Source organism: Hevea brasiliensis, unplaced genomic scaffold (assembly GCF_030052815.1).
Source record: "Hevea brasiliensis isolate MT/VB/25A 57/8 unplaced genomic scaffold, ASM3005281v1 Scaf299, whole genome shotgun sequence".
In the NCBI taxonomy this organism is placed as follows: Eukaryota; Viridiplantae; Streptophyta; class Magnoliopsida; order Malpighiales; family Euphorbiaceae; genus Hevea; species Hevea brasiliensis.
In genome coordinates this window covers 12,226-84,314 of record NW_026614805.1, presented here as the reverse complement: position 1 = coordinate 84,314, position 72,089 = coordinate 12,226, and the positions used below count along the sequence as shown (strand labels likewise).

At 33.0% G+C, this 72,089-nt stretch overlaps 3 protein-coding genes, 1 long non-coding RNA gene and 1 pseudogene across 5 annotated transcripts; all 5 read right to left on the bottom strand.

The window, feature by feature from the left end:
* Positions 1 to 5,921: 5,921 nt before the first annotated feature.
* On the bottom strand, positions 5,922 to 11,406 carry LOC131176972 (uncharacterized). 2 transcript variants are annotated; one of them, XR_009146753.1, is made up of 3 exons: positions 11,249 to 11,406; positions 6,552 to 6,961; positions 5,922 to 6,133 (listed from the first exon to the last, which is right to left on the bottom strand). It is a non-coding gene; the product is annotated as an uncharacterized LOC131176972 (long non-coding RNA). The 2 variants fall into 2 exon arrangements; XR_009146752.1 differs by having other exon boundaries at positions 6,814 to 6,961.
* Positions 7,558 to 11,238, bottom strand: LOC131176971 (transcription termination factor MTERF5, chloroplastic-like). The gene is made up of 2 exons (XM_058141985.1): positions 10,584 to 11,238; positions 7,558 to 8,176 (listed from the first exon to the last, which is right to left on the bottom strand). Exons 1-2 carry the CDS (start codon positions 11,232 to 11,234, stop codon positions 7,625 to 7,627), a joined length of 1,203 nt encoding a protein of 400 aa, XP_057997968.1. The 5' UTR covers positions 11,235 to 11,238; the 3' UTR covers positions 7,558 to 7,624.
* Positions 11,407 to 43,138: 31,732 nt separating the features above from the next.
* LOC110639221 (uncharacterized) lies at positions 43,139 to 44,335 on the bottom strand. The gene has a single exon (XM_058141982.1). It carries the CDS (start codon positions 44,333 to 44,335, stop codon positions 43,139 to 43,141), a length of 1,197 nt encoding a protein of 398 aa, XP_057997965.1.
* A 5,367-nt stretch (positions 44,336 to 49,702) lies between these two features.
* On the bottom strand, positions 49,703 to 59,285 carry LOC131176970 (3beta-hydroxysteroid-dehydrogenase/decarboxylase-like; annotated as a pseudogene).
* Positions 59,286 to 63,364: 4,079 nt separating this feature from the next.
* LOC110639217 (hydroxyacylglutathione hydrolase 2, mitochondrial) lies at positions 63,365 to 70,273 on the bottom strand. The gene is made up of 8 exons (XM_058141981.1): positions 70,089 to 70,273; positions 68,865 to 69,047; positions 68,553 to 68,756; positions 67,097 to 67,220; positions 66,575 to 66,675; positions 64,855 to 64,929; positions 64,663 to 64,761; positions 63,365 to 63,757 (listed from the first exon to the last, which is right to left on the bottom strand). Exons 1-8 carry the CDS (start codon positions 70,140 to 70,142, stop codon positions 63,611 to 63,613), a joined length of 987 nt encoding a protein of 328 aa, XP_057997964.1. The 5' UTR covers positions 70,143 to 70,273; the 3' UTR covers positions 63,365 to 63,610.
* Between the last annotated feature and the right edge of the window lie 1,816 nt (positions 70,274 to 72,089).

Here is a 72,089-nt window from a genome sequence, read left to right as displayed (position 1 = left end):
TTTAAAGTTACTCCTCACCATTCCAACACACCCTAATTGGCCCCAATTGACCATTTCAAGTCTCAATTAGATCCAATAGCATCAATTACCAATTTTTCCTAAATTTTCCTCCAATTTCAATGGTTCAAAAACCCTAATTTCATAAATGATGTAATTCATGCAATTAAAGTGTCTAAATATTCTCTACACACTTAATTCAAATTAATTACACTTTTAATTGCATCAAAATCATGCAAACCCTAGTTCACTACATGTTGGCCGAAATTCATAAAGGTGTCCCTCATGTTCGATTTGTTTCATTTCTTTAATTTCTAAGTTAATTTAAGTAGTTGAGCATGTATTTAAATAGAAAATTGAAAGTTAAAACACTAACCTCTTTCTTTGAATTTCCAATCTTCAAATCTCTATTTTTCCTCCTTCCTTTTCTTGATCAATAGTTGAACTAAGGTGTTAGATCAAGGTTTAATTTAGTGGATTAGGGAAATTATTGCCAAAATGAGGGTTTGGAAAAGCTTGAATCAAGCTTCCATGGAGGTGTGTAGTGAGAGAAGTGGGAGAGAAAGAGGTGCCGGCTTTGTTTGGTGAAGAAGATAACAAAATTTTCTTTTATTTTTTTGGTTTTTTTATCCCTTTAATTGACTTAGTCAAATAGCATCATTAAATGGAATTTAATTATGATCTCATGCTTAGGCCATGTAGGTGATGTCATAATTCTATTTTCATTTCTTTTTCTTTTTCCTTTCTTTTTTCATACTTCTTAATTTAAATCCATACTTCAAAATTTTCATTTCTCAGATTTTATTGGACAATTAGGTTATGAGTCACCTATAGGGGTGAATTGACCAATTTGTCCATTGCTGGTCTGATCCGGTTTACTAATAATTAAGTATTTCTTTCGGAATCCTGATCTAATTATTTGACCTACTTATCAATCTTTTTTCTCTGATTTTCTCTTTTCCACTAGCTTCGTAATAATTCTTAGGATTGCGGTGTCACAATGTCCCGTTCAAAATTAGGGTTGGAACTGACCTCGCAGTCACTTCCCGGTAAGGTCATCCCCAGCTCATTTAACATTTTATGTTCTGTTTTTCTTATTTATACTTGACCTTTTGGTAATCACTATAAATTTTCATTCAGGGCTTTTCTAGGTGTCTTAAATATAGTTATAATCCTCCTAATTGTCTAGACCGACACTGGTCACGCAAACAGTAAAATACACTGACCTATGCATATAGGGGTGTTACACCCTCCTTAAACCCATGGCCTGAATTTACAAACCTATCAAGCATTTCCTGGGCCCAGATGATAGGTAAGCCCATTCACATACCCAAGAGCAATGATGTTTTATCTTTACAAAGCCTACAACCATGTTCAAATAATCCAGTCCAAACTTTTTTTGCTCTTGAATCAAAAGATCAAACCTAAAGATAAAGTTGGATGGGCCAAATAAGGGCATAGGAAGGGGGAATAGGAGAAATATGAAATTGAAGCAGTTGGAATGCAGGCAATCAAACTTAAGACCAATGAGAATGGGGGAAGGAAAACAACAAAAACCAGTATCTATGAGCAATGTGATTCAAGAAGGAATACAGACTGACATTTTCCAAGCTGAGGCTCCAGTGGCTAGCCTAAAGCCACCACAAGAGCAATGACCATTTTAAGTTGGAATTGTCAGGGATCTGGGCAACCCCTGAAAATGAATGCTCTCAGGGAGCTCATTTCATGTAATAAGCCCGGGATGGTGTTCTTAGCTGAGGCAAAGAAAAAATAAAGTTTTTTAGAGAGGTGGAAGCGTCGTTTTGGCTATCAAAACTCAGTCAATGTTGAACCAGATGGACTATTAGGAGGTCTTGCTCTTTGGTGGAATTCAGACTATTCGGTGCAGGTTCTTCAATCATCTAAGAGGTGGATAGATGTCATGGTGTCAATGCCGAGTAAATTCCATATTTCTTTTGTATATGGGGACCCGTTGTATCTGGCAGAATTGCTTTTTTGAATGAATTACGTTTGTTAAATTTGAAAAATGGCATTCCATGGCTTATTTTGGGTGATTTGAATATTTGTAATGTTATCTCTGATAAAATCGGCCTTAGAAGAATTAATTCCACAGTGGCAAAGGCTTATAATCAGTTTCTATTTGATGAAGCACTGGTGGAACTTCTGTTCAAAGGGGGAAAGTTTACGTGGACTAATAATCAACAGGGGAGGGCTAAGATCTTGGAACGCATTGATAAAGCCATCATTAACTCTGAATGGTTATCTATGTTTCCCTATTGCCAATTAATCCATGAAAAGTTTGGAGCTTTTGACCATAGGCCATTGATCCTGTTCCTGCACTAGTAAACCAAAGAAGAAGTTTATTTTTGATACCAGGTGGACCACTTCAGGGGAATGTGCCAATGTAATCAAAGAAGCTTGGTCAGGAAATCACTCAAATGCCAATTTCGTAAATAAACTTAATTGTTGCTAGGAAGCTTTAATTTCTTGGGGCCACAGTAGATTTGGGAATTCCAGACAACGTATTCAGGAACTATCAAAAAAGCTTCATTCCTTTATTTCTGACAGTTCAAACTCCAATAACCAACAACAAATTGATGAGATTAAAAGCCAGTTGAAATCTCTTTGGAGCCTAGAGGAGATGTTTTGGTTCCAAAAGTCTCGTGTAAATTGGTTATCTTACAGAGACAAGAATACAAGATTTTTTCATGCCACCACTGCCCAAAGAAGACAAAGGAATCAGATTTTAGCAATTTGGGATAACCAGGAAAGGAGAATTCATGATGAAACAGGTATTATGTATGTAACTTCTGACTTTTTTAATGATCTTTTCAGGGAAAGACATATTTATATAGCTGATTATATTTTGCAAACTATTCCAAACGTTGTGACATCAAGCATGAATGAGATCCTTTGTGCAGATACAAATGAAAAGGAGGTGCGAGCTACAGTATTTGATATGGGGGCATTTAAAGCCCCAGGTCCAGATGGATTTCAAGGACTCTTTTATCAAAAGTTTTGGGAGGAAATTAAACAGGATGTGGTAAAAATGGTCCAGTAATTTCTTCAATCTAGTGTTCTGCCTGATCATCTAAATGCCACTAATTTGGTGCTGATTCCTAAATGTAGTAATCCTCATTCTTTTGCTGACTTCAGGCCGATCAGCCTGTGTAATTTTGCTTATAAGATTATTTCTAAATTGCTAGCCAATAGGTTGAAACTGATGCTTCATCAGATTGTCTCTCCCATGCAATCAGCTTTTGTCCCTAAAAGAAGTATTCAAGATAATATTATAGTCACTCATTAAGCTTTTCATAGTCTAAGAAACAAGAAAAAAGGAAAAGTGGGAGCTATGGCAATAAAGCTTGATGTGCATAAAGCTTATGACAGCGTGAATTGGGACTTCCTTATAACCATAATGAGAAGATTGGGGTTTTGTGGCAAATGGATTTCATGGATATACCAATGCATTTCCACAATGAGATATTCGGTGATGGTGAATGGAATCAATTCTCACACTTTCACTCCATCTTGTGGAATCCGGCAAGGTGACCCGATTTCACCCTACCTTTTCTTATTAATTTCAGATGTGCTAGCTGGAATGTTGGAACAGGCTTAGGTGACAAAGGAGATCCAAGGATATAAAATCAATAGGCATTGTCCCACCCTTACCCATCTTCTATTTGCGGATGACACAATTCTATTTGGAAGAGCAACTATGGAGGAGGCAAATTAAATATCAAATATTCTACAAGAATATAGTTTGGCATATGGTCAATGCATTAATCAAGCCAAGTCTGACATAACTTTTAGTCCTAATACGCCTATCCATATGCAAAAGAAGATTGCAGGTATTCTAAATATTCATAATTCGGGCTTTCTTTTCAAATATTTGGGTTTACCAGTGCAATGGGGGAGATCCAAGCATCAAGATTTATCTTTCCTGAAAGAAAGAGTGTTTCAAAAGGTGCAAGGGTGGAAGAGCACTTGCTTATCTCAAGCGGGTAAAGAAATTATGATAAAAGCGGTAATACAAGCAATACCCTCATACATTATGTTAGTGTTTAAACTCCCAGCAACAATAATTCATGAACTGCATCAACTTGCCGCTCATTTTTTGTGGAGACAGTCTCCTAATAAAACAAACATTCATTGGGGGAACTGGAAAAAGTTGTCATGGGCAAAGGGAGGTGGGGGAATGGGATTTAAAGATTTGGATCTCTTCAATGCTGCTCTTTTAAGTAAGCAAGCATGGAGAATAATTTCCAATCCGCAAGCTGTTTGGGTGCAAATTCTTAAGGGCAGATATTTCCCATATTCAAACTTTATGGAAGCAAAAAAAGGATATCATTCTTCCTGGTGTTGGAAGAGTCTCATTATTGGAAGGGAAGTACTTCATCCAGGTATTCATTAGAACATAGTAGGTCCTTCATTTATTGATGTGTGGAATGAACCTTGGATTCCATCTTTACCAAACTTCATAATTTCATCTGTCAGACCAGTAGGAAGTCCCATGCTCTATGTGGCTGATCTTATTAATCCAAATTCTAAGCAATGGGACATGAATATCTTGTTGGACTCCTTTTCTTTACAAGAGTGCAGAGAAATAATAAAAATCCCTTTGGCAGATGTTAATAGAGAACCAGCTGATTTGGCATCATACTAAGACTGGAAATCCAACAGTGAGAGCAATTTACCATTACCTCAAAAGAAATCAGTCTGTCTTAAGCACATATGAGCTACCTTCGTCATCTAGAGTTAGTGATCCATCTTTTTGGAAAAGGCTGTGGGGCTTAAAGGTATCTCCAAAGATTCGCAACTTTTTGTGGAGGGTATGCAATTATTTTCTAGCTACTAGACTTAATCTTTTTAGGCGAAAATGCTCATCTTTTCCTATATGCTCTCTCTGTGGAATTGAGGAGGAATCAGTGGAGCATTTAATTGTCTTTTGCCCTCATGAAAAAGCTACATGGTTCACTTCTCCTCTTGGCTTCTCCCTAAAAAAGGAAGGTTTTGTTTCTTTTTGTGTTTGGTTTCAACATCTGATGAAGGAGGAACCCTCAAATGATAACTTTGTTCTCTGCATGGCTAGCTTGGTGTCTTGGCACATTTGGAAAGCCAAGAATAGGGCTATTTTTAATGGGAATCATCCAAACCCCTTAAAGTCTATTAGGAAGGCTCAGAATGATTTTGAGGAGAAGATCACCCTTCCTTCTCTTCAACAACATTCTCGGCCAGTTGCTGTGACAATCCATGGGATGAATCTTTTGAAGTGGCAAGCTCCACCGGATGGGATTATAAAAATAAATGTGGATGCTTCATATGACTATGAATCTTCCAAAGCAGGTTATGGTATCATTGCCCGAAATTCCCAAGGAAGTCTTTTGGATGGTTGCTTAACTGTATTCATTTGCTCCTCTCCCCTTTTTGCAGAAGGAATTGCAATGCGAGTAGCTTTTCTTTTTGCCATTTCAAGAGGATTTCAGCAATGCTGGATTGAATCTGATTCCAAACAGATTTGTCAACTTTTATTAAATCCTACATCTCCAACTCCCTGGGTATTGCAGGCTATCATTCATGATATTTCTGTCTTACTGTCTGCTAATCAGAATTTTAAGGTTATACATAACAATAGAGCTAATAATCGATGTGCAGATTGGATAGCAGTTTCAATTAGGAAAGGGTATCTTGTAAGTGGGTGGATCTAAAATCCTCCAAATCATCTGTTAGACCTTTTAAAGGATGATTGTAATAGATTTTCTCATGAATGATAGTTTTTCTTCTTCTGGTAAAAAAAAAAAAATCACCAAATGATTTTAACTGAAAAATTAAATTTAATTAATTTAATTCAGTTTTATATTTATATAGTTCGGTTAGGTTTATATTTTCTACAAATTTCTATTGAACTAAAATGCAAAGAAAGGTTCCTGCAAAAATATCTCAACTAACACACTATTAAGACCACGCTGATTAATCCACAGAATAGAAGACCGAAGTTCTTCAGCCTTACAACGTGAGTAGGCACCTTAAAGGAAACAAGAATATCCCATGATCATCGGCTTCATCACTTGCACAGCCCCCTGATCACCAAACACTTGCAAAGCAAAATGATGTTCCTTGCCAAATTAAGATGCTCCTGAAAATGCCATAATGTCCAAATAAGGGCACAAGCTTTTGAGACTGTCTCAGAATCTAGCAACTAAAGAATGTTATGGAAAAAAAAAAAAAAAGATGAGCCCCCTTGGAAAAAATATTTGACTTTAAGAATCTAGATTGACAATAATTGTCAACCTTGCTTTCTAAGCATTGCACATTGAAGGAATGTAGATTTCAAAAACAATGACCATACTCCTCTTTTCGACTATCCCAACTTAATGCATATTTGTTATTGAGGTTAAAGGAGGTAAAATTGCTTTTTAAGAAAATATATTCATTTTAGATGCTATTAAAAAAATATAATAACAAAAAATCTATTTTGTTATTTTAGTATTCTTATAATAAAAATTTATCAAATTTAATTTTAAATTATTTTTAATATTCTCTAACTAGTATACTTAAAAAAATGTTTTTCTCAACAGCAGATCGAATTGCAATGTCAAATAAACTCTTTAACCAATGAATGCTTCCATCTCTACAAAACATCACAAGTGGACAAAGGGAGAAAATAGCCAAAGCCACAGATTTTGCATATTTTACATCTTCTTTTCCTCAGATATTTTACAACAAATATTGAATGATCACCTCCTATGGATCTGCAATTAAAAAAATTAAAAAAAAGATATTAAATTCAAAGAAAAAGAGAAGAAGAATTCTCACTGGATCTGCAATGATTGTTCTTCTACTCAAATCCAAATCCAAGTCCTAGGTCTAGATTCTATAATAGCCAAAAATACTTAGCAACTGAAGAACCTGCTGGTTACACCACACAGTCTTGGATGGATCCAGTTAGCACTTGGAACGCTACCTGCTCAGATTGAAAACAAAATGTTCTTCTTGATTAATACTTCAGCAGAAAACCAGTGATTGAGCAACTAGGGATGATTCCATTCAACAAAAAAGGCTTCTATTAGCTAGCCAACAGGAGTGCCAAAAGTGAAAGACAAATTTCATGCTTAAGAGAATCAACACTTTTCAATTCCTGCATTGCACATATGACACTGTTTATATCCTTTAAAGACATAATTGGTTAGAGCATCCCACTTTGGGTTCCTGCTTAACACATTTGCCACTGTTTATATCCCTTCAAATAGGAATAACCCAATATTCTTTTCTTCAGAGTCTACTGCTAGGAAACTCAAATAAATAACAATTGCAATGCAAATAACACATTTTGGACTACTAGTAACTAAAAATAAAATGTACTAGTATGCACCACAAGTCATCTTTAGCCTGAGGAAAGGGAAGCCATCACCTTTGTGTTACCAAACACAAAATATAAGAACTTCAACGCTTAATAGTTGAAGGAAACTACTGAGGTATCAAAGCTTAGGTAGGCCAAAAAATAAAAAAATAGAAAATAGAAAAAAATCAGCCATCCAAGACAACAAATGAAAAGTGAAATTCAGGTATCAAAACTATTCATAATATTATCAGTTATCAAAACATCGCATGCTAGGCTATATGTCTCCTAATCCAGAATTACAGATTTATCATCAAAGCCAAAGCCAAGTTCTGTAAGCCCTATTTTTCCTTGAAAAATATCCAATAATTGAGGCACCTGATCCAGATATTTGATCACAAACCTTCCCAAGAAGTACTTTTCTCTAGTAATCATGACCGAGGATACAGGCACATCTGCCTTGATCAAACCCTTTAAAAGCAAAACTCTTATGACTGAACATCTAGGCTTAATCCTTGTCTCCAAACCATAGGACAGAACAATTGGAACTCTAGCAACAGCAGCAGGCTGCCAACCCATCTTGCACACAAGAAAATTCATGCTGCACATAATATTCTTCTCAGACAGACCCATACAGAAGGGATTCTTTCGGAAAATTGACGAAATCTCTTCTTCAGATAAACCCCACCTCCTAAAAGCCTCAATTTTGTCCTCCCATGTTTTCTGCTTTATTCCAAGCAAAACTTGTAGTGCCCTAACAAATTGAAGTTTTGAAGGATCAAACCCTATTTGAACAACTTTCTTAACCCCTTCAGCAAAATTGAAGGCTTTAAGGCACATGTGTAGGGCAAGGGGCGTGAGGCGAAATATCATCCATTAGAATTATATAAAATGCACCAGGCAATGCCCAGGAAAGATGGTGGAGTCACAATGGTCTCACTTAAGTACCACCTCCTTAGACAGCATTTCCTAGACATGCACTTCATACAATCCTAATAGAATCAAACCACTGGTAAGTACCGTCTTCCCATAACACTACCACGGTACTAAGGATTTATGCCACGAAGGCATAGATAGACAGGAGTCGCCACCCGGGTAATAACCGGGACATATTCAGTGTTTCTTCCGAGGGTCATGGATGGCAACTTACTCCTTGCAGAGTTTCCACAACCGTCATTACCATAGCCCAATGTCTAGGTTCGGGATAGTGGGTACGTAAGGGGAAGGTGTTAGGCACCCCTTACGCCTGGTCTAACCTCATTAATTCGAGTGCCAGTCCTCTACTAATGTTTCTAGAAGTCTTGTTTATTATTCCTTTATTAAAATTTATCCTAAAAATTAAATTCTAAAACTAAAAAAGCAAGTAATTCAGAAAAAGTGTTGTTTTTTAGACACAATTTTCATGCACAAGTAATTCCTATCTATTCTGTTGCTAATTATTTAAATGATATTTACGGATGACTAAAATTAATTTATTATTGGGAATTTAATTTACAAACAAATTCAATTTCAAATAACCCTATGTTTCTATTTAACCTAATTAATTAATTTTCACCAAGTTACCTTAAGGATAATTGAACTAAGTTAATTATATACATGTGTAATTTATTCTAATATCACATAAGTCCCAAACAATCACAACCTAATAAAGATTTCTAACATGCAAATTTATTTTACAATTACCAAGTATTAAATTAAATTTATTTTACATGCCAATATTAGTTTAATTTACAAACAAGATTAATTTTAATTTACAAAGTATTTATTTAAATTAATTACATGCAAAAGTCAGTTAAATTAAAAACAAAGTTAATTTTAATTTACCAAATGAAAGTTCTATTATTACTACAATTTCATGCCAATGGTTATTCGAGAAGTTTAGAGCTACTTACTTGTTGATAAATGCAGTTGCCATTGGGGCAAGCTACCCTTAAAAAATGGTCTTCTCTTCTAGTATGGCAATGATATCCCTGGCTTACTCCCGTTTAGCTCCATATAAGCTCCACGCAAATGCCCTCTTTGGTACTTACCTTAGGGCTACTTACCAATTTTGTTCGTAATAAAAAATAAAGAAACTAAAGAAAATAAAAGAAATAAAGAGACAGAAACTAAACATGTGCAGAGTTGTGTATCCCCTCAAATTAAATATGATTACATGATCCATATGAACATATAAAATAAATTGAAGACAGAGAGCATAGAATTAAAATATTGTGTGGCGTAGATCTTGAAAAGAAAACAATAAAAAAACTGACCTTATAGAAATCTTGTATGCAAATCTTCTTGAAGAAAAGAAAAAAAATAAGAAAGAACTCAAAGAGTCTTGAATATCTCTAAATTTCCTATAGCTCTGAATTTTCTCTTCCTCTTTCCTCCCATCATCCTCTTCTTCTCTTCTCTAGTAGGGTATTTATAGGGTTTTGGGAGAGAGGTGTGATAGGGTTTGGAGTCTTAGGATGATAAAGTTTAGATGACTTGAACAACTACAATTGTAGAATTCGAATAAGACTGGGAAATGGGTGAGGTGTTTCAACCAATAGGAATACAGGAAAAAATAGAAGGCACCAATAGGAAATGAGGAAGAGGTGTGGTAGGATTTGGAGTCTTAGGGTGATAAAGTTTAGATGACTTAAACAACTACAATTGCAGAATTTGAATAAGACTGGGATATGGGTGAGGTGTTTCAACCAATAGGAAGACAGGAAAAAATGGAAGGCACCAATAGGGAATGAGGAAGAGGTGTGGTAGGATTTGGAGTCTTAGGGTGATAAAGTTTAGATGACTTAAACAACTGCGATTGCGAGTCGAATAAGACTGGGATATGGGTGAGGTGTTTCAACTAATAAGAAGACAGAAAAAAATGGAAGGCACCAATAGGGAATGAGGAAGAGGTGTGGTAGGAGGAGAGAGATATTTTTTTATTTTAATTTTTAGAAAATAATTAAATGGGTCCCATTTAAAATTCCTAACTAGGCTTTCTTAGGCCCATGGAGCCCAATTAAACTTAATTAGATCCATTTAAAAAACTACCCATATTAAATTTAAACAAAATAAAATTTTATTTAAATTTAATTAAATTAATTTTCCCAAAACTTTATTATTATTTTTATTTTTTCAAGATCATACCACGAAATTAATAATTCAGCTCAATGCCTCCAATTACATCTTACAGTCATATAATTTTTCATCATCGGGTTTCCCACGGCCTCAATGCACATACTCATCACAAAATAAGGGTCTACAATATGGTAGAGGGATTAAAGGTGACCAATAAAGAGATAGAAGATTGAGGAATTCCCAGCCCTCTTAAAAGTGATATATTGGCATAGAAGTCGTTCTGCGAAAGCACTATAGAAGATTTTAACAAGCGTTTCAAACATTTAATTACTTTCTCATCAGAAACAAGTATACTTTTGAGGATATGATAATGTGGGATCAGATTTCGCTTAATACTTCGATTCAACAAATCTGGGTTCTGAGAAACAATTACGGAAAGATCTGATCTTGAAACCCCTATAGAACATAGAAACTCAAGTTTGGGTAAAATTGTCCTTTCAGGATTTAGTAAAAGCACCCTGGGCCTCATCTTAACAATTTTGGAGATGTGGGAATTGGTGAATCCATGTTCCCTGAGAAGCCTAAGTACTGAGTCTGGTCTTTCAAGGGTTTTAAAACATATCTTCTTAGAGATAGATTGAGCAGATTTTAGGATTAATCCACATGAATTTATGAGAAAGGAAACTGTAAATGAATGGTCATTCAAATTAGAAGATACCCTAGATGAAAAGGATCTGATTACGAATAATAAGTGAAAGGGAAGAATACCCAGTTGGGCATTTGAGACAAACAGAGAAACAATCATATTTAACAATAGTCTTGAAGTGGAAAAAGCAAACATTGCAGGCGACTCACAGTGAGAGAGCTGAACTTTAGGGTTTACCAGGTTCAGCAAATTATGAAAGAGCTGACATATTCTTCCCCATGAGATCTGAGCAGTAAATCATCAAGTGGAGCAAGACCCAACCGCAAAGGACAGAGCACTTGCGTCTACTAATATTTGTTTTTTTTTTTAAAGAAAATATATTATTATATTTTAAAATCATAAATTTTTAAAATATTTTTTATTTATTAATTTATTTTATAATATAAATTGATCAAATTAATTATTTTAATTGAATATAAATAATTGGCTTTAAAAAATATTTAACTTTATTAGTCTGGTTATAGTAATTTTTTTATAATTAAAATACGTTCATGTTATTTTTAAAATATATTTCATAATCTTTTAGGAGAAAATAAATTTTAATTAATATATTAAAGACCATCATTTTTCAATATTAACTTTTAATAAAACCTAATCCATGAGCTTTTCTTAAGCCTTCATTAAACTTCAAATTATTATATTTCTGTTTAAATAAATTTAAAATAATAGTAATTATTTTCTGATATAAAAATAGTTTTAGTGAGATGTAATTTTCTCTCGATGGTTATTTATTTTTGTTTCATTTCAATATCTTTTCATGAGTTTAATATAATAATCATTAAATTTTTGTTCCATATATGTGCGTCGGTACTTCACTTCTACTTAGATCATAAAATTATCACATCGACAACATCCTAATTATGAAAGAAAACAGAAAAAAATTCAAAATGTATCAATAAGAACAATTATGATGACTGAACAGTAAATAGTTTTAACTAAAAAAAATTGAATAGAACCGATTTAGTCCAGTTTTTATATTTGTAGTATTCGGTTCGATTTAGACCACTAATTTCCTCCTTTGCATGTAGGGAACATCATCATTGCACATGAGATAACTAGCATTGTCCTCTAATCACCAAACACTTGCAAAGCAAAATGATGGACTGTTGCAGAACGAGATATGCCCGGCCAAATTAAGATGCTCCTGGAATGCCATGAAGTCCAAATAAGGGCACAAGATTTTCAGACTGGCTCAGAATCTGACAATCGAAGAACATTAAGGCAAAACAAATTAATGAAGATCTTGCATGATGGCCTACGTCTTTAACCAAAAGGTCCCAAAGAGTTGATAATGATTTTCTACCTATCGGTAACTTTAATTTCTCTGGAAATTGATTGGTTTTGTTTTGATATTCAACTTGAGGATTTGACTAGCAAAATTGTACGGCCTTTGTCTATTTATGACTTATCTGTTATGGCTTGTCGCAAGGTATTTTGCGATTGCCTAGATGAACACTCACCGAAATAGGAAAAAGTGAGGAGTCGCCACTTTAATTTTGAGGAAAATTAAAGGAAACTATTTATGAAAACAAACTAACATAAAACCACTTCGAAAACAGAAATTCTAGCTTCGGGGTCCGTATACGGGCGGAGAAGGTGTTAGGCATCCTGCCTCGTCCCTCTATGAGGGCAAGCAGATTTGACATTATGCTCTTTATAAATTAAGATTGATAGCTAGAAGGGTTGGGCTAGAATGAAAATGTTAATCCCTTTGACAAAAGAAAATATTTAATTTTTCACTAGTTTTTCGGGTTACCCAGATACATAAGTAAATGAGACGACCTTAGTGAATTGATGTTGTGTTGCGGTTTTCGTTTATGGGATTACTTTGCATGTTTATTAAAATTTGATCTTGAGGATCGGATAAGAACTCTCCTCCGATCTCTGTATATTTATTAAAATGTGATTAGAGAATCGGATAAGAACTCTCCTCCGACCTCTGTATATTTGTTAAAATCTTTAATTGAGAATCGGATAAGAACTCTCCTTCGATCTCTTTGAAATATTTAAAATTTGGATTGAGAATCGGATAAGAACTCTCATTCGATCTCTTTTAATATTTAAAATCTTTAATTGAGAATCGGATAAGAACTCTCCTCCAATCTCTTTGAAATATTTAAAATTTGGATTGAGAATCGGATAAGAACTCTCCTCCGATCTCTTTTAATATTTAAAATTTTTAATTGAGGAGCGGATAAGAACTCTCCTCCGATCTCTTTGAAATATTTAAAATTTGGATTAAGAATCAGATAAGAACTCTCCTCCGATCTCTTTTAATATTTAAAATTTTTAATTGAGGATCGGATAAGAACTCTCCTCCGATCTCTTTGAAATGCAATTTGAGAATTTTAATGAAGGATCTCGGATAAGAACTCTCCTCCGATCTCCTTTCGTTTGGATGAGGATCAGGTAAGAACTCTCCCCCGACCTCTTGAAATTTAATTACGATCGTATCGCGCAAGGACCTTAAGCTAAGGGTTCTGGCATCCGAAGACACTGGGAACCCGGATTAGGCTTCTTTTAACTCATTGGTGCCTTGTGACTATTAGGGGATACCGGACTGAATTTTTACCGATCTCCTTTGTGATCGGCTTACCTTTCAATAAGCAACATTTGCTCTATTTCATTTGCTAGTCTGAAATCTAATTTTACTCCGACTCTCCATCTTACCCAGCCATCTTCTTGAGCTAGTCTAGTGGTTCAACTTCATAACTCTCTGATTTATTATTCGAACGTTTTTTTTTTTTTTTTTAAAAATCTCTCATGTTAAGATACTGCTACCAACACTTTATCAAACTACCTATACGTTACCCGAAACCAAAACACCTACATTAGGAGATAATAAAAGACCAAGAACAAATAAATAACATGAATCAATATATCAAAGGTAAATTCAAGAGAATGACCACCCACGTGGGACCTTCCAACGTAAGACAAACTTTAATAAAAATTATGAGCGTAAAAGAAAATAAAGACGAACACTGGATAGGGCAACGGGTTAGACACTCACCTGCAGGAAGTTGAACCTATTGAACTAACTATGGAGTCGCGAATGTTGCAGAGTTGCGTGCTAATAGTCTGAGGACTAATGCTTGCCTTGAAATTACGAATGCCTAGCTAACATGTAATCGAGCCGGAATGACAATGAATGAGATTGAGCTCAGAAAATAAAAGTGGATATAAAGGTGATGAAAACAGAACTGAAACTTAAGAAAGGGTATCGCAGAGCGATGAACAAACTGAAAATCAAGAGTTCCAGTGTCCAACACTTCTTCAAAGAAAACACTTTAGAAAACTGGTTTCTAAAGTCTTTCTAGCTTAAAAATAGCAGAGTAGCAGAACTGAATCAATTTTCAAAGCCTTTCCACTATAATCACTACCCTTTTTCTTCGTCCTCCTTTTTTTCAACAGTTTTCATGCAGGTATTTATAGGGAACGGATGTTCCTAATGAAGGGTCAGGATTTCCTTTGAGGGAAATGGAAGGTTTGGATTTTAAAGGACACGATATGATAGTTGGGAATTAAAGAGAATCAAAACGAAAGACTGAGATCCTTTTCTGCATATTTGTCCTTTCTCCTTTCTAATCTGACGGCTCAGAATTTTCTTGTCAAGGGCGATCCAAAGGCTGGGAATAAAAAGCGCCGGTCTTGTCATCTTCTTCTTTGATCCAAGGGCTCTGGACTTGTCCTTACAAGTAAGATCAACGGTGGAGATTGGGATATACAGGACTGTCATGACATACTCTGGCACCTGTCAGTAATGTGAGCGATTCTACAAATGAGGCGTGCGGTGGAGATCTCGTCTGCAACGCTTTAACTACCTCGGCTCTGATTATGACGACAGTTATTGGAAGTTGTCTTATTCTCTTTGCTTTCCGACCTCCCCTCCCTTCCGATCTTTCTAACACTATCCTTTTCCGATCTCTCATGCCGGGCCCCCCTCTTTCGATCTCTCTTACTCCGGTCTTCTCCTTTATCTGGTCCGGTTCAGTCAAAGCATTTATTCCTTCGATTTCCGAGGCGTCCGCTTCGTTTTCTGCTAGCAATAAATGCTCAGACTTTCCCTATATATATACCTTTAACGGGAAACCCCTCCGCATTTGATTTTCTCCTCTTTCCTTCTCACATTTCCTGTTCTAACCGCTCCGGCAATAATCCCGGCCATGATAGCTGCTTTTGATCTTTTTCCGGCTATCCATCTTGTTTACCGACCGAGAGTTTATGACCCTGGTGATCGGAAAACTACGATGGCCATGTTTGATGACAGTGAGAGAACCAGACTAATTTTTCGATCCAGATCGAGAATATCGATCATGTCAATTTCGAGTCGGTCGACCGATATAATCGGCGAACTGATTTCGGGCGAGAAGACTGCTAATTTCCCTCCGATCTTTGGTGACTGCCCTTCGAAGTTCATTTGGCCTCTCACCACATTGGGTGTCCCGACAGCAGCTCGGCTCCGAGCGATAACATTGTTGACGACCTCTCTCATTCTCATGAGAGTCATAGTCCCCCCATCTGAGCTGTACATCTATCTGATGTCGACGACCGGTCTCCTGATCCAATACATCTTTTGATTCAGCCATGAGACTAGGCTTTGACATAGGCTTTTACTAGATAGGATGTACTGCCGATCTCTAGAGATCACCTAAATGATGTAATCTGACCTTTAATGTAATCCGATCTCTAGAGATCCCCCAAACGATGTAATCTGACCTTTAATGTAATCCGATCTCTAGAGATTGCCCAAACGATGTAATCTGGCCTTTTGGAAATAAAATTTTATTTTGACAATTATCATTTTGTTATTATTGCATTGGTTATTTTCCGATCTCTGATGTGTTTATCCGATCCGGTTCCTAACTGAACAGCCCTTAACCGATCCGCAATTCCAAACATCCGCCTTAATTCACCGATCTTTAACTAGCCGATCTCTCCTTATTCAATTATGGAATTTCCGGAATATTCGTGAGACGTGTCAGAAAAAGCTGGCGAATCCCGCTAACCGATGCGCCGCTTGGGACACCGTGAGCATTAAATGCTCAGACGGGTATAAATAGGGGATGGGTCCGCCAGTTGCCCCCTTATGTCATTTTCAGCCTCTCGCGAGCGATTCCAAAATCCTCTCGTTTTTTCAAGTTCTTCCGACACCGATCACACTCCGGTAAGGACTTTGATCTTTCTTTTAGTTTAAATTTTCTCTTTTCTTTGAAAATGAGCGGCGCCGAGGGTCAGAGAGCGGCGAGCCCCTCTTCCGTTCACGTCTCGTGGTCGTCAGATGAAGTTGAAGTGGTCGGACCGAGTGGGCGATCTGAACCTCCTACATCCTCTGTTCCAGCCCGTGGTCAAGCGGGACCCTCAAGACGAACGCATTCTTCAGGGAGAGAAAACCTTCCCGTGGATGAGCTGCCGTCAATCCTTCAAGAAACCGATCTGCAGTCGTTTACCCAAGAATATAACCTTCGGGCAGATTCGTATGAGCTTATCAGGTGTCATGGCGATCTCCGAGCCGATCACTTCTTCGAAGAAAATGACATGATTATGGTATACGAAGAGCAATTAAAAGCCGGGCTGCGGTTCCCTCTTGACGACTTCTTCAAGGAAGTTCTGAAATTCCATCAAGTATGCATAGCCCAAGTTCACCCGAACTCATGGCGGATCCTAGTAGCCTTCAGAGGCCTCTGCCGAGCTAAGGGGCTCAGACCAACGGCGAAGGTGTTCGCCGAGCTACACAGGCTAACTCGTCGAAAGGACGACGAGTATTGGTTCTTTCAGGCGAAGCCACATTGTGGGCTTTTTACCGACCTGCCCTCCTCCCTGAAGAATTGGAAGAATCGCTTTTTCATTCTGAGGAGCAAGGTTCCGAGCGGTTTTGAGGGTTTCCCGCGTAGCTGGCTGCATCAGGGCCCGTTAATTCCGAAGCGCATCACCCTGAATAGGGAAGAAGGCATAATGGTGATGGAGCTGAAAGATCAGGCGGCCACTCGGAAGTTCTCTTGTTTAGATGCGGTGACGGCCGAACTGCATCATTGGACAATGCAGCTGATTACTGGGGAAGAACGCGGGCTTCAGCTCTCTGACCTCGGCTTCGGTACTTTCTATATCTCTGATCTCTGAACCCTTAGCGAACTCACTGACTTTTCCTTTGCGCAGGTATGGCGGGCGGTGAGGGTTCCAAGGAAAGCCGGAAGCGGAAGAGAGAGGTCTCCAGAAAGTTGCGGGAGATGAAGGGCGCCGAGGCCCTTCAGACGCCAAGGCACGATTTGGGGGAGATGCAGGAAGGCTCATCCCGACCTTCAGGACCACCGATTCCTGACATAGAAGTGGTTCGGTCTCCCCCTAGACGCGAAGAGCCACCTCCACCTTCGTCAGTTGCTTCTAGTGCGGAAGGGGGTCCTTCCCAACCTCCTGCGAAGACCCTTTCCCGCAGCGCTCAAGTCCTGATCCATTCGCTGGAAAAGAACCGCACGGTTTGGGAGAATCCGGGCTTGGCTAAGGTCTTGGGGGCCTCGATCTGCCTTCAGGAGGATCGGGATAGGCTGTCCCCGAACAGTCTCGATGATATCCTGACCCAGACTATGAGCCTGAGCGTGGAGAGCCTGGTGAACCAACACATTGTCCGGGAGAAGGCTCACCGCATGAGGCAGGAGATCGAGAAGGTGGGTCATGAAGCAGCTTCCCTCCGATCCCAACTTTCATCCGCCCAAAACTCTATAGCTGAAATTGAGGGGCGGATGAAGTTCTATGAAGATAAACTGGCCGAGCAAACTCATGTTCTTGAAGAGGTTCGTGCTCGAGCGGCGATGTCGCCTCACTGACGAACTCAAAGCAAAAGAAGAAGAGGCAGTGACAAGGGAGGCCGGTGCTTATGTGAACGCCCATAGGGATCTTTTGGCCGAGCTCAAGAAGCGTTATCCGGAGGAGGACTTTTCCTGGATGGTGGACCTGGCTCCCCAAGATGAAGAGGATAGCGAGGAGGAGGCTGAAGGTGAGAGAGGAGGTAAACAAAATATAGAACAGGCTGGGGGTGATCCTCCAGCCGAATGACTTGTATAAATTTTAATTTGAAATGAAATGAAGTTCCTCTTTTTTTTTAATGACTGAATGAGATCGAAAAGTATCTAAGTTGCATGAGCGCCTGATTGTCTGAACATATTAGAACAACTTGAAAGCAATTATTAACCTATGTATGAGAGATCGGTAAAACTTTGTAGACATGAGATCGGCCTAAACCGAGAACAAACACTAAACGGAACTTAAGATTATTAAAACTGGAAACCTGATCTGAACACTTAAGATCGGAAGCACCGTTAAGCCGGATTAAAACTTTAACTTTATTGAACAACTATCCACAATATTTATGAATGGGGAATCGGATGGCATGAAGACCTAATGTTGGTTCAATTTCGTTTGATAAGAGAGATCGGAAATGTGATTGACTGGCCAAAAAACTTGGTAATTGATTTGAGAGATCGGATAAGATTTAAGTGATATGGAGACTTAGTACTGATTTGATTCCTTTTGAAGAGAGATCGGAAATGTGATTAACTGGCAAAGAGAGACTTGGTGCTGGGGATCGGTTTCAAAGTTTATTGATTCCGGGGATTAGTTTCAAAGTTTATTGATTCCGGGGATCGGCCAAAATATGGTGTCGACATGGCTCACTAAGGAAGATTTTATACCTTCGTCATAGACAATAGGTGAGGTCATTACATAGTTGTGATTCCACAACTAGAAGGGTAATAATTGCAATTTGTCTAAGAAATAAGTCTGCAAAAGTTCTGCACATAAACCTTAGGATGAGATCTCTTAATAGAGATGCTTTATCTGGACAAGCTCTGCTAATGGCTGATGTTATGTTCTACAAGTTTTTTTTGCAGATTGTATGCCATTTGCTACAATTTTTATTTGAGGGTCTTGCATAGATATTTTCATTTGTTAACTATGTTTATTTTTTAATAAAAAAAAAAAAAACCCTTTATAAGCAAAATTCTTATGACTGAACATCTAGGCATGATCCTCATCTCTAAACCTTAGTACAGAACAACTAAAACTCTTGTAACAGTAACAGGTTGCCAATCCATCTAGCACACAAGAAAATTCATGTTGCATCTTGTAGGATAAATTCAACAGCAATAATAAAATATAATTTTATCAAAAGCTTAATATACATTAACTATAATTAATTAGGCCAATTGGCTGGTCAAATCCAAAAATTTGCGCTTATTACTTACTTTATTCAAACATTTTAATTTTGAACAATTAAACTAAAGGTTTCAAAGAAATTTAATCAACATCTAAATTATTTTTGATATATTACGATTTAGTCCCTGAAGTTTAGTAAAACTTTATAACTTAGTCTTTACATTTTGAAAACTAAACAATTTAGTCTTTAAAATTTTATAAAACCTACCGTTTAATCCCTATGTTATTTTTCATCCCATTTCCATTGCTTTTGAAATTAAGAGATTAACAACAAAAAAGTGTAAATTTAGTTCATTATTTTTCTATCAAAATTTAATTGACTTTTTTGTAAGCAAAATTTAATTGATCGTTTATATTTCTTTTCTAAACCTTAAAAATAAACTGACCATTTTTTTTAGGATAATAGTAAATTTATGCTTACAGGACCTCAAAATAATTACTAAAATTTAAATTATTTTAAAAACCAAAAAATTAAGTCTAAAATTAAAAAAAATTAAATAATTTGCCTCAAAACAAAAAATCCAAAATAAAAAATTTCAATCCCTTCTTCATGTTGAGCATCGTTAAAGTCTAAAATATGACCTATAAGTTTTGGTTCAATGATGTTGGTATGTTGTCTAGCTTGGATTGATCCATTATTAAAGCATATCACTCACTTACATGTGCCAGTTTTAAGTTTTTATTTTTTATCCCCTCCTAAAAAAAATGATATCGGTGTCGCTTCCAAAATTGTGAGATCTCCAATTCAAATCTCATCTATAGTCTATATTTTAAAAAAAGGTAAATTCCAATTTTGATCGTTAATGTTATCCCAAACATTCACATAAGCTCTTAAAGAGTTTTAGAGTCTAACTATACCTATCAATTATTTAAAATGATACATTTAAGTCTGAAAATTGAACCATGGCCCATTATTAACCATCACAAAATCAGTCAAAGACCCTAAAGTGCCCGTATACAAGTAAATTTGCTCGCACCTTGGCTTAGGTCATTTACTGGCTAGCAAGCTGCTTCCTTATTAATTTCTTTCTTCTTCGTTCTATCATTCATTCAACCGCTATCTGAATCTCTTGTCTTCTCAAACATCTGCTACTGCCTAGAACAAATTGACACAGTTATGGCCAATAAATCTCGTTCTCAAGTCATGCATCTCAAAGAGAAGTTGTCAATAAGTCGTGGAACCAAAGCCTTATCTGAATAGCTTCAAAATATCATATCTTTTGTGGGCGAACTTGCGCTCATTGATGTTCCCCTAACTGATACAAGAATAGCATGTATCAAGCTATCCTGACGAGCCCGAAGATTATATGCAAGATTAGGAGTGGGGTTATTTGTAGGACCAGCGGCAGATGGAGGACATGGGAATGAACCAATGGCATACCTGTATCAATCATAACCAGTGAGTAATGCATTAAACTGAGCACGCCATGAAGGATAATCGCATGGGGTTAATTTTAGTGGAAGTTGTGGGCAGCATTGATGGAAATTAAGGTATTTGCAATGATGAGAGGATTTGTTATGGAGACTATTTATGGAGCGGTTGATGTATTGGTGTTGCTGGAGCTGTTGGTGTCTTGCAACATGATGCAGTGATCCATGTAAAATGTATAACAATTTTCTATATTGGTTTGAGAAAAGTGTTACAACAGGATATCAAACTCTAAGAGATTATATATATATATATATATATATTCAAAATGAAAGGAAAGCAAATGAGAACCCAATTCCTCACACCTCTTCTTGAACCCTATGTTCCCTACTCTCGGCCCTTCAAATGAAATCACAGTCATTGGAATATTCATGCTTGGCTTGTTGAGTCTGTTCAATCCAAGCTCAAAAATATCATAAGCAAGAAGAAGAGCAAGTGAACTCCCCATAATGTGTGGCTTATCAAGGATATGTCGATTTCCTCTCATTAGTACTTGTCTGGCAATCTTGACACTTCATATAGCGGCTGTTTGTGATAACTTTCGAGTCCAAACTTGTCACTTTCATCTAAAGTGTACGATCTCAAAAAGCTAGATTCCACCTTCACATTTGGCCGAGGATTATGAGGGTCTAGCCTCGCAAGTGTGAGACAGCTCATGAAATTAGCAACCCACTTATGTTTTGTTCCTCGAAATGTAAGGACTATATCCCTTCTGCTGTGCCTCTTAACTGCATCATCGAAGGATACGGCCACAAGAAGCCCCATTTTGAAATATACAGATATATAAAATGGTGGCAGGCTATAACATGCATCCCTCTTCTTAATGGTGTTGTGGTGCTCGGAACATTTGAGAAGGTAATGCTAAATATTACTAGTCATTAATTTTCTTAATTTCTTTTGCATGCGCATGGAATCTTTGTTTGTGCACGCATTAATTTACTCTGATGGCATTAACTATGGGTTTAGGAGGATTTTTTATTTGCCCAACGAGTGAAGAGCTTATTCATTGACCACCACCGCCACCTTTAGCCTCACCACCAAAACCAACTCTCTCTGAACACTCTAACTTTCAGCTCTGACACATCTTCAGACCAACTTCACTTCCACTGCAATCTTATTCTTCTTTCTTGAGAAGGGTCCTTCTTCACCTTGCTCGTTAACAGCCCATTTTAATATCAGTGATGGCTCTTGTTGCAATAGATTGGTGCTTCTTTTATAGAAATGTAAATGATGATGGAGGAAGTTGGAAGAAAACGGATGTCCTCTCACATGGCTCACTTTAGTTTAACAATATCTATTTTAAAATAATTTTAGAGTTATATAACTTTTTTAAATAGTTGATGGTCTAGTTGAACTTCGAAACATGCTTACGTGACTATTTGGGTAACTCTAAGAGTTTAAATAGACATTTTGCCTTTAAAAAAAATGAAATGGAAAAAAATGAAATGGCCCATCCATCTTCTTTATCTTGAATATTTTATAACAAATACTGAATGATCACCCTTCCATCTCCCTTTACCCAGACACCAAAAATTTAAAAAGAAATTAAATTCAAAGAAAAAAGAAGAACTCCCATTAGATCTGCAATGATTCTTCTTCTACTAAAATCCAAGGCCAAGGTGTAGAATAGCCAAAATAGTTAGCAACTGAAGAACCTGCTGCTTACAGCACCCAATCATGGATGGATCCAGTTAGTACTGGGAAAAACAAAAAGTTCTTCTTGTTTAAGCCTTCAGCAGAAAACCGGTGATTGAGCACCCGGGGATGATTCCCTTCAACAAGAAAGGCTTGTATATATCCCAATAGGCACAGAGAAACTCCACTGTCTTCTGTTCCCAAGCCGACTGGAGTCCAAAAGAGCAGGAAAATTTCATGGTTAAGAGGATCAAATTCCAATTTTCAATTCCTGCTTAGCACATACGACACTTTTTACATCCTCTAAAGACATATTGGTTAGAGCATTCCACTTTGGGCTCCGGTTGCACATTTGACACAGTTTATATCCCTTCCAATAGGCATAACCCAGGGATTTTTCCGTACATATATACTGTGTAATTGATTTTACGGAAAAAGAGTGTGAATCAAGGTGACATCAACAGACGTTAGTCAAAATAGCGTATTAAAACAAAAAAGCTAATTAAAGTGATATGCAGAGTTAAAAAATGCATATAATGTATTGGAAATTTTTTTGTTTTATTTTTTTAAAAGATGTTAATTTTATATTTTTAAAGATATATTAGTTTTATAGATTAAAAAAATTAATAACCACATTTATTAACGAAAATATATAATGTAATTTTTTTAAAAATATATTAGTTTTATAAATTTAAAAAAATTAAAGTTTAAAAATTTTAAAAAAATTTAACCGTATTATAAATATTTAAAAAAAAGATATTAATTTTATATTTTTAAAATTATTTAATTTTATATTAATTTATTTTTTAAAAGATGTTAATTTTGTATTTTTAAAGGTATATTGATTAAAAACATTAATAATTGCATTTATTAACAAAAATATATAATGTAATTTTTTTAAAAAATATGTTAGTTTTATAAATTTAAAAAAATTAAAGTTTGGAAATTTAACCGTATTTATTAATGAAAATTAATATTATAATTATTTTAAAAATATATATTAATTTTATATTTTTAAAATTATTTAATTTTATATTAATTTATTTTTTAAAAGATGTTAATTTTATATTTTTAAAGGTATATTAGTTTTATAGATTAAAAACATTAATAACTGCATTTATTAACAAAAATATATAATGTAATTTTTTTAAAAATATGTTAGTTTTATAAATTTAAAAAAATTAAAGTTAGTGATGAAAAAAATATTATAATTATTTTAAAAAAATATATTAATTTTATATTTTTAAAGGTATAATTATATTTTTAATATTATATTTTTAAAAATTAATATTATATTTAAAAAAAATAAAAATATAAAATTAATATATTTTTTTAAAAATAATTATAATATTAATTTTCATTAATAATTAAATACGGCTAAATTTTCAAACTTTAATTTTTTTAAATTTATAAAACTAACATATTTTTAAAAAATTACATTATATATTTTCATTAATAAATGCGGTTATTAATATTTTTAATCTATAAAATTAATATACCTTTAAAAATACAAAATTAATATCTTTTAAAAAATAAAACAAAAAAAATCCCAATATGCCCCCATAAAGCATTAATGTTAAAGAAATTTAATTTTTTAAAAAATAACAATATGAGCACGCCATTCAAAATGGTCTTTTCGCGTTGTACAGTCCGTGCAAAAACGTTATTTTTAATATCATTTTGATTCGCACGCCATTTTAATTAGTGTTTTTTAAATTAGCATTTTCATTTTAATACACTATTTACGTACTAAAATAAAATAAATGAAAATAAAATAATATTAAAATAAATTAAAATTTGTTAAATACATAGAAAAAGAGGGTAAAATATTTAACTCTCTATCAGCACTTTTATATTATAAGTTAAAATTATTTTATTAAATTTAAAATATATAATTTTTAAATTTTTATAATTAAATAAAATAATTAAAAATTTAAAAATCATTAAATGAGAATTTTAGAAAATTATTGAAATATATATATATATAATATTTTTAATTAGTTAACCTAAAAATTGTGATAACAATGGTAAGTGTAAATATATTTAATGGTAATAGTAATGGTAATAATTACTTATATTAATTATTATAATTATTAAATATAATAATTCTATATGGTAAGTATCACGTGATAGCACTAAAATTTAAAATATCATATGACAGTATCAAAAGAAAATATTTCTACTTTATAATGCCACGCGGCAGTATCTAAATTTAGAATGCCATAAAAAACTTTACTGCTTTATAATGGAGAGAATTTAATAAAATTATTTGGTATATATATATAATATTAATCAAAATAATAATATTAATTATTTATTAATTATATTATAAAAAAATAAAAATCGAATGTTAATATAAATTTCTTATTTACCATAACTATGAAAATAAAATTTTATTTCATTTTTACATAATTCATTATATAATTGAAAATATATCTTTATTAAATTCATACTAAAATAAGATAAATAAAAATAAAATAATATTAAAGTAATTAAAATTTATTAAATATATAAAAAGTAGAGAAAGAATAAAGTATTTAACTTCATGTGATTATTTTTATAATATAATTTTAAATTATTTTATTAATTTTAAGATATACTATTCTTAAATTTTTATATTATATTAAATAATTAAAATTTTAAAAACAACTAAATGAGAAATTTATAAAATTATTAAAATATATCTAATATTTTTAATTAATTAACCATAAAAATTATAGTAACAATAATAATAATAAAGATATTTAATGATAATAGTGGTAATAATTACTTACATTAATTACTATAATTATTAAATATAATAATTTTTATATGATAAGTATTATATCACAGCACTAAACTTTAGAATGTAACGAGAAAACCTTACAGATTTATAATAGAGGGCATTTAATGAAATTACTTGTTATATATATATATAACAATATAATATAATTAATTTTTATCAAAATAATAATATTAATTATTTATTAATTATATTAAAAATATAAAAAATAATGAAAATTAAATATTAATATAAATTTCTTATTTACCATAACTATGAAAAAAAATTTTTATTTCACCTTTCTATAATTCCCTATATATATATATATATATATATATATATATATATATATATAATTAAAAATATGTCTTTATTAAATGTGTATTAAAATAAGATAAATAAAAATAAAATAATATTAAAATAAATTAAAATTTATTAAATACATAAAAGGAAAAGAGAGGAAATAATTAAACTTTATGTAACCATTTTTATAATATAATTTTAAATTATTTTATTAATTTTATGATATATAATTTTTAAATTTTTATATTTAAATAAAATAATTAAAAATTAAAATTTTATTAAATAAGAAATTTATAAAATTATTGAAATAAATCAATCATATTAAAAATATTGGTTATTTAGTTCTATTACAAAATAATTTTATTTTGATATAAAAAAATAAGATAGTTTAACTATATTTTAGAATTCATTTAATGATATTTTTTAAATTATTTTTTTATAAAATAGTTAATTATAAAAAATGATTAATTTAATAAAGAAAGGGTAAAGTTTCTTCATGAAAAAAAAATATATATAATATTTTTAAAATTTTTAATAAATAAATTATATGTGATAAAATTTCTTTAAAAAATTATAGGATATGAAATACTAAAATAATTAAAATATTATATATAATCATTCACTTTACAAAAAAAAATATATTATTTTCCAAAAATTAACATAAAGTGAGCTGTAAAATTATTTTAAATCACCATTTTTTCATAAAATTAAAAAATTTCATTAATTTAAAATAATTAATTGGATATACTCATTTTAACAATTATTTTTCTGTTAAGTTAATAAAAATTTTCATAATTAAATATTTTATAAAAAAAATCATTTCACAAAAATCTCAAATAATAAAATAATGTTTTTTTTTTTTTTTTTGCGACATAATTATTTTATTTTGCATAAAATCAAGTAACTATAGGAGACACCATAAATAAATATACATATGGACTCACAAAATAATTAAAATCTTATCTTAAAATTTAAATTATTTCCAAAAAGAAGTCTAAAATTAAAAAAAATAAACAATTTTCATTAAAAATAAAAAATTTCACATCCTTCTTCATGTTGCTCATCATGAAAGTCCAAAATATGCGATGCCACTTCCATCTTCTTTTTCTCAAATATTTTACAGCAAATATTGAATCATCACCTCCCATCTCCCTTCACCAAAACACCAAAGAAATTAAATTCATATCATCTGCGATGACTGGTATTCTACTCAAATCCAAGTCCTAGGTCTAGAATAGCCAAAAATAAGAACCTGCTGCTTACACCACCCAGTCATGGATGGAGCAAGTTAGTACTTGGACATTACCTGCACAGATTGAAAACAAAAAGTTTTCCTCTATTAAGCCTTCAGCAGAAAGCCAGCGATTGAGCACCTGCACTCTAAGTTACCTTTAGCCTGAGGAAAAGGAAGCCATCATCTTTGTCTTACCAAACACAAAATATGAACACTTCAATGCTTAATAGGACTGAGGTATCAAAGCCTAGTTATGACCAAAGAAAAAAAAAACCATACAACACAATAATAAAAACTGAAATTCGGTTATCAAAACTACTTGTAATGTTATCAGTTCTGTAAAGTGTTAACTTAAGCCATCAAATATAGTCCTCTAAGACAATAATGAAAAGTAAGTTAGCAAAGTTCACCAATAAGGGACTCAATTAGAAAACATCAACAAATGAAAAATGGAAATCCATAGGTTTATTGACAATGCGTGCTATATATTTCCTAATCCAGAATCACATATTTATCATCAAAACCAAATCCAAGTTCTGTAAGCCCCATTTTTCCTTGAAAGATATCCAATGATTGAGGCACTTGATCCTGATACTTGATCACAAACCTTTTCAAGAAGTGCTTTTTACGACTATTCAAGGCTGTAGATACAGGGACATCTGCCTTGATCAAACCCTTCAAAAGCAAAACTCTTATGACTGAACATCTAGGCATAATCCATGTCTCCAAACCATAGCACAGAACAACTGGAACTATAGCAACAGCAGCAGGCTGCCAACCCATCTTGCCCACAAGAAAATTCATGCTGCACATAATATTCTTCTCAGACAGAGCCATAAATAAGGGATTCTTTCTGAAAATCGATGATATCTCTTCTTCAGATAAACTCCACCTCCTAAAAACTTCAATTTTGTGTTCCCATGTTTTCTGCGTCATTCCAAGTAAAACTTGGAGCGCCCGAACAAATGCAGGTTTTGAAGGATCAAATCCTATCTTAATAACTTTCTTAACCCTTCAGCAAAATTGAAAGCTTTTAGGCACACAATATGGGGATGATAGGTGACCAAGAAAGAGATGGAAGATTGAGGAATTCCAAGAACTCTTAAAAGTGATAAATTGGCAAAAAAGTCGTTCTGCAATTGCACTATAGAAGATCTTAACAGGCGTTTCAAACATTTAATTACTTTCTCATCAGAAACGAGTATACTTTTGAGGATATGATAATGTGGGATCAGATTTTGCTTAATACTTCGATACAACAAATACGGGTTCTGAGAAACAAATGCAGAAAGGTCTGATCTTGAAACCCCTATAGAACATAGAAACTCAAGTTTGGGTCAAATTGTCGTTTCAGGATTTTGTAAAAGCACCCTGGGCCTCATCTTAACAATTTTGGAGATGTGGGAATTGATGAATCCATGTTCCCTGAGAAGCCTAAGTACTGACTCAGGTCTGTCAAGGGTATTAAAACATATTTTCTTAGAGACAGATTGAGCAGATTTTAGGGTTAATCCACATGAATTTATGAGAACGGAAACTGTAAATGAGTGGTCATTCAAATTAAAAGATACCCTAGATGAAAAGGATCTGATTACGAATAATGAGTGAAAGGGAAGAATACCCAATTGGGCATTTGAGACAAACAGAGAAACAATCTTATTTAAAGATAGTCTTCAACTGGAAAAGGGAAACATTGCGCGCTACTCACAGTGAGGGAGCTGAGCAGGTTCAGCAAACTATGAAAGAGCTGACATATTCTTGCCCATGAGACCTGAGCAGTAAATCATCAAGCGAAGCAAGACCCAACTGCAGAGAACAGAGCACTTACTTGTGTCTACTAATATTTTTTTTTTTTTTTTGAGAAAATATATTATTATATTTTAAAATCGTATTATTTGATTATTTTTAATTTTTAAAATATTTTTTATTTATTAATTTATTTTGTAATAAAAATTGATAAATTAATTATTTTAATTGGTTTTAGATAATTCGCTTTAAAAAATATTTAACTTTATTTAGTACCTCTACGTATTTAATTTGACATATTTTAAATTTAGTGATCTATTATCTTTTAGGTATAAAAAAAATGATGGGATAGACTTAAAAAGTTAGTAGAACTAAATTATAAAAATTAAGTAATGTATTTTTTAAAATATATGAATTAAATAATTAATTTAATTAAAATATAAAAATAAAATAGTAATTTGATCAATAAAATTTTTAACATATAGAATAAATAGTTTAGTGAAAGTGAAAGTAAATTATAAGATGTAAATAATATATTTTTTAAAATATAAGAATTAAATAGTTAATTTCATTAAAATTAAGAATTAAATAATAATTTTTCTTTTATTTTTTATAAAAGTAATTATTTTAATTTAAATAGTTTGATTATATTAATGAAGCATTTAAATTGATCAATCAGTAAAAAATATTCTCTTTTTTATATTAAGTAGTTAATTTTATTAAAATATAAGAATAAAATAATAATTTTTTCTTTACTTTTTATATAAAGAGTTGAATTAACAAATGAGTGAAAAGTATTCTCCATTCCATAGTGACTTACTATTACTTCACTTTGAGAAGTTTTTATGAGTTTAATTTAATAATCATCAAATTTTTTATACACATTTGAGAGAATATAAGCACCTCCAATTTTACCTCTATTTAAATAATAAAACATCACATCGATAATATATCTAAATATTGATAATATATCTAACCATAAAAGAAAATAAAAAAAAATTAAATGTATCAATGAGAACAATTATAATGGATGAATACTAAACGGTGTTAACCGAAAAATTAAATTGAATTAATTTAATTCAGTTTTATATTTATATGATTCAGTTAGGCTTATATTTTCTATAAATTTCCATTGGACTGAACTGCAAAGAAAGATTCCTGCAAAACTATCTCAATTAACACACACTACTAAGACCACGCTGATTAATCCATAGAATAGAAGAGTCTTGAGTGACTGAAGTGCTTCAGCCTTACGACGTGAGTAGGCACCTTGAAGGAACACAAGAATATCCCATGATCATAGAATCCATCACTTGCACAGCCTCCAATCACCAAACACTTGCGAGGCAAAATTAGATAAGCCCCCTTGGAAAAAATATTTGACTTTGAGAATCTAGATTGACAATAATTGTCAACCCTGCTTTCTAAGCATTGCCACACTGAAGGAGGGGAAATTTCAAAAACACAAACCACACTCCTCTTTTTGACTATCCAAACATAGCGCCTGTTTGATATTAATATTAAAGGGATATAATTATTTTTTAGAAAAATAGTATCATTTTAAATGTTATTAAAAAAAATAATATGTAAAAAATTATTTTTTTATTTTAATATTCTTATAATTAAAACTTAATAAATTTAATTTTAAATTATTTTTAATATTCTCTGATTAATATACTTTAAAAAAATATTTTTCTCGATGACAGATCGAATTGTAATGTCAAATAAATCCTTTAACCAATGAATGCTTCCACCAGAAAAAGATTATCATTCTCTACAAAACATCACAAGTGGACAAAGGGAGGAAATAGCCAAAGCCACAGATTTTGCAAATTTTACATCTTTCTTTTTTCTCAAATATTTTAGAACAAATATTGAATCATCACCTCCTATGTATCTGCAATTAGAAAATTAAAAAGATTTTAAATTCAAAGAAAAAGAGAAGAGGAATTCCCACTGGATCTGCAACGATTGTTCTTCTACTCAAATCCAAGTTTAATAGCCAAAAATACCAAGAAATCAAGAACTCGCTCCTTACACTACACGTCTTGGATGGATCCGGTTAGCACTTGGAACACTACTCGCAGCATTGAAAATGTAACACCCTATTGGTATAGCACAGTATATTTCATCGGTGACCTGTCGTTAGGACAATTAAGAAGATTAGAGCCACACTTAAGACAACTTGAGAAGCCATAAACACAAATAATTAGTAATGTTTAATTAGTATACTATAAATAAGAAAAACAGAATATAAGAGGTTAAACGAGCCGAGAGTCACAGCGATGAGTGACCTCCTAGGAACGATCTGAAAGTCGTTTTAAACTCAAATTTCGAACCGTAAAAAGTGACTGCGGTCCTTAGGACTCTTATGAACACGATGGAAAGAGAAAATCACGAAAAGAAGCGTAAGCTAGGTCAAATAATTAGGTCGAGCCGGAAGAAATATTGGATTATTTGCAAACCGGATGAACGTGAGGGGCAATTTGGTCAATTGACCCGAGTGACTCTGACCTAATCAAATAAAATCAGAGAAAAGAAAATTTGAATAGAGAATTAAATTAAAGAACGAATAAAAAAAATAAATAGAAAAAAAAAAGAGAAAGAAGATGGAAAAGTCAAAGTTGATGACATCATGAATGATGTCATAAACAAATTAATTAAGTGAATTATTAAATTGGGATTTGTGGTCTTCCATAAGATAAAGTTAAGAAAAGAAAAAAAAAAAAATCTCATTTCCTTCTTCCATTGTGCGCTTCATTCCCTTCCCAAAACCTCCATCAATTCTCTTCATCTAATCTTACATATAAGCTTGAATTTACTAAAATCAATTCAAATAACTTTCTTAAAAACTTCCCTAAAGCTTGTTCTTACAACTTAAGAAGGAGATTACAAGAAGAAAGAAGAACAAAAGTTAGGGTTTTGAAGATTTAAGAAAGGTTAGTGTGTTAACTCATTATATTACTTCTTTAAATGCATATGCAATGGTTGACATGAGCTTAGAAGTTATGAAATGAAATAAAAACATGGGAGAAGGACCAAACTAAAATTCGGGCAGCTTGAGAGGAGTATGATTTACATGAATTTGATGCATTAGAATAAGTTTAAAAGCTTTGATTAGTTGAATGGTTAAGGTTAAGTGCACTAGTTGTGATTTAATGCATGAGATGGAAGAGCTAGGGTTTGAATGTTAGGGTTTTGAGGCAAAATTTTGGAGAAATGCATAAATGATATCTTTGACCAATTGTGGACTGAAAAATGGTCAATAATGACCAAAAGAGATGTGTGGGAATTGTTGGAATGAGAACCAAATTCGTAGGTCCAATGGTCATGCTGCTGGCAGCATGACCAAACCCACTTTGAAGGACCAAAACTCAAATTTTACAAGTCCAATTGATATGCCACCAATTGGAGATGAAAATAGACATAAAAGAGCACAATTTTCATTAAGGAACCATGACCAAAAACTGACCAAAACTTGGTGAAACAATTGACCAAAGTGAATTGATTGCAGGCTGCCACTGCACTAAACTGACCGTCATAACTCGAGCTAGGTAGGTCAAATTGACCTGAAATTTTAACCATAATTAGATAAGATATAGATCTAAAATTTTCATGAAGAACGTCACCCCAAATTATGCCACTAACCTAGTCAGATTATTGAGCAAAATTGACTTATCAAACCTGCAACTCTGCAGAATTACCATTGAGCAGTAATGTTTGAAGGGCTATAACTCTCTCTAGAAAACTCGGATTTAGGCGATTCTTGAACCGATGGAAACATAAGACATAGTAGAACATTTCATATGAAGAAAGTTAGACCAAATTATGGACTAAACTTGATTAAATTACTGAGCAAAGTTGGATCAAAAATTTGCCAGCATCAAAATTGCAGCATGAACAGTGCACGTGAACAGTAATTTTATTTTGGCCATAACTTGAGCTACAAAACTCCGATTGGGGTGATCCAAAAATGAGAATACACTTAAGACAATAAGAAACATTTTCTATGAAGGAAGTTTTGTCAAATTTCAATAGTAGATCGACCAATGGAACAGTGCAACTTCGGAGAACCAAAACCGAAAATTGGCAATTTTGCCAAAATGACCTAAGCTTTGAGAAAATGACTAAAACCAACAAGTTTAATGACTAAAATGTGGTATGTGGGTGAAGTTAGAGTTTCCATACCTAGTAAGCCTTAAAAAGTCAACTATTTGACTAGAATAGTGCAGTGAATAGTAACCTGAAACACAAAATTTCGAGAACGTCGAATTTAACACGTTAGAGCTAGGTAAATGTGGAGCTAAGTTTATTTTGGATATATATTAAGTTTTAGTACTGAAACATTAGAAAATTTCGTGTTTCAGTGGAAAAGAATACCGGGACAGAACACGAGGAGTCGAGTCAAGGCCAACAGGCGACTCGTTTGAGTTTTGTGCACAACATATACTTTTATAATCATCTTTTGCATATCGTTTTGAATAATATGAAATATTGGATTATGTCATTCTTATGATGTTTGATCTAAATTGTTGAAAGTTATTATGTATATTTGAAAAGACAATGTTTAGCAAATTGTTAAGATAAGTTTTGAAACCACAGTTTTATGACCACATATTTGAACACCTCACTAGCACGACTAGTGAGGGTAATTAGTTTTGAATTTTGATTCCTTCTCTGGAGAAGTGTTAAGGTGTGCCAGTAGAAGAGGATGTGAATGGATATCCATATATTTGAGCTAGCTAGCCTTGTGATATGATTTCTCTTTAGCCTCTGGCTATTGAGATTCATGTGATTTCTCTTTAGCCTCTGGCTATTGAGATTCTATTTGTTTCGAATGGCGTGATCTAACTGTGGGTTTTATGAAATGTGTTTTGATACTTTGAAATGAACTTGGTTTACATGTAAAATCTCACAATGCATGATTGTATTTAATTTTCATGTTTAGCCAAATTTTTGAATGAATGTGCTTTAAGTTTTGCATAAAGATTATTTTAGTGTATTGTGCACCAGAGTCCTAGTACTCGTGATAGCTTTATTCTTGTCGCAGATCTGAGATTAGAGGAGCAAAGCAGTGATTTCTTTGAGGTGTGTGGAGTTATCAGCTTGAAGTCTTCGGGTATAGTTTATACCCTAACTGTAAATACTTCTTTTGATGTATATATTGTACATAAATGTATGGACATGTAAAAATGGGTCTTGAGCAGCTTGTACACAAATTTGTATGAAGTTTGTAATAAAGTTTAGTTTGTGTTTCTTTTGATATAAATTTGTAAGGTTGTGTATAAATTATTTTGTTTTTAATGAAATATGAATGATATTGATTGACAGTATTTTGAGAACTATTAAACTTGTGAATTTTGAGAAATTGATTGAGTTTGATTGTGAAACCGAAGTAGTGGTTGAGAAAAACTTTTAGAAGTGCTTTTTACAGGTATTCGAAGAACGATTTTCTCAAAATACAGAGAAAACTCTATCAAAATTTTTATAAAATTTACGGAAAACTAAAATGGCTAAAAATATTAATTAGTTTTAATTTCAACTAAATGTTTTAAATACTTATTAGAAATGCTCACCACTTGTCAAAGATAAGAAAATTGTTTTAAAATCCCTTGTAGGGTACTTAATGAGTTATCGGTAGGTGAAGTTCGGTAGTTCATTAGGTATTCTACGGGATCATGTTATGCCTTACAGAGGGATAAGGTGTGACATGTTTTAGTGGTATCAGAGCAAAATTTTTGAAGTATGTTTTAAATTGTGAATTTGTGTCTTTTCTTTGTTAAGTACAACTGCTCAATCTCCATAATTGTTACATCTGATTGCATTACATCATGAATATGAACTAACGGAGAAATCTCCATGTGTTACTTGTTCGGGAGATACCTAACCCGGCTTGAAATGGAAGAAGGGATCGCTCGGTTGAAGCGATCTGTTGAAGTGAGGCACAAGGAAGCCCGACTTTACGAATGTTAGTGGGTCGTGGCCTTGACCCCACAAATGCCGCGATTTCTGCCTGATTCGCCTGCAATGAGATGGCTGCGATGTTTCAACAAATGGCTGGGGGTATGCCTGCTCAAGCTCCACCCCAACCACCTGTGGTACAACCATTGCCTCCAGCCAGACAATATGATAAATTATTGAAGTATGGGGCTGCAGAATTTAAAGTGCAGTGGACTCTTTAGAGGCGAGCAATGGCTTGAAAGAATGGGCCAGTATTTAAGAAGTCCTTGCCAAGATGAACTGAAGTTTGAATATTACGTATCGCTCTTTGCAAGGATGCGTATGATTGGTGGAAGACCATCCCCACGGCTTATTTGAACGCCAATCTTGACACAGGATGACTTCATCGAGAGAGTTGAGCAATACATCGGATACATATGTTGATCGAAACTACAAGAATTTTTAGTGCGAAACAAGGCAATAGATCGATGGCGAGTATGAGAGGAGTTCTCCCGCTTAAGTCATTATCTTTGAGAGTCTCCTTACTACCAACAAAGCAAGATGCAAGAGATTTGAGACGGGTTTGAAGCCCGATAAGGATGCAAGTTGTGGGATTTCGACACGGCAACTTCTCGAACTTATGTCCCAAGCACTTAAAGCTGGAAAGAGTTGAAGCGAAGCAACTTGATGAAGGAAAAAGGTGAGAAATCGAGAAAAAGACAAGGGGAAAAATCGGTTGAGCGAGTTGGTACTACCTCTGGAAAGAAAAAGAAGTTTAGTGGACCCAGTAGGGGTCGAGGTGGAAGATTTGGCAGGGCCGATTCTGCAGAGACCCCTAGGTGCAGTCGCCGATCAGCGAGGGTTCACATTACGCCGCCTGTGAGACTTGTGGCAAGATTCATGGGGAGTGTTATTGGGCCATTGGAGCTGCTTTTAGCGTGGAGGCAAGGGCCATATAGCTAAAGACTGTACTAGTGCTCAGAGATATGGTCGGCTCCTACTACTATCGAGGATCTATTGAGTCTGCTCCCGAGGTTCACGATCATTTGCGCAGGAAGAGGCGGTAGAGGCACTACTTGAGCGATCGAGGCACAGTTGGTCAATCAGCACAAGGAAGTGCTTCAACCAGAATCTACGCAATGAAACAGCGAGAAGAGGCTGAGACTTCGATGTGGTATTGGTACATTCTCTATCTCCGGTCAAGATGTATTTGTATTGTTTGATCCGGGTTCAACTCATTCATATGTTAGTGCTAGCATAGTTAGTTCACTTCTTTGTTCCATGTGTGCAAATGGGTTTTGAAGTGCTAGTAACTAGTCCGTTAGGACAAGAGGTTAGTCAGAATCTATAGATTGTCCTTTGGTGATCCAAGGACATGTTTTCTGTCGATTTGATTGAAATGCCCTTGAGAGTATGATATTATCTTGGGCATGGATTGGTTAGCGGGCATCATGCTATGATTATTTGTAGGCGAAGACAGTCATTTTTGTCTCATACGTATGGTGATGTGGTAATACACGGGAGAGGCATTTCGCCATTAAACATCATTTCTATTGCACTAGCGGAAGAATGATCGAAAGGAGTGTGAAGCATACTTGGCACATGTGATAGACACCCGGTGGGGAGTCCGGCACTAAGGGACATCCCTACGGTATGTGACTTTCGGATGTGTTTCTGATGAATTGCGGGATTACCTCGAGAAGAGAGGTGCGATTTGAAATTGATGTTATGCAGGTGTGGATCCAATCTCCATAACGCCATATAGAATGGCACTGCGAATTGAAAGAGTTGAAAGTGCGATTGCAAGAATTGCTTGACAAGGGCTTTATTCGCCTAGTGTGTCACCTTGAGGCGCGGTGTTGTTTGTAAAGAAGAAAGATGGCACTCTCCGCTTGTGTATTGATTATCGGCGGTTGAATAAGGTGACAATAAAGAATAGATATCCATTACCCGCATTGATGACTTGTTTGATCGGTTGAGGGTGCGGTATGTTCTCCAAAATTGACACGAGATCGAGTTATTATCGGTAAAGGTACAAGAGCAAAGTATTCCTAAAAGCGCCTTGAGAACCCGCTATGGCCATTATGAGTTCCTAGTTATGCCATTCGGTTAACTAATGCTCATTTGCTTTTATGGATCGATGAACACTATTTTGGACCATACCTCGACCAGTTTGTTGTGCTATTCATAGATGATATATTCGTCTATTCGAGGAATGCAGAAGAGCATGATAGACATCTGCGGATTATCTGCGGACTTTGAGGAGAAATGACTATATGCCAAATTGTCAAAGTGTGAATTTTGGCTGAAGGAAATATCTTTCTTGGGGCATGTAGTATCAGAAGAGGGTATTAAGGTAGATCCAAGTAAGATTGAAGCTGTCCTTAATTGGAGGCCACCCAGAAATGTCACAGAGATTCGTAGTTTTCTGAGTTTAGCTGGATACTACCTTAGATTTGTGAAGGGATTTTCCATGTTGGCATCTCCATTGACCAAGCTGCTTAGAAAAGATGTAAAATTTCAGTGGACGGATTAATGCCAGTGAGTTTTGATGAATTGAAGAGATGTTTGGTGAAGCTTGATCCTAACTTTACCCACAGGGTAAAGAATATCTGATTCTGATGCTTCTCACAACGGGTTAGGTTGTGTGTTGATGCAAGATCGAAATGTCATTGCCTATGCATCACGCCAGCTAAAACCACATGAGAGGAATTATCCTACACATGATTTGGAGCTTGCAGCTATAGTGTTTGCTCTTAAGATCTGGAGACATTATTTGTATGGGGAGAAATGTTACATCTATACAGATCATAAGAGTTTGAAGTATTTGGGCACCCAGAAAGAGTTGAATTTGAGACAGAGGAGATGGTTAGAGTTGATAAAAGACTATGATTGTCTGATAGACTATCAGCCAGGGAAAGCTAATGTTGTGGCTGACGCCCTAAGTCGCAAGACTATGGCAAGTCTACAAGTTACTCCTTTGTCTTTGGTACATGAGTTAAGATCATTGCATGCCAGCTTAGAGATTAATGATGATGGGCAGACAGCAGTTGCATGGCATGTACAGCCAGTGTTGATTGATCATATTAGAATGGCTGCTCAGAATGATCAGAAGTATCAGAAGCTGATGGAAGAAGTCCAGCAGGGCAAGAACCAAGAGTTCTCAATCAGAGATGATGGTTTCTTTGCTACACGAGCGAATGTGTATTCCTAATGATGTTGATTTGAGGCAGATCATTTTGAAGGAAGCACATGAGTCTCCTTTTGCCATGCACCCTGGTGGCACAAAAATGTATAGAGGGCTAAAGGAGCATTACTGGTGGATGGGTATGAAAAGAAATGTGGCAGAATTTGTATCCAAATGCCTATACTTATCAGCAAGTAAAGGCAGAGCATCAAGTACCCACTGGGTTGTTACATCCACTACCAGTACCAGAGTGGAAATGGGAGAGAATAACAATGGATTTTGTAATGGGACTTCCGCGGACACAGAAGAGTCATAATGCAGTATGGGTCATTATCGACAGACTGACTAAGTCTGCTCATTTTCTGCCAGTCCGGATGGACTACAGTTTGGACAGATTGGCCAGGTTGTACATTGATGAGATTGTGAGACTACATGGAGTGCCAGTATCCATTGTATCAGACAGAGATCCTAGGTTCACTTCTAGATTAGGGTAGTCTTGAGAGCCCTAGGAACTAGATTGAACTTCGATCGCATTCCACCCACGCAGATGGCGGTCGAGAGGGTAATTCAGATATTGGAGGACATGCTACGGGCTTGTGTGATTGATTTAGAGGGGAGTTGGGAGACACACTTGCCTTTGATTGATTTTGATTACAACAACAACTACCAATCAAGCATTGGGATGCCTCCATATGAAGCTTTGTATGGCGGAAATGTAGAACCCGTTGTGTTGGGATGGCGTGGGTGAAAGAAAGATGATCGGACCGAAATTGTTCAACGGTGAAGAGAAAATCCGGGTGATCGAGAGATCGACTTAAAGTGCATCAAACCGTCGAAGTCCTACATTGATCGAGAGAAGGGATATTGAGTATGCGATGGGTGAGAAAGTTTTCCTTAAAGTTTCTCCTTGGAAGAGAATTATGAGATTCGCGAGAAAGGAAGCGAGTCCTCGTTTCATTGGGCCATACGAGGTTCTGGAAAGAGTGGGTCCTTTGGCATATCGTTTGGCACTACCTCTAGAGTTAGAGAAGATACATAATGTCTTCCATGTGTCCATGTTGAGGAGGTACCGATCAGACCCATCTCATGTACTACTAGTAGAAGAAATAGAAGTGAATCCAGACCTCACATATGAAGAAGAGCCCATACAAATTCTGGCTTATGAGGTGAAGCAGCTACGAAACAAGCAAATACCGTTGGTAAAAGTGCTGTGGAACCATCATTCGGGCCAGGAGGCTACTTGGGAACGAGAGGAGGACATGAGCAGACAACATCCACGGTGTTCGAGATTGATACGGGTAAAATTTGAGACGAAATTTATTTAAGGGGAGAATTGTAACACCCTATTGGTATAGCACAGGTATATTTCAACATTCAGTGGCCGTGTCGGTCCGGACAATTAAGGAGATTAGAGCCACACTTAAGACAACTTGAGAAGCCATAAACACAAATAATTAGTAATGTTTAATTAGTATACTATAAATAAGAAAAACAGAATATAAGAGGTTAAACGAGCCGAGAGTCACAGCGATGAGTGACCTCCTCGGGAACGACTGCGAAGTCGTTTTAAACTCAAATTTCGAACCGTAAAAAGTGACGCTGCGGTCCTTAGGACCCTTATGAACACAGTGGAAAAGAGAAAATCACGAAAAAAGCTGTTAAGCGGTCAAATAATTAGGTCGAGGGCGGAAGAAATATTGGATTATTTGCAAACCGGGATGAACCGGCGAGGGACAATTTGGTCAATTGACCCCGAGAGCTGACTCCTGACCTAACTGTCAAATAAAATCAGAGAAAAGAAAATTTTGGAATAGAGAATTAAATTAAAGAACTAATAAAAAAAATAAATAGAAAAAAAAAGAGAAAGAAGATGGAAAAGTCAAAGTTGATGACATCATGAATGATGTCATAAACAAATTAATTAAGTGAATTATTAAATTGGGATTTGTGGTCTTCCATAAGATAAAGTTAAGAAAAGAAAAAAAAAAAAATCTCATTTCCTTCTTCCATTGTGCCGCCCCATTCCCTTCCCAAAAACCTCCATGAATTCTCTTCATCTAAGCTTACATCTAAGCTTGAATTTACTTCACTCAATTCACATAACTTTCCTAAAAACTTCCCTAAAGCTTGTTCTTACAACTTAAGAAGGAGATTACAAGAAGAAAGAAGAACAAAAGTTAGGGTTTTGAAGGTTTAAGAAAGGTTAGTGTGTTAACTCATTATATTACTTCTTTAAATGCATATGCAATGGTTGACATGAGCTTAGAAGTTATGAAATGAAATAAAAACATGGGAGAAGGACCAAACTGAAATTCGGGCAGCTTGAGAGGAGTATGATTCACATGAATTTGATGCATTAGAATAAGTTTAAAAGCTTTGATTAGTTGAATGGTTAAGGTTAAGTGCACTAGTTGTGATTTAATGCATGAGATGGAAGAGCTAGGGTTTGAATGTTAGGGTTTTGAGGCAAAATTTTGGAGAAATGCATAAATTATATCTTTGACCAATTGTGGACTGAAAAATGGTCAATAATGACCAAAAGAGATGTGTGGGAATTGTTGGAATGAGAACCAAATTCGTAGGTCCAATAGTCATGCTTCTGGCAGCATGACCAAACCCACTTTGAAGGACCAAAACTCAAATTTTACAAGTCCAATTGATATGCCACCAATTGGAGATGAAAATCGACATAAAAGAGCACAATTTTCATTAAGGAACCATGACAAAAAATTGACCAAAACTTGGTGAAACAATTGACCAAAGTGAATTGATTGCAGGCTGCCTTGCACTAAATCGACCAAATGAGCGATGCTGTTCATTTGGTCATAACTCGAGCTAGGTAGGTCAAATTGACCTGAAATTTTAACCATAATTAGATAAGATATAGATCTAAAATTTTCATGAAGAACGTCACCCCAATTTATGCCACTAACCTAGTCAGATTATTGAGCAAAATTGACTTATCAAACCTGCAACTCTACAGAATTACCATTGAGCAGTAATGTTTGAAGGGCTATAATTCTCTCTAGAAAACTCGGATTTAGGCGATTCTTGAACCGATGGAAACATAAGACATAGTAGAACATTTCATATGAAGAAAGTTAGACCAAATTATGGACTAAACTTGATCAAATTACTGAGCAAAGTTGGATCAAAAATCTGCCAGCATCAAAATTGCAGCATGAACAGTGCACGTGAACAGTAATTTTATTTTGGCCATAACTTGAGCTACAAAACTCCGATTGGGGTGATCCAAAAAGGAGAATACACTTAAGACAATAAGGAACATTTTCTATGAAGGAAGTTTTGTCAAATTCCAATAGTAGATCGACCAATGGAACAATGCAACTTCGGAGAACCAAAACCGAAAATTGGCAATTTTGCCAAAATGACCTAAGCTTTGAGAAAATGACCAAAACCAACAAGTTTAATGACCAAAATGTGGTATGTGGGTGAAGTTAGAGTTCCCATACCTAGTAAGCCTTAAAAAGTCAACTATTTGACTGGAATAGTGCAGTGAATAGTAACCCGAAACACAAAATTTCGAGAACGTCGAATTTAATACGTTAGAACTAGGTAAATGTGGAGCTAAGTTTATTTTGGATTTATATTAAGTTTTAGTACTGAAACATTGGAAAATTTCGTGTTTCAGTGGAAAAGAATACCGGGACAGAACCCGAGGAGTGGAGTCAAGGCCAACAGGCGACTCATTTGAGGTTTGTGCACAACATATACTTTTATAATCATCTTTTGCATATCGTTTTGAATAATATGAAATATTGGATTATGTCATTCTTATGATGTTTGATCTAAATTGTTGAAAGTTATTATGTATATTTGAAAAGACAATGTTTAGCAAATTGTTAAGATAAGTTTTGAAACCACAGTGTCATGACCACATATTTGAACACCTCACTAGCACGACTAGTGGGGGTCATTAGTTTCGAATTTTGATTCCTTCTGCGGAGAAGTGTTGAGGTGTGCCAGTAGAAGAGGATGTGAATGGATATCCATATATTTGAGCTAGCTAGCCTTGTGATATGATTTCTCTTTAGCCTCTGGCTATTGAGATTCATGTGATTTCTCTTTAGCCTCTGGCTATTGAGATTCTATTTGTTTGAATGGCGTGATCTAAGCGTGGGTTTTATGAAATGTGTTTTGATACTTTGAAATGAACTTGGTTTACATGTAAAATCTCACAATGCATGATTGTATTTAATTTTCATGTTTAGCCAAATTTTTGAATGAATGTGCTTTAAGTTTTGCATAAAGATTATTTTAGTATATTGTGCACCATGAGTCCTAGTACTCGTGATAGCTTTATTCTTTGTCGAAGATCTGAGAGATTAGAGGAGCGGTGATTTTCTTGAGGTGTGTGGAGTTATCGGCAAGTCTTGGGTATAATTTATACCCTAATGTAAATACTTCTTTTGATGTATATATTGCACATAAATGTATGGACATGTAAAAATGGGTCTTGAGCAGCTTGTACACAAATTTGTATGAAGTTTGTAATAAAGTTTAGTTTGTGTTTCTTTTGATATAAATTTGTAAGGTTGTGTATAAATTATTTTGTTTTTAATGAAATATGAATGATATTGATTGATAGTATTTTGAGAACTATTGAACTTGTGAATTTTGAGAAATTGATTGAATTTGATTGTGAAACCGAAGTAGTGGTTGAGAAAAACTTTTAGAAGTGCTTTTACAATTATTGAAGAGCGGTTTTCTCAAAATACAGAGGAAACTCTGTCAAAATTTTTATAAAATTTACGGAAAACTAAAATGACTAAAAATATTAATTAGTTTTAATTTCAACTAAATATTTTAAATACTTATTAGAAATGCTCACCACTTGTCAAAGATAAGAAAATTGTTTTAAAATCCCTTGTATGGTACTTAATGAGTTATCGGTAGGTGAAGTTCGGTAGTTCATTAGGTATTCTACGGGATCATGTTATGCCTTATAGAGGGGTAAGGTGTGACGGAAAACAAAATGTTCTCCTTGATTAATACTTCAGTAGAAAACGATTGAGAACCTGGGGATGATTCCATTCAACAAGAAAGACTTGTATTAGCTAGCCAACAGGAGTGCCAAAAGTGGAAGACAAATTTCATGGTTAAGAGGATCAATTCCACTTTTCAATTCCTGAATTGCAAATATGACACTGTTTATACCCTTTAAAGACATAATTGGTTAGGGCATCCCACTTTGGGTTCCCGCTTAACACATTTGCCACTGTTTATATCCCTTCAAATAGGAATAACCCAATATTCTTTTCTTCAGAGTCTACTGCTAGGAAACTCAACAAATAACAATTGCAATCCCAATGACACAGTTTGGATTATCAGTAACTAAGGATAAAATGTACCAGTAGCACCCCAAGTCATCTTTAGCCTGAGGAAACGGAAGCCAGCACCTTTGTCTTACCAAACACAAATAGTTGAAGTAAACGACTCAGGTATCAAAGCTTAATTAAGCCCAAAAAAAGAAAAAATTCTGCCATCCAAGACGATAAATGAAAAGTGAAATTCAGTTATCAAAACTATTCATAATATTATCAGTTATCAAAACATCGCATGCTAGGCTATATGTCTCCTAATCCAGAATTACAGATTTATCATCAAAACCAAATCCAAGTTCTGTAACCTCCATTTTTCCTTGAAAGATATCCAATAATTGAGGCACCTGATCCTGATACTTGATCACAAACCTTTTCAAGAAGTTCTTTTTACTACTATTCAAGGCTGTGGATAGAGGTACATCTGCCTTGATCAAACCCTTCAAAAGCAAAACTCTTATGACTGAACATCTAGGCATAATCCATGTCTCCAAACCATAGCACAGAACAACTGGAACTCTAGCAACAGCAGCAGGCTGCCAACCAATCTTGCCCACAAGAAAATTCATGCTGCACATAATATTCTTCTCAGACAGAGCCATACACGAGGGATTCTTTCTGAAAATCGATGATATCTCATCTTCAGATAAACCCCACCTCCTAAAAACCTCAATTTTGTGTTCCCATGTTTTCTGCGTCATTCCAAGCAAAACTTGGAGTGCCCGAACAAATGCAGATGGATCAAATCCTGTCTTAATAACTTTCTTAACCCCTTCAGCAAAATTGAAAGCTTTTAGGCACACAATAAAGGGATTACAGGTGAACAAGAGAGAGATGGAAGATTGAGGAATTCCCAGATCTCTTAAAAGTGATAAATTGGCAAAAAAGTCGTTCTGCGATTGCACTATAGAAGATTTTAACGAGCGTTTCAAACATTTAATTACTTTCTCATCAGAAGCGAGTATACTTTTGAGGATATGATATTGTGGGATCAGATTTTGCTTAATACTTCGATTCAACAACTCTGGGTTCCGAGAAACAATTACGGAAAGGTCTGATCTTGAAACCCCTATAGAACATAGAAACTCAAGTTTGGGTAAAATTGTCCTTTCAGGATGTCGTAAAAGCACATTGGGCCTGATCTTAACAATTTTGGAGATGTGGGAATTGGTGAATCCATGTTCCCTGAGAAGCCTAAGTACTGAGTCTGGTCTTTCAAGGGTATTAAAACATATCTTTTTAGACACAGATTGAGCAGATTTTAGGGTTAATCCACATGAATTCATGAGAAAGGAAACTGTAACTGTGTGGTCATTCAAATTAAAAGATAGCCCAGATGAAAAGGATCTGATTACGAATAATGAGTGAAAGGGAAGAATACCCAGTTGGGCATTTGAGACAAAGGGAGAAACAATCTTATTCAAAGACAGTCTTGAACTGGAAAAAGCAAACATTGCAGGCTACTCACCGTGAAAGAGCTGAGCTTTAGGGTTTACCAGGTTCAGCAAATCATGAAAGAGCAGAAATATTCTTCTCCATGAGATCTGAGAAGTAAATCATCAAGCGGACCAAGATGGCTAATGCTAATTGTCTTCTTCTTCCATTTCCCCAACTGCAAGAAAAAATAGAAAACTTTTTGTGTCTAGTAATATTTATATTTTTTTCGAGAAAATATATTATTCTATTTTCAGATCATATTATTTTTTATTAATTTATTTTGTGGTATAGATTGATAAATTAATAATTTAAAATGAGTTTAAATAATATTTAACTTTATTTAACCTGATTTAAATATTTTATTATTTTAATTTGAAATATTCAATTTTAAATGATCAGTCATGCCCTCTCTCTATCTTCTTTTTAGCTATGGTCATAGGGTAGCTTTAGCTGTTTTTTCTTGTTTATTCCCTAGTTTTCTCTTCAGTCTCTAGGTTTTTTAGTATTAGTTCCCCTCTTAGATGGGGTTTTGCTGGGTTTTAGCAGGACACCTGTATGATGAAGAGATCCTCCCTTGTAGGTTGTTGTGAAGCTCCAAGATGCAGATCGCTTGGCAGTGGAAGGTTATCAATTTGGTCATCCTTTCCTTAAGGCAAGTATAATAGCCTGCGTTTGCCAAGCTTGTTATCTGTTTCGATCGGCACTAAACCTGGTCTCTGCTCCTTTCAGGTGTATAGCTATGTTTCTTCCTCCACCCCTCCGCTTTGAAGGAGTTGAGAGAGGAGAAGTTTCTGTTGAGCGAAGTGCTACTTCCATGTACTTGTGTGTCTTGCTTCTTCCTTGCTCTTTTTGTCTGCAATCTTCTCTGAGTTGCTGTTGAAGGGTAGGTGGCATTGGTTGGATTGGGTAACCTGATTCTTCCGTAAGGTTGCTTTTCTATGAAGCCTTGAGCTGGAGTTAAAGTGATTGTAATATATTATTTTGGACTTTGAGCCTTGTGCTCATAATTCATATAATGAAATATATTTCCAATAAACAATCTTTTGGGAAGATATTATTGAGAAGAATAATCAAAAACTCCAAAGAAATTATGCTAATTCCTTTTATACACCGAAACTTAATATACCAAAAATACAAAATTTATTCATGATTAAATTTGATACTAATAAATGGTTTTTTTTATTGATTAAAAATAACACAAATTTTCATTCAGAGTAGAGAAAGTGAATCCATATAATCGATCTCAAATTTTTGAGATAAAAACTTAGTTGAGTTGAGTTGAAAATAATATAAATTTTATTATTATTAAAAATTTTTAATTTAATTAATTTAATAGGTTTATTATTTAAATTCAAATTCAATTTTATTAAGAATATAATTTTATTTTTTTTTAATATCATTAAAAAGAAAAGTTATATAAACTTTGGAACTAAAGAAGAGGAGAAAGATCAAGTTAGCATTAAGGATAAAAGAAGGAAAAGTGTTGGTAAAGATGAGAATAATAGTCAAAATGGTAATATAATATAATATAGATTTATAGAGAAAGAAAAAGAATTATAATTAACTAGAAAGGGATTATCTTTAGAAAAAAAGGAAACTTAAGAAGAGATGAAAGGGTAAAATGTGGAGTGGATGAAATACAAAATGAAGTGAAGAAGTATTTTGGGAGATAGGGAGTGGCATGGTTAACTAAATTATTTAATAAGATTCTAAACTCAAAGAAAATGCCTAATGAATGGAGGAAGAGTATTTTAGTACCTATTTGAGTTGCTCAAACTATATTAATTAAACTGAGCCACATACATGAAGAAGTTGGAGAGAGTTGTGGAGCATCATCTCTCTCAATCAATTTGGTTTCATGCTTGATGGAGAAATATAGAGATGTGAAGAAAGATCTACACATGGTTTTATTGATTTGGAGGCTTATGATGATGTTTCCAAGAGAGTCTTTATGGAATGTGTTAGACAAAAGAGGGTATCTATTAGGTACATACAAGTATTGAAAGATATAACACAAGTGATTTTCCGATCTCAATTGGATTACACAGGATCAGCCATAAGCCCTTACCTTTTTACATTAGTTTTAGATGAAATGTATTCCTTGGTGCATGATGTTTGGGGATGATATGTTCGATAGATGAGAGAACGAGAAGGAGTCAATAGGAAGCTAGAACTTTGGAGAAGTACTCTAGAGTCAAAGGGTTTTAAGTTAAGGAAATCACTTTAAATATCTGTAGATGGGGATGTGAGGAGGATGTTAAGTTTTATGTGATCATAAGATTCCATGCATCTAAGATAAGAGTTGCGAGATGAGAATGTTAAGGTGGATGAGTGGCCATACTAGACTAGATAAAGTCCGATAGGAGTATTAGAGAAAAAGTAGGAGTGGTGCAATTGAAGATAAGTTGAGAGAAGGGAGATTGAGGTGGTTTGACATTAGGTTAGAGGATAGAAAGAAAAAACCTAAATTAACTTGGAGGAGAGTACAACATGACTTAGAAACATTAAACATTTATGATTTTTAAAAAAAAATCGGGAGTGGAAAACCCAAATTTTTGGGATAAAGGCTTAGTTGAGTTGAGTTAATATCATTAAAAAATAATTTAATCAATATATAAATATATTAACAATTTTTTTAATTCGCAATCCCAATGAGTTTAGAACTTTATTACATTAGAATAAAAAAATTTATTAGTTTTTTTTTTTAATTATCAAAGATGTTATACAAATAAATATTTAAAATAGACAATTTTTAAAATGGCTTAACAACTCAACATTTTTTTTATTTTTTCACGTTTAACTAATGTTTAAAATGGATGGAGAGATCAAATAATTGATAAAATTAAATATCACACACTAATTAATTTATTTTTTAAAATATAAAAATTAAATCATTAATTTTATTATAATAAAGAGATTAAATAATATTTTTTTTATTTATAATGGACTTTATTGAATTGATTTAAAATATTCATTTTAAAAATGATCAAATGAAATCAACGGTAACTTCTAATCAACCTAATCCTGAAGTTAATGAAGGCAAATATTATTTATTTCAAATAAGTTCTTGAGCAATAATTTTTCATGTAATATTGTTTTTTCATCTGGTTGATTAAAAAAAAAAAAAAAAGAAGAAGAAGCGGCTGAATGTAGACCTAGAAATACTAGTGAAGTATTAGAAAATCATTTTGGTTTTATATCTAGTAGATTTATAATGGAACCTATATTTCTATTAAGAAGAATAATGGAAATTTATAAGGGGTAAAAAAATGGAACTCCAGATGATATTTATTGATCTAGAAGTATATTATAGAATGCCAAAAAGAAAGAGTTTATATCAAATATATAAATATCATTAAGTACACATATGAAGGACAATCACAAGTGTAGCAACAGTGAGAAATGGTACATGTGAGTTTCCCAGAGTTTACATCATTTATGGACTTTGAATTTGCACTTATTTACCTTAATTACGAATGAACTAACTAGTCATAATATTCAGCATGATATCACATGGTACATGTTATTTGTAAATAGAATTGTCTTAATTAATGAAACTAGTAAATAAGTTGCTCAAAATTTATGGAAAAAACTTTTGAGAATAAGGATTAGACTAAGTAGAAGTAAGACAAAATATGTGCATTGCAACTTTAGTACTCATAAAAAGAAAGAAGGTAAGATTTAATTAGATAGAATTTTAGTGCCAAAATATAATCAATTCAAGTATTTAAGTACTATAATTAGAGATGGCAAAAGTTCTTGAACCCTCCCCGCCTCACCCTGTACCTGATCAATTTTTCTCAACTCCACCCTGATCTCGATTTGTGTGAGGTAGGGACGGGAAGACTTTCTCCCCGCCCCGAAATCCCGTAACCTACCCTGCACAATAATATATTATTATTTTTTATTAAAAAATAATTCATTTTTATATGTTTATATATTTAAATATTATAATTTTAATAAAATATATAAATGTATTATTAAAATAATGTGTAAAACTTACATGTCTAATTATGTTTTATTTTTTTATTAAATAAATTTATATTATATACTAATAAATTAAAAAAAAAAATCCTCGCAAAAAACCCACCTCGCCCTACACCCCGGCGGGAAATACCCTACCCCAACCCCGAACTGCTGTGGGGTAGGGGAGGTGGAGAGAACGGAAGGAGCGATCTCCGCCCTCGATTCGCCCCATTGTCATTCCAAAAGTAATATATGAGAATAGAATATAATTCATAAGATTGGAATAAAACAAATAAAATTGTGTAGTACAAAGGGTGTGCTATGCAACTGTAGGATTCATGAGAAAGTGAGGTAAAGATTCATATAACTGTGGTTGTGCCAATTACATAGTATGAGAGTGAACATTGGCATCTAAACTACAAAATATCTACAAGATAATTGTAGTATAAATACAAATGTTAAGATGAATGTTTCCTAACATGATAATTTATAAGATTAATTATGACCACGTCCACCGAAGAATACATGTAACACAAATGAGAAAAGTCAGATTAAAATAATTTGATTGACTAGATCTGGTCAACGTAGAATATTGCATGGTCAATTAAAGAAATGTGAAAGTGGTTCAATAAGTAAAGAGAGACCTAAAATGAAAGTAATTAGTATTAAAATATTTAAATTTTTAGATATTAATGCATAATTTATTTTAAATTATAACTAAATGAAGAATAAAAAAACCATATAACTGATCAGCTAATTTGAGATTAAAATTTAATTATTATTAATTTATTAAAAAAAAAAAAGGAAAATGCTTTTACCATGTTTGAATACCATGATTTGAAATAAATAATTTGGATTTAATTTTAGCAATGACTAAATGAACAATTCATCAAGAATATTTAATTTAAGCGGAGACAAGTTCATTACTTTTAATTGCAAAAACAAAATTATATTGGCATTTCAAATTATTTAAAATGTAAATTAAATTTATAAATTTAAAATTGTAATACTTACCTCTTAATATACAATGTCAACCGTCCAAATCCTCAAAAAAAAAAAAAAATCACATTTCCTTCTTTTAATGTACTTTTAAAGAGAAGCAGGAGAAAACACTAGGGCAACAAACAATGGAGAAAGAAAATCAATTTGCAGTGAATTAGAATCTTCAATTTTTCTCCCCCAAATTGTTAAGTAGAAGAACATTAGGGAAAAATATATCTCATACATTACCAATAAACGTCTGTCTGTAAGAGGTTGGTCTATAAGTACATAGCAATAAAATTCCATCTTCTAAAATTTGTAAAAGATATCAGTAAAACTTCTAATAACTTTTCCATGAGCAGATTGCAAGAATAATAGAAGATATTTACAGAAAACCATATTTAGGCAAACAATCAAATTGCAGTAACTCAAAACCGAAGAAGAAAATGAAGAATTATATCATAAATTTGAAATTCGACCTATTTCCTGATTATATTTCAACATTTTGTCCAACGTTTCTCCAACCTAAACCTAGCCTTTCAGAAAATTAGCAATCAGTGTTACACAGGAGGAAAAAAAAAAAAAAGGAACGGAAGACAGAAAGTTTGTGTTGTACTAACATACCCCATCTCTTTCTTTTGCTGGGGGACATCTCTCTCCAGTTTTTGGCAAAAAGCCTATATAAGCTAGCAGATCGTACATCAAGTGTTCTGATTGAGCTTGGGAGAAAATTTCCAGACCCTCTACATGCTATTTGTTCTCTCTCACAAGAGGTCTCTTCTCTTTTTACAGGATTCTTTTGTTTTGTAGAAATGATGCCACGGTTTCAGGAAGATTTCTCATCAACAGCCTCTTTGATTCCTTTATTCTGTCGAGCAGAATCTTTCCTAGTCCATCAATTTCTGGTTCATATTGCTCATAAACGAAGAAGGCCGTAAAGGAAAAGACTAGGGCTGCATTAAGTTCCAACAAGGTCAAAAGTAAAGAACACTAAATTGGTATTAATAAAAATATGAATTTGAGATTGTAGAACAAAATGTTCCCTACCTATTCCTACCATTCCTACCACCAGAGTCATTGATCGCAACAGAATCAACTTCAGAAAATAGAGAGAGAACATGACCTGCATCAGTTACGAGAATGGTTTAAGAAGAAATTCCACAAGAATACACCTTATCTTAATCAAAATGAGAAGATTTATTCATACCCCCCTCACGTGCAACAAATGTGCAGTACTAAAAGAGATATAAGCATGTGTGTGGCTTTAACATTCACATGCACTATTAATCCTCTTTTTGTCATAGAACAAAATATCATGTCAGGTAGTGGCAAATCTAGAACTTTTTTTTTTCAAGGATCAATATATAAAAAGTAAAATAAAATACTGTAGAAAGAAAAAAAAATTTAGTATCTTATAACTGGACTCAACGAAATTTAATACCTTGAAAACTGTCAAAAATTACATCATTATTGATGTTATCAAACACATCTCTCTCCATATTAATAACTAAAAGATCATTCATCAATTGATCACACATATAATTACAAAATTTTGACGTGATAAAGTTCATTACTTATAATAGTTACAATAGAGTTTTGAAAGCAAATAAAATTTTGAATACATAGCAAGTTTTTTTTTTGTCTCAAGTGATCTTGCCATGCACCTACTACTGATGCCAAGATGGTTGTAATATCATGTACAAGACACACTAAGCATTAAAAATTTTCACTAGAATAGACAGGGAAGTTCGTCTACATGTCATGTTGGGTTTTTTTTTTTTTTTAATTTAAATTCTAGAAGGAAACACATCAATATATCTCAATTTACATGTATAACTGACAGTTTCTACAGTCCCATAATTTTTCCAGCGATTCATATTTTTGTAAATTGACTGTTACATTTAATGCTCGTCATCTCAAAAGTTTTCTTTAAGACTGAATATTTTATTAAATATAATTCAAGGTCAAATTGTTCTATTACACAAGAAAACTTATCTATATTCAATTTATTTGAAAGTAGGCATGCATGTAGAGGTGACTAGAATTCAGTTCAAATTGAAAAACCGACCGAAGCGATTTAATTCAAAATTTTGGTTCGATTTTCTTGGTAAATTGATTAGGTTTAGTTTTTTATTTTAAGAAATTCAATCTTTTTGGTTCATTTCTTGAGAAAAAAGGAAAAGTAAGAATCGAATCGAATAATTGTTTTTTAATTAATTGTTATTAGTTCTAAAAATGAAGTTGAAAAAAAAAGAAATATAATTGAAATTAGGTCTGAAATGAGTCCAGGATAAACTTAAAAAAAGAGTCCAACATGAAGTCCAAACCAAACCGAACCGAACCAGTTTTATTTGATTTTTCTCTCTAATTCAGTTCAGTTTATCTACTATAAACTTTGATTTATTCAGTTTTTTGATTTTCCAAATTGAACCGAATCAACCAATGCTCACTCTACATGCATGATCTACATTAAATAGAATAGTAAATCCAACAGTCAATTTGAGAAAATAGGAATTACACGGAAAAGTTACAGGACCATGCAAAAGTGTGCAACTTAAACATGCGCATACACACACACACACACACACACACACACACACACACACGTGTATATATATATATATATATATATATATATATATATTCTGCATTATGTCTGACAGAAATGCAGGTAGCAAGTAGAGATACATAAAATACAATGTTTAATCATGAAGTAATCCTACAATAAATTGAAATCTGCTTAAGCTTGCTTTACAATCTTCATTCCATATTACACACCCTCAAATGAAGGAAACCAAAAATTCTGAGAATTTCTCCAGATTTGCTAAAAGACAAGTGCTACACTATTTAGCTTAAATCATTACTAAAGCTGTATAAGTAAAACAGAGGAATCATGTGGGAAGGCAGGATTCACACTACTGTATGCATATATAGTTCCTAGATAAAGTAGACTCTGATAACAAATTTAATAGTTAGAAAATTGAAAATGCTCAAAACTACCACGCTCATGCATCTTAGCATACACAAACCTAACAAAGACAATTACAATATGTGCATCCTATGCTTGGGAAGATTGCATGAGCATACAAGTGAAAGGAAGCATGGAAAAAAGACATTGATAAACTAACTCCCTGAAGAAGAAATACCATCACAATCCATACCTTTAAGAATTTATTCCAATCCTCTCCTTGGGCCAATAATCTTACATTCTTGTTAACCCATCTATTCCACAGATATGCTATGAATGTCAATGAATCTTTCACCACTGTTTCTGAAATTTCAAACCAAGACAAAGATATCCTCTGAATGGTAAAACCGGATCTGTTGCAAAGGTATAACAATCAACACACCTCATGTAACTTTGAATACAATGAATTTCATCACTGAAAAGATTAAGAATTTAATACAATAGTCTATGGAGTAGCTTCAAAAACCTAGCAAAGACCATGCACCTGACAATTAGTGCTAAACAAAATTAAGGATTCAAGGCATATAGACAATTGACTATTTTCCCTAGTTATTTTTACCAGAAATGGAAATGGGAATAAATTGCTATAAAGGGGGAGACCCGTAATACTTGAAAAATTCCAAAACTTGTACAAAAATAAAATTGGAAATTTTCTGAAATTTTTGACACAAGTTTCACATTTTTATGAGACCCGCAGAATATTTTGTGAATTTTTGAAGCTTTGAGGTATATGCTGAAACAAGAGTTATTGTTGATCACTGTAGGTCACCATAGATGGCTGACGATATCATTGCAGTTGTCACCGCATATTACTATAGCAACTAGGGGTGTAAACAAACTGAGCCAAGCCTAACTTTAGCTTGTTCAGGCTTGGTTCATTAATATTAGTTTAGGCTCGAGCTCGAACTTTAACATTAAGACTCGAGTTTGACTCGTTTGAAATATGTTAAATTCGAGTTCGATTCGAGCTAAGCTCGTTTTAAGTACGTTTATTACATTAACGAGTCAAGCTCGAGCTCGGCTCGCGTCAAGCTCGATAAACTCATTAAAATGAACTCGAAAGCAAACTTAATAAGGTCAAACTCGGTTCGAGTTCGATAAACTCCATCTCAAATTCTACAAGCTCGAGTTCGAGCTTGAGTTTCAATTCAATGAGCTCGGGCTCGATTGTTAATTATATCTATTTTAACTCACAATTATTTTCATAATACATTATTATATGAGTTCATAGTTATAATAATAGAAAATAACAAGAAAAACAATTTAAAACACATTGTAAGTTATTTTAAAATAACACAAATTACACACCATCATAATTCAAATAAAATTAATTATTCTTTATTCTTTCAATTCAAAACTACATAATTTTGAATCAAAACTACGTAGTTTTAAAATTACATTATAAATTTTATGCAATTATAATTAAATTATTATTTTATTTTTCTAATATTGTTCTGATAAAATATATTACTTTTTGCATTATTAATTAATTTATACCATTAATAAATTTTATTAATTTGTGTTGCATTATCAAACTCAAGAACTATAATTAAGGATGGGTTGATAGCTTGTGAACTTACACCAAAACAAGCACAAGCTATCTCCAAGAAGATCAACTTAGAACTCCAGCTTGATAAATTTTTATCATATAAAGACTCAATGGTCAAAGTTGAACATGGCAAATGGCATAGGCCAGTTGCTTCTTCAAAAGAAAGGAAAATGCTCAAAAAAATTCTTTTGACAATAAGACATCAAAAGAGCACAAAGCATCATATGATAAACTTGTAGGAAAATTTAAAATTATTTCAAAAGTTGAACTTACTTATCCAACAAAAATAAAATAAAATTTTTTTTACCTTGCTGCACACATACATAGGGGATTTCCCCTAGTTTACCCTTTTGGGGAGTAGTGATCTCAGCAATAGGACACAATTCTTTAGTTATACAAGTAAATAATAATTAATAAATGAGTCATAATGAATAGTAAAAACTAGAGGGTAAAATCAGCATACAAAGTGGGTATAAGATGTGGAATTCATGCTTAGATGGAATGAAAATGGTTTTGCCACAATGAGATCACAACACCACCATCAGTATGAAAACCAAGATTAAAATCTAAGCTTTGATTTCATGTTCTCAAATGGAGTTTCTTCAATTCCTTGTTATGAAAATAATCAACTCAACTACTTAACTAAGCTTTAATCCCAAATTAGCTAGGTTCAGCTATATGAATATGTTTCCTTCATTCCACCTGGTTTATGGGTACATCTTTAGAAAAAGCTAGGGCTGCCAAGTCCTTTCTTAATATTTCTCCCCACATCAAATTAGGTCTACATATTTGGCAAAAAGATTAAAAAGGGAAAGTTTAATATTCCCTTTTTAAGAAAAGAGCAAAGTTTAAAAAGGGAAAAAAAAATCATTTGGCAAAAAGATTAACAGAGTGCCATATTTTTTAGCAATTTGAATAAATTATACAATTCCACAAATGCCAGCAATATCCAATCTCTAGCAGTCCATCTGTAACAAGCATAAATGATACTTACATCTCTAGTGGTAGAATCCCATATCCATAGAGGATGGTAGTTATCATCAGCAGAAGCTTTGCAACAGATGATGTAAAAGTCCTTTCAGAAAGTAAAAACCAGTAAAACAACATAGCAAAGCAAAGGAAATATGTAAATGTTCTCTTCTCATCTCTCCAAAGTAAAATGTCTGCAACTGCAATGAGAAAGTTTAATACATTAGTCACATCAATAAATTGTAAGATGCATCAAAAGATGATGGAACTAATTATTCAAGATCACAAACTCAGTCGTAATGCTGGTGGAAAAATGGCAACCTTTTGGCTGAACATAGACACACCCAGAGAGGTTATCTGCAGCTAGGGAAATATTTGCCATGCCCATCAAGCTAAGTCTAGCTAACAAGCATACAGGCTAAAATTAAGTTCAGGTAGAAATAAATATATCTTTATGAACAGCCGTGCACCCATAAAGATTTTGACCATAGAATCTATTAATCTAAGCCCAAATCAATATGGCTCCACCCCTAAATATTTCTTCACAATTTAAACTGATAGAAACATGAAAGCAGATATGGAAGGTACTAGAGGTACATTGCGTAACCGTTTTCCAAAAAAAAAAAAAAAAAGATTCCAACCTTTCCCACTGCCTAGCAGCTTGTCAACCTTTGATTGTTCTTCAAAATTAGTGCACCTTATGAAAGATGGGTCCTTGACCAAGTGGGAGAATGCGTCAATGGTCAATGCAATACCATCCTGTATGTTCAACAATCAACACAAATGGAAAATTTTAAATTTCCGAAGTTCCAAACTTAAGATTGAAATTATAAATTACCACATCCTTTTATGTCATCAATCACCAATACCCAACTAGCAGACCATAAATTATAGGATTCAAATGTCTCAGAAAATTATTGGTATCATCTGGAGATTGAAGTATGTTAACTCGGCGACCCATCAACAAAACAGAGTCACAATCAAATAGCCAAGCAAAAAATTTCTATAAATTCAGCAGATCAAAATTATACAATCAAAGTCAACAATCCATCATGATGTCAAGAATATCCAGAAATTAGAGGATTAAGAATTTAAAGGACAACAACAGGCTCATGTAGATTAAAAAATGACAAGACATCCAAGAAAAAAATCAATGTAATGACAAATACATCATAGAAAAAGGTATTATTACAAAAGGCCACAAATTAAAACAAAACTTACATCTAGAGAGACAACTGGTGAGTATCCAATGTATTTTTGGGCTGCATTGCAGTTAAAAGTCCTAGTGTGTGAAGCTAAACGGAAGTAGTAAGCTGACAGCGAATGATTATATTTTTTGAAACCCAACTTTTCATGTGTCCATTTGACAAACAAGAGAACATACCACATCATACTGGCAGGGAATTTTATCAAAGGTCTGCAATCAAAGTAAACAGAAAAATCAGACTGACAGTGGCATTAGAAAAGCACAGTTTTTAATAAAAAAAAAAAAAAAGAAAAATGCTAGAGAACACCATAGAAGAATGCAAATCCATAATTGTATTCCCTGATCCATCTTTATGAATATGTGCGACAACAAGGATGCATTTGGTACACTAGACACAATGTAACAAAGCTAAAAACACCTTGAAATGACTAAGGGTGTTCTTTTTTTTTCCCCATTTCATACTCTGGCATCTAGCCATTTATTTTATTATTTGCTAATTCTTATGTATTTTTATTTCCTTTGTGCTTTGGCTTTCTACCACACTTGATACAGAAACGTAGAAAAGTCTAGCAGTTCTCTCTCTCTCTCTCTCTCTCTCTCTCTCTCTCTCTCTCTCTTCTTCTTCTTCTTCTTCTTCTTCTTCAAATGCTTACATGGTATTTTCTAGCACTTTTCATCCTTGAAGCCTAATAATTTTGGATGCCTAATATACCTTTGATACCCCAAGCCTTCCAACATCAATGATACAAATTCCCAAAACTTCATGGGCTCGAGATTAGTGATGAAAAATGCCTGCAATCGATAACAAACAAGGTAATATCTTCTTTGTGCATGATTGCGATCAAAACAGAAAATAAAGAACTCTAAATTCATGATTACTTGAAATGTTGAAATACCTTGCCAGCCACAGAGATCATCTGAGAATCCAGAGCTTCTTCTGCACAGATGTGGGCGTGAATAACATTCTCAGCATAGGTGAAGTCAGACATATTTTCACCACTTCCTATAATAAACTGAAAAGAAATTTTGTTACTTCAAGAAGATTAACACAGTTTACAATCATAGGAGTTCAAGATGTGTACAAAATAAAACATGAAAAGTCTAAACAGAGAAGGAGAAAAGATAAAACATCTTGATCACAAATAGCTCTCAAACCTTTGCAAAACCAGATTTTGCTAATTTCATTAAGAATGGCACAAGCTGTGTGTCTCCAGGTCCAAAGACATTGCTTGGACGAAGTGCACATGTCAAAAGGCCATCAATATTGTTAGCAAACAGGATCAGTGCTTCTGCATGAGCCTTAAGGTCACTCAACATGTCCTCAAACTGTATAATAACACCAGTTAAGAGGGATACATGGTCAAAAAGAAAATTATATAAGGTCAGAAGGAAAAGCAGTCAACATACTCTCCAATGGCATGGTAAGGACTCATCTCCATTGCATATATCATGTGAACCGTCAAAATTACATCTGCAGAACTGTTATATATCAGCTTTCGAACTTTGCACTCTCGGCAAGCATTGATGACATTTTTAGCTCCTGAACAAAGAAAGCAATCAGTACTCTATACATTTCAATGAGAATAATATTTAGCAAAATCATGATCCATTACCTTGAACTATAATTTTGTAGCAATAATAGAAATCGTGATTCCATAAATCAGTAGCTTCCATATAAAATACTACAGATGCACCTTCAATAGCTGCAAAGGCACATGTAACAGTTAATTTCTCGATCCAAATTTGATACTGTAAAAATGAACAAACAGTTTATTAAAAAAATGCAGGGTAGGTGATAGATAAACAGAAGAAATGACAGAGCATGCCAAGGATCAATACAAAAGCACATGCACCATGCAAAGAAGAGTGAGAGGAAAGATATTAATAACTCAACTCTTTCACCAAAGATGGATAAGTTATTAATACCAATGATACCAATGATCAAAAACAATACATAACTTGCCAAAACAGATAAATGTTTGTTAGAGAAAAATTTTATTTAAACCCTCATAAAATAACTTAATTTGACACTTATAAAAACAGAAAGGTCCAAATGAACCATTTTACCAAGTTCATCACTTGAAAAGGTTAACACTGAAATAAATACATAATATAAAGAATGATTGTTCATAAAGCTATCAACTCAGTATAGAAACTTCAAGGAAAATAACTGGCAAATAGTAAACTGAAATGTGTTCGGATTTTTGCTATTGATCTCTCTGCAAACTTTGGAAGCATATGTTTTCAATAAAAGCATACTGCAAAATAAACTGCCTCCACAACTACATAACACAGCCACATTTTCCAAGGAATTCCCCTGCATTATATTTATTAGAAACATTTAGCATTTTGCAAAATGTGGAACTGGAGATCACACTTATATGTCTGTGGGAATTCAACGATCTTGTTCACTTGATTGCTAACAACAGATTCAATAAATGCAGCAATAGATGCATCATTACCAGCATATTAAGGAACAAGAAACATGCAGGCTAATGGTATCATGCCAATTCTTATGGCTGCCATTTCGTGTAATTCTTTACTTTGTGATAAAAAGCCCAAAAGCAATCCCTAAACAGAATTCTCAATTTAGCTGCCCAATGAACCAAAAACAGAACTCCACAAGAGGAAGGCCTCCTGTGTCTATTTTGATCTATCTAGTAATCCAGACTCAGTTATTTAAAATGTCAAGCATTAAGAAAACCAAGTCTTAATAATCCAGTCTCAAACTCAGTTCTCTTCACTTGCAAATTATTAAAAAAAAAATAAAAAGATTTGAAAAATCAAACTTGATCTATCTAGCCAACTAAACTCATATTCAGCAGCCAGTAAACAGTAACCTGTAATCTCCACCCCTAAAATTCTGACAATCCATACCCAAGATTTCCTTTCCTCTCGGTTTCCTTTCTTAGTTCTCAGCAAACAAACAAAGAGACCTATACAAGTTACACATTACCTTTAACGATTGAAGAGGCATCGAGAACATCAAGACGATGGTAGGAAGCACGGCCGGAAGAGATGGCGTCGTTAAGGAAAGAGTCAGAAGAGTCAGTGAGGTGGAGTTGCAAAGAGTGAGGGGAATCGGCGACTCGAACGATCCAGTTACCGAGTTTAAGGAGGGTGAAGACGAGCGATCTTCCTAGAAACCCTCGCCCTCCAAGAACCGCGCAGGTCTTAGGGCTTAAATCCCCAAATGGAACCTCGATCGCCATTAACGACCACAGAGAGAGAGAGAGAAAACGAAATCGATATAATCAGAGAGAGAGAGAGAGAGAGCGTAGCGTAGAGATAATATAAAAGGAAGGGATTTGGCGCGGAAAGTATTACATAGAGACGTTTTTGTTGGTTTTCTATTTCTATTTCTAATTTTTTTTTCAGTTAACTGTAATTGTTGATGATGGGTCCCACACAAATATATTCAGGTCTTTTTGTGAATTTTGGTTTTCCCCTTTTCCTCTGGGTTTTTTTTAGGTAATTTAGGGTTTTTTTTTTTTTTTTTCCTTTCCTTCTTTCAATCTTAACCCAGAGAAACCTAAAACTGCAACTGGTTTTTTTTTAATTACATTTAATAATAATAATAATAATAGGAAATCATTCAATTTATAAATATTATATTAATTAAAATTATAATAGATCTCATATTTAAATATATTTAAATATATATTAATAATTAGGGTTTTATGATGAATTATTTTACTCCCTCTATACAAATTCATGTGTCACAGTCCTTACTAATATGAAAAAAAAAATGAAAATTTATATTTAAGGAAATATTAAAATTTAATGCACTCAATATATTATATAATTAGCTGCATTTTATATTAAATTGAATTTTAAAATTTATTTTTCTTGGGATTAGGATATTATTTAAGAAGAATAACTCTAAATTAAGAATAACAATAATAATATATAAAATATAAAAAATAATAATAATATAAAAATGTGAAAAAAAAAATTAAAATATTGTAGAAGGATTTATTATTAATGAAGATTATATTCCAAGTGCTCACTCCAAACAATATTACTCCTATATTATATATATATAAAAAATAAAAGTTAATTTTTCATTATAAAATATTATATTTTTCAAAAGGTTATATTCCCTACTTTTTAAGGAGAGGGAATAGACCATCTATTAGAAAATATAATTGATCATCTATTAGAAAATAGACTTAAAGGAAAATTTTATCTAATATCAAAAATAAAATAATTTCTACCCCACAAGCCAATAGCCCAATTAAGTAATGGCTTGACTCAAAACAATCACAACACACTACCCTTACATATAAAGCAATCTCTAAAAGGAATTGCTCTTTTGAAATTTTGGCCCTACTCTTTATTTGGCATTAAAAATAAATGTTGCTTTTTATGTATTTGCAATTTGCAATAGCAAGCAACTATCTTAAAAAAAAAATTTCAACATAATATTAAAAAAAAAAAAAAAAATAGGTGAGGGAAGAATTCGTCAATTTAAGGTCAGGATATGCTATCAATATTTTTGAGAGATTACAATAAAATTTACATATCACTTATCAAGAGAGACTGTTAATAAATTCTCACTCTCAACTTAATAAGAAAGTACTCAAAATGAGTCATAATATTGATGATCTGTAACACTATGAGCATATGTAGGAGAGAGCAGTTTTCGGTTTAAACCGAAAAACCGAACCGAACCGATTAATTCTGTTCAATCTGTTCGGTTTTAAAATTTAATCGGTTCGGTTCGGTTTATAATTTTGATAATTTCGGTTAATCGGTTCGGTTCGGTTATTTTCATAAAAAAATAAAAAAACCGAACCGAACCGAAATTAATAATATATATAGGAAATCAAAAAAATCGAACCAAATTGAATCGAACCGAACCGAACCAAATCGAAATCAAAGAAAACCGAACCGAACCTTAAGATTTTTTAGTTTTGATTTCTAATTTTTTTTGTTTTTATTATTTAGATTTAATGTTAAAAATATGAAATTTTATAAATTTCGGTTTGATCGTTTTAAAACCGAACCGAACCGATAGTTATCGGTTCGATTCGATTCTGTTTTCTCTTATCAATTGGTTCGGTTCAGTTTTTAAAATTTTTTATTTTTGATTTTCGATTTTATCGGTTCGGTTCGGTTCGGAACCGAACCGACCGTTTGCACACCCTAAGCATATGGAGGTTGTAGAGAAAAGAAAAAGGAAGAATACTATAGGGCACCATAGTCCATAGTGCCCCAATACAAAATAGCTAGTGCTAGTGGGTGACCTAATAATGAGAGAATTAGACAACTATGGAAGCAAGGTATGGATCCAAAACTTAAGGGCAAAATTGATAGTTTCAAGGATGACTTAGGAAAGCAAAGATAAGGTAAGGTCATCTCATGAAATGGCCTGTCAATTTCATGGATATGGAATCAATTTCTTCATTAGAAGAGTGATGCACGATAGGGTTGAAATTTGTATTAGCTATAAAAATTGTGTTTGGTAAACCCATACATCACCTAAACTACCAAATGAAACCAAAATCACATTAATAATAATAATAATAATAATAATAATAATAATAATAATAATAATAATTTCTCACAACATAAATTCACTAGCTTTTCCCAATATTTTCCTAATTCCTCTCATATATAGCTTTGCTTATATATTAATACTCCGTTTGTTTCATAAAAAGTATTTTTTTAAAATAATTTTTTTTAATATTAAAGAAAATAAGTCAATAAAAAATATTTTTATTTAGATTACTCATACTATTAGATATTAATATAAACTTGATTTCAAACCGAATTGAATAAAAAATTTTATATGTAGCTAATTTCAATTAATTAATGATTAAGACTTTTTTTATTATTATTGTATGACACATATTGTATAAGTACATCTCGATTACATTTCATTTTCTTATATTTAAGTTGGTTAACTTTCCTTATTTGTATGCAATCAACATTTAATTTTCTCATCTCTATGTTGGTTGACTTTCCTTTAGGCAATCCATAAAGTTATATAGGAAAATCAACCAATAAGATTGGTATACGAGTGTTAAAAATCTCTTAAATAAGATTGAGTGTTCAATCATTATAAATAAAGAAAATTTCTATTAAGAGCAATTTACCCAATAATAGATATAAAAATTGGGTTACTCAAAAAGAGCGAACAATAAAAAGTTTTTTATCAAGAAATAATTAATCATTTAAAAAAATTAATTTTTAAATTTTAACAATTTTATTAAAATATAAAAATACTTATGAGTATATAATATAAATATATATAACTAATTTAACATTATAATTAAATAACAAAAAATATTTTCTAAAAAAATATTTTTCACAAATTATTTTCCATAAAACAAATAAAACCTTATACAAATTAATTTTTTGTACACATACAATTAAAAAGAAATCAAAGTGAGGGGAAAGTGTAGTAATCCTCAGAGAAATTTTTTACATTTAAATTCCATTTGTTTTAAAAAAATATATTTACATGAAAAATAATTTTCATTATTTATTTACAATGTTAAATTAATATTATTTATTTATATTATTAATATATAAGAGTTTTCATATTTTAATAAAATTATTAAAATTTAAAAATGAAAAATAAACTAGTTTTCCCTTTAATAAAAAAATATTTTTCATTTGACTATTTCTTTTAGTGCCTTAAATACGAAAAAAATGCAAAAAATATATTTCAAGAAAATATTTATTAATTTCTGTCAAGCCATTCCCAAGTATCAATCTAAATCCCAGTGGTGAAACAATAGCTTGGATTAGTACAAGCAAAATTTCCATCCCACAGCTCCAGTGAAATAGACTACTTGAATCACAGATTTCGTTTGTTTAACCCCAGATTTCCATGCTAAATTCTGAAAATCTTGCAGCAAACCTTTCATCTCTTCTATATATGCTTGCATCTATAATAGAGACTCAACGAAGAAAAATCCTTATACAAACCCAGCCCATCACACATCTTTGAAAATTCAGTTGGTTTAAACCTCATGGAAAACAGACAAGAGGCAAAAGATAAGGCTTCTCTTCTCAGTACTGAAGCTACTACAAAGACAAATCACAAAATTGTTTGTTTTTCTAAATTTCCTTTTCACAGTTTGTTTCCCTGAATGAAGATAATGATATGTTTATATAATTCTGAAGCTTATTAACAAAATTGGCCAAACTTTTAAATTTTGATCAAGCAAGACAACATCAACTTTAATTAGTAATGCAATTAAAGCTAAAGATGAATTGCAGAAAATGCATACTCCATTTTCAATAAATTGAAGCTCAAGTTCACCATGAATTTAAGAACACTTTCTTTGTTTAGCAATAATCTACTGAATGCAACATTAGCTAACCAAGCAAAAATCATCGTCACATGTTACCCTCTTTGGCCCAAAGTACACAATAAAAAAAAATCATCATGATATTGAAAGAATATTTTTGGATAGCAAGTAAAAAGGATTCTGATTTCAAAGACATATGATACTAAAACTTTCGTCATCATCAAATGGACTTGAAGAACCAACATTCCAATAGAAATCTAAAACAAATTCAAATATGCAAAAATATATGGACAGAAACTTCAAGTATCCAAAAATATATGAACAGAAGATAAGTTTACTACAAGTGCGGGTTACTTATCCTATAGACAGACGCACCCCATAAATATCTTAAAAACTATCCTTTGCTTGACAAATGATGTCTAAGGCTTCTGCATCATTTGCCGTCGCTGGAATCTTTAATGACTGCCGGATTTCTGTACTTGAAGTGCGAAGGAATGGATTGCAAGCCTTCTCAACCTTCAGCACAGTTGGAATCTAAGACATCACAAAGAAAGCCAACTTCAATGTGGAAAATTTAGGAAGATAAAAGAAAAAACACTGCCCTGATAAGATTGACTAAGAACAGTTGAAGGCCTGCCAGATGGCTAAGCAACTCAACTTGCTTGATATTACAAGATCCTTTGAATTGAACTTGATTTAAAGGTTAATGACCATTAAGAGGATGCACAACATACATAACTAGACTGCTCTAGAGACAGATTCACAACAAAGTTTGGTTCCACTTCTTTGTAGCCTACAAGCTCATTTAAATTGAGCTTCATCTTAAGGTTCAAGTATTTCTAAAACCTAGAAGAGGCCATAAAAATGGAATGCACTAGCATATGCAACAATTCTTTCAAAGAACAATAGCAACTCCACATAAGGGGGACTCCAAAAAATGGATTAAAATTTTCACATTCAACTCCAAGTGGAGCATGCAACCACTATCACAGCACAAGACACGTTATAATGAGTTCATATTTTGGTCATAAAAATAGCCAGCTCAATCACTGAGAATTTTGACATAGCCAAGCAATCTATTAAGAGAATTTTGAAAGATTCAAAAACAACAGATGCACCAATATGAACACAAGTTTGGTGTCACACAAATGCCAACAGGAGTTATTCATATCTCTTGGCAATCCTAGAAATCAGTTAGAAAGGAAAGAAAAACCTAGAGCACACTTAGCAGAGTCTCTTGGCCTCATACAAGAGATGTGGCATTAGTTCTGACTTGCAAGGAAGAGCTTGACAAGGCGCAAGGCCAGGGCTCTGAGGGATATAAACGGCTGCCCTTATGTAGCCCAGTCATTGCATAAATATAAACGAAAACCTCTGTGCGAGTGTGTGGGTGGATGGATGGATGAATGTATATCAATGAAAAGAACCAGAGGACTCACTGTTGGCAAATTCTTGCTGCGAAGATGGGCCACATGGGCTGCATAGGAATGGAGTGCCTTATTATTGGGTTCTATAGACAATGCAAACTTTGAATTACGCTGCCAATTGGATGCCTCACAGTTAGGGCCCATGATTTTCATCTTGGGTGGATTGAACAAGCAGAAAATAAGGAAAAGATGATAGCAACTAACCAATGTATATTCATGGCCGCAATATATATTTGTATCATCTGGCAAAGACGTGATTTTTCTCAGGGAAGAATGCATCTGGAACAAAGACATGTCATAAAATCCATTCACTATGAATGCATATATCGCTTCCTCAAACAACTCCATCATGGCAAAAAGTCAAAGTCAAATAAACATAGCTCAGCAGTCAGAATGTTATGATAAGGAGAATAAGAGTGTTGAAAATAAATAGAGGGTCTTGGAGTTCGAAATTGTAATAAAGGAATAGTATGGAAGTTAGTAGAGTGAGCTGGGAGTTAGTTAGGGAGTGGTGGGAACAGTTACTAGTTAACTGAAATCAGTGTAGGAGCTGTATAAATACAGCTACCTGAGAATGTAATAGCATCTGTAATCAATCTCAAGAATCTAATACAAATCTTGTGTCTTTCTACTCTATTTCTCTCTCATTTCTGCTTCTATTCCTCCGTATTACCCTCTCTTTCATTTTTTTCTTCTTTCTCTGAATCAGTAACTGCTTGTTAGGGGTCTAGAACCCTAACAATTGGTATTCTTGCAAGGCATTCCAAGAATCAATACATAGAATTATATTTCTCTCTCCTATAATTCTCTTTGAATCTTCTCCCCTTTCTGTTCTGTTCTCAACAAGTCTCTTTCTATTTCTCTGTTCCGAATGGGCTGTACAAGTCTGTTACTTAACAAATTGGTATCAGAGCACTGTTGTCCAGTGGACTTGCTTCCAAATCAGTTTGTGGGAGTCACAACCATAAGAGATCAGTGGCAGTCTTCCAAATTCCAGGTTTCTCTCTTCTTCTTTATCCCTTTCTCTCTTTCCCTTCTTTCTCAATATCTTCTTCTGTTCTATCTTCTTGCTTCTTCCCCTGAAATTTCTTCCATTCTTTCCCTTTATTTTTCTTCTTTCTTCTTGGCTGAGCCCTAATTCTTCTTCTTCTCCCTCTTTTCCTTAATTTCTCTATCTTTCTTCCTCCTCTGCAGAATACTTTCTTCTATTTCTTTAATTTCATCTCTATTCTTCTTTTCCAATTACTCTTCCTCCTTTCTGTCTAATTTTCTTCCAATTCCAGTATCAGTAACAAAAGTATCTCGTTTCTTTTCGATTCTTTGATTCTTTTCTCTCTTTCTACCTACATTCTTTCTCTCTTCCTAACACAGCACTAGCATATAATTATTGATGCAAAGCCTAGATTCTTAAAACCAAAAATACTTAAATTTTAACCAAAAACCAAAATTTACCTATAGTGGCCGCATATAAAATTCCTTATCAAGTTTCAAAATACTAGAATGCCTAAAAGGAAGAAAAATATTTTCTCAGAGGTCATTCTCTCCAAGATGAGCTCAGTTCAAAATTAAGACTTAGGCAATGCCTAACCGTAAAATATTCTCTTCACCACAAAATATTTCAATATTTAGAAAATTCAACTTTAAAAGCATTTGCTAATGAAGAATTCCATATTCTTCTACTTCAAAATATTAAATCATTCTTTAACAACATTTTATTGAAGATTTAAATGCCAACGATTTTCTCAAAAATGAAAGCTCCATTTCAGTTGTCCAAATGATGATAGAAGATAGAACTATTTCCCTCAAAATCGAAGATATTTCCTTATTTTGTTCACAAAGGTTTTTAAGCAGATATATCCTAACCCAAAAAAAAAAAAAAAAGGAAGAAGGAAAGATGAATTCCTGGATTGGCAGCACCAACTACCTGCTCAGGTGTTCCTTCCAAAAGCTTGCCACATGATAAGCTAAACAAAGTGTCTCCTGTGAAAATCGCCCCTGATCCAGGAAAGTAGAAACTAATGTGGCCTACAAAAAAGCCAATGCAGAACATTAGAATGTTAAATGAAAAATTAAAATGCATCTGTGCATACTTGCTTACATATACTGAAGACAGTGTTAATCATGGACCACACCCACAATCTACGAAGAAATAATTGTGATCTATCAACGTATTTGGGAAAATCAATCCGGGATTTTTGAGTCAAAAGCATGTCAACGCATTTCAAGAAACTCAAATTATTCTAAGCTACACTAACCAATATAATATAACTTTATGAAACAGTAGTTAAAATTTAAACCTAAACTAATCACATGGTATCAATAACAAAATAAAAGTTAATGATGTAACAATATAGAAGCCAGCTACAGAAACATGGTATGTAATTTCATTAATTGATATTTTAGTACCAACATGGTTTCCTATTTTAGACAAACAACAAAGTATGACCTCGAGTATGGCCAGGAGTTTCCATTACAACCACCTCATGCCCTGCAAACATCCATTTATCCCCATCATTCAGAACTATATCAATGCCAGGAATTCTGTCTCTGTCAATTCCTGGACCAATTACCTACAGCCAAGAAATGGAAATATAAAAACTCAATACAATTGAATGAGCGTTTCAAATTGAGCTACTTCACAGGAAACAAGAACATTATTGAATGCTGTATAACTCTTTTGTGTTTATTTCAAAACCTTACATTCAATATATGCAGTTAGAAAAGAAAAAAGAAAAAGACAAAAGGAGAGCCACAAAATAAACTTATATGTTTATTACTCATGCACAACAAACAAACTAAAAGTATAGAGGTACATAGAACTTTGCAAAATGATCACGAAAGTGATTGGTGTGACCAAAATTACCAATTTAAGACATCTTCCATTTCCCAAAAAGTTAATAACAAAATCAATAAAATAATTAATAACATTTGAAAACAAAGTAACAATAACCATATAATTATTAGCATTCTCTTAGAGTCTTAGATTGTGGCTTGGGCAATTCAGAAACACCTATTCGTATTTTTGATGAGGTTGATTCTTGGTTTTGATCAGATTTTTACAAGCTGTTATTGATTTAGAATGGAGAGGAATTGATAATAAACAACTAAACAAGATGCTAAAGTTCTTGGAGTTGCATTTTTTCCTCTGTTTTATGGAGCATTTGAAAATTTGGATGGAGAGGAATGCATGCATTTTCAAAGATCAATCTCCACACTTTAATCTGTTTTGGGATAAGGTGGTTTCTTGGATTCTTTGCGAACTCCTTCAAGGACTTTAAAAGAAGTGTCTTTAAACATTATAATGAATGCCAATGGAAAGCATAACGAACATGAATTTTATCGCTTTAATTCGTTGTATTTCATGTCTAGCATACTTACTACAGATAAACTATTAAAAATTCAAGATAGGAAATTCCTTTAATTAAACTATTTGTCAAGACAGAGTTTCATAGGAATGACAAAAGCAGGGCAAAAGCACCAATTATACACTCAGATTCTATATGAACCTAACTTACAATCAAAACTAATGAACATGTGCCAAGAGTTGCTTGCCAAAGTTCATATGTGATCAAGTGACTATAAATTTGTGAGTGAATCTTGCATAAATAAGAAAACTTAATTCCCTTATCATTTCTAATCCAACTATCTGAGTTTTACCATTAACAAAATCTCCTTCTTAAAATTGTCATTATAATTAATAAGTAGTTACTTTCTTAAGTAGAAACAGAAGGAAGAGAACGTTCCTCGTTGTTAGATACGATCTACAAAACTGAAATTGTCAAAACAAGCTTTTATTTTTAAAGCTTATAACTTTTTGTGCCACTGTTCACTTACAGTAATTCAACTGCTTAAATATGAGTTTATGGGAAAAGAATCTAGACAGGGGAATACCAACATCATACCTTTGCACCGTACCTTGCTTTCAACTCTTCATTCCCACCAGTGTGATCATGATGATGATGAGTATTCAGTATATAGGTCAAATTTCGGTTTTTCCTACTTAGAGCATCTATAATTGGTACAGCTTCAGTGGGATCAACAACTCCAACTGTGCCGGTATCCACATCATGTAAAAGATATGCATAGTTATCCCCAAGACATGGCACCTGAAGATGCAAAAGGCAGCAAAAGATTGGTACTAGAAATTAAATTTGCAAGACCAGGAACCAAGATATCAACCCTGTACAACAATTAAAAAAAAAAGGTGTTCTTACCAATTCAATTTGTAATGAGGAAGACATATTGGAAACACTGCAAAATTCAGCAACTCTAAGTGTTCTACTAGCTCCACGCAAGGTCTTAAATGGCAAATACAGTAAGTGCATGAATCCATACAAGAGGCCTTTTCTAAGGCAAAGCTGTCTTGCACCTGGCCATACACAAAGCCCACTCCTCGCCTAAAGTATGAGAAGCAAAAGTAAGGTTCTAAACAATATCTTTGCAATGTCAAGAAGCATCTCTACTAAAACGAAGGTGATGTTAAATGCAATTAGCCTATGATGGAAGAAGCAAAGACTAATTCTAAACAACAGCACCAAATGGCAAGTATGGACTAAGTAATCATTTTCTTTATATAGGCCAGACATCGTATGCAAAAAGGGCAAGCAATAGAAGATAATGGGGAGGTGCTACACAAAAATGCAAGAGCCATTACTATGTATAGTAAACCTCATGATGGGGATTTGTTTTTGTAGGTTCATATGTCATACCATTTAACTTGATGAGTGCATGTAATCATTGGAAAATAAAACCAATTTCCACAATTACAAGTCATGAGTGCATTGTATGATTCTTGAATCCGTATGCCTGGATTATGCCCGCCCACGTCCCACCCCACCCCCCACCCCAAAACAGCGGAAAAAAGCAAGCTCACATTCAAGTCCTGAATTTGCTGCATATCAAGTAATTAACCCTTAATACATATAAATTCTAAAAACTGACAATAAACCCGCTAATCCATCACCATAAACTCTGACAGCTCCTACATGTTTCGCTAAAACAAAGTGTACATTATACCTATTCATGATACAGTTCACCCGTACAAAATATATATGATGATAACATTCATTTTGAAGGGAGAAGAACTAAAAACAGATTCATTGCTATTGAAAGCAAAACCAGTACAAAAATACACGTACTTGCCTAAAAGGGGAAAAATACAAAACAAAGAAATAAATCCGCAGTTCTTTACGCAAGCGACACTGCTTCAAACCCAGAAAGGTCAAACATAAAAAATTTAAAAAAAAAATACCCAATTCACCACATGGGTTCAAATACTTAGATCATACATTTTCCACGAAAATTAACAAAGAAAATAACCACCACAGACTACTAAATCCATCCAATGAGAGGGGGAAAAACAAATAGAAACGTGTAAGTAAATTTCCAACAGAGTATTATAAAAAAAAATTAAATAAAAAAAAAGAGCAGAAACAAACCCTTGAGCAAGGAAGGGAGGCCATAGCACAAGATGCTTTAGAGATCATTTGCATCCCTCTCTCACCCTCTTTTTGGTTACTTAAAGAAGTTCAGAGAGAGAGAGAGAGAGAGAGAGAGGGAGTGAGAGAATTTTTTTAGAGAGAGAGAGAGAAATAAATATTTTTTTTTTTACTTTTTTTTTTTTCAGAGAAAGTGGTTGAGAGAGAGAGTATTTGTGGGTTGGCATATTGGTGGCAATCGGCACTCAGAATGATTACTGATTGATACATCGGTGCAGAACAACAATGATATTAAATAAATAAATAAAAAATCCAAAAAAAAATAAATAATATTTTATGTCTAGGCTTAGCTTCAAAATCAAAATCACTTTACTGAAAACGAAAGCCACAAGAGCAAAGCGATTATTTTTTTATTTTGAATAGATTTCAATTTACTCCCGTATTTATTGAAAATGATTTAATTTTTAATATGTGAGTTGCTTTTTTTTAATTTTTTAATAACTTTGTTAATTATTTTTTATAATTGGTTAATTTTTTTTATTTTACTGTTTTAATATTAATTAATAATATGGAAATAAAAAATAATATTTTATATTTTTAATTTTATTTAATTATAATTGTCTAATTTTAAATTAAAAAACATAAAAATATAAAAATAATTAATTTGAATAATTAAAATTAATTACAATAATTTTAATTAATTATATGAAAACAAAAAATATATGTTATTATTTTTTAATTTAATTAAGTATAATTATTATGATTTTTATTTTTAATTAATTATATGAAAATATAAAACAATTTTTTTTATATTTTTAATTTAATTAATTATATTAAATAATAAAAAATTAATATAAAATAATATTTTAGATATTTTTATTTAATTAATTATGTAATATAAAATTAATATTTAAATATTAAAAAATAAAAAAATTAAATATTAACAAACAGCACGTCTAATCAAATGCAGCGTTTGAATTGATTTGAGCTTAAATCAAAATTTATAAATTAAATTAGATAAAAATTAAAAATAAATTAAATTAGGTATTTTCAATAATATAAAAAATAAATTAAGCTTTATTTATTTTTTTAATAAAAGTGAACTTTTCAACATGAATATATATTTAATAAATGATACACCTTTAATCAGAGTATTAAATTTATTATTTATATTTTAATTTTTAATTTAAAATCTATTTTTAATAAATAAATTGATTTAAATAAATAATTATTTATTTAATAAAATTATTTAAAAATTAATTTTAAATATATGATTAAAATGTATTTAATAATAATTTAATTTATTAAAATATCATAAATTATATATTATTAAATATTATAGTTATTAAAATAAAAACAGTGTTAATAATTTTGAAAATTATTAGAATAATATAATTTTTTATTTAAAAAATTAATTTATAAATTCCTTATTTATCTTATTTTAAATAATTTTTTTAATTTATATATTAAATTAAATAATAATTTACTTACACCCTTTTATTTATAAATAAATTTTATGGACATATAAATCAAATCAGTGCAAAGTGTTTATTTATTTTCTTCATAAATATGTGTATTTATATTTTCTGGATTTAATAAGATATGGTGACAAAGCATTAGAGTTACAAGCGGGTGACAAAGGGAAAAGACAAAATTGAAGACAGCACACGTGGAAGTGGGTGTAGGTGTTAGGTGTGGAGCGTTGCGTCATTATCCACCTTATAATGGGCCTACGTGGCAGATTACGCATAAAGGTTGTTCCTACTTCCTACTTTTTTCATTATTATTATTATTATTATTATTATTTTACAAGTCAAAAACCATATATTCTCTAAGCGTAAGCGTAAGTTTAGTTATTAAATTTTATTTCAGTTAGTAATTTATTCTTATATTTTACTTTTATTAAAAAATTTATCCTAATTTAATAGTTAGCGGACTCTTTTGAATTTTAATAAGATAAATTTAAATACTATATAATTAAATTTAAAATAAATTTAAATT

Excerpts from the sequence above, each read along its gene's own strand:
- LOC131176971 (XM_058141985.1), bottom strand. The coding sequence starts at position 11,234 with ATGTTTGCTTTTTCCACTTCAAGACTATTGTTAAATATGATTGTTTCT. Across the intron at positions 8,177-10,583 it reads TCACCTTTAATCCCTCTACC|ATGTGCCTTAAAGCCTTCAA; the intron begins ATATTGTAGACC and ends CTTGCCCTACAC.
- LOC110639217 (XM_058141981.1), bottom strand. The coding sequence starts at position 70,142 with ATGCAAATGATCTCTAAAGCATCTTGTGCTATGGCCTCCCTTCCTTGC. Across the intron at positions 69,048-70,088 it reads CCTCCCTTCCTTGCTCAAGG|GCGAGGAGTGGGCTTTGTGT; the intron begins GTTTGTTTCTGC and ends CTCATACTTTAG. Across the intron at positions 64,762-64,854 it reads GCGGCCATGAATATACATTG|CGTAATTCAAAGTTTGCATT; the intron begins GTTAGTTGCTAT and ends TCCAATTGGCAG.
- LOC110639221 (XM_058141982.1), bottom strand. The coding sequence starts at position 44,335 with ATGTTTGCTTTTTCCAGTTCAAGACTGTCTTTGAATAAGATTGTTTCT.